This window comes from Bos grunniens, chromosome 7, assembly GCF_055505025.1.
Source record: "Bos grunniens cultivar Pamir isolate PY7600 chromosome 7, Bosgru_T2T1.0, whole genome shotgun sequence".
Lineage (NCBI taxonomy): Eukaryota > Metazoa > Chordata > Mammalia > Artiodactyla > Bovidae > Bos > Bos grunniens.
The window spans coordinates 40,836,397-40,908,485 of NC_141171.1; the positions used below are offsets into that span (position 1 = coordinate 40,836,397).

General features: G+C 37.0%; 1 protein-coding gene across 1 annotated transcript; it reads left to right on the top strand.

Annotated features, from left to right (window-relative positions):
• Nucleotides 1–5,349: 5,349 nt before the first annotated feature.
• On the top strand, nucleotides 5,350–58,029 carry GCSAML (germinal center associated signaling and motility like). Its single transcript, XM_086413608.1, has 5 exons — nucleotides 5,350–5,506; nucleotides 31,772–31,831; nucleotides 35,367–35,416; nucleotides 54,772–54,800; nucleotides 55,768–58,029. The coding sequence occupies exons 1-5, from the start codon at nucleotides 5,478–5,480 to the stop codon at nucleotides 55,999–56,001; spliced, it is 402 nt and encodes a 133-aa protein (XP_086269734.1). The 5' UTR covers nucleotides 5,350–5,477; the 3' UTR covers nucleotides 56,002–58,029.
• Nucleotides 58,030–72,089: the final 14,060 nt, after the last annotated feature.

Genomic DNA, 72,089 nt, shown 5'->3' on the forward strand with positions numbered 1-72,089 from the left:
CTTGTTTCCCTGCCTTTACTATAATCAGCTTGAACATCTGGAAGTTCATGGTTCATGTATTGCTGAAGCCTGGCTTGGAGAATTTTGAGCATTACTTTACTAGCGTGTGAGATGAGTGCAATTGTGCAGTAGTTTGAGCATTCTTTGGCATTGCCTTTCTTTGGGATTGGAATGAAAACTGACCTTTTCCAGTCCTGTGGCCACTGCTGAGTTTTCCAAATTTGCTGGCATATTGAGTGCAGCACTTTCACAGCATCATCTTTCAGGATTTGGATTAGCTCAACTGGAATTCCATCACCTCCACTAGCTTTGTTTGTAGTGATGCTTTCTAAGGCCTACTTGACTTCACGTTACAGGATGTCTGGCTCTAGGTGAGTGATCACACCATCATGATTATATTGGTCGTGAAGATCTATTTTGTACAGTTCTTCTGTGTATTCTTGCCACCTCTTCTTATTATCTTCTGCTTCTTTTAGGTCCATACCATTTCTGTTCTTTATCGAGCCCATCTTTGCATGAAATGTCCCCTTGGTATCTCTAATTTTCTTGAAGACATCTCTAGTCTTTCCCATTCTGTTGTTTTCCTCTATTTCTTTGCATTGATCACTGAGGAAGGCTTTCTTATCTCTCCTTGCTATTCTTTGGAACTCTGCATTCAGATGCCTATATCTTTCCTTTTCTCCTTTGCTTTTTACTTCTCTTCTTTTCACATCTATTTGTAAGGCCTCCCCAGACAGCCATTTTGCTTTTTTTGCATTTCCTTTCCATGGGGATGGTCTTGATCTCTGTCTCATGTACAATATCACAAACTTCCATCCATAGTTCATCAGGCACTCTGTCTATCAGATCTAGTCCCTTAAATCTATTTCTCACTTCCACTGTATAATCATAAGGGATTTGATTTAGGTCATACATGAATGGTCTAGTGTTTTTCCCTACTTTCTTCAGTTTGATTCTGAATTTGGCAATAAGGAGTTCATGATCTGAGCCACAGTCAGCTCCCGGTCTTGGTTTTGCTGACTTTATAGAGCTTCTCCGTCTTTGGAGATCTTCATAGAACCATTCAACTTCAGCTTCTTCAGCATTACTGGTTGGGGTATAGACTTACCAAACAGCAAATGAATTTTAGGTTCTTAGGAGAATAATGGGGGGTATGGTAGATGATGATGATATCTGTTTGAATGTGATGGTGAATTCCTATCTCCTTTCCTGTGATGATTCAATCTTCCCTGTGATAAAACTCCCAGGGAAGGGATTTACTACAATTGAATTCTTTCTTTGAAGAAATTCTTTCTTTGTGTTTAAGTAGATAAGGGGAGCTCAAAGAAAGCTTTTTCCTGCATTTATTGATTATAAAATGTCTTCATTACACCAAAGTGGCATACTGTGATTTCCTATACAATCATTACTTTACCTTTTCTCAAACTTGAGATAACTTTGTTCCATATAATAAATATAACAAAATTTAAATCTAGTCAAGTAATGACATTAAAAACATTTTAAACCAAGTATCTGGTTTGTTGACCTGTTAACTTTTCCAGTAGTAAATTTTTATCTTATTGGTCTGTCCTTCCACATAAAGTAATTGAGTTAGATTTGAGAGTCAGTTTCCTTGCCCAGGGCTTGGGTAAGGATCCATTTTGGTTCCAGTATTATCTACAAATAAGCAGAAACTAGCTGTTAACAGATAAGAATCTTCTTTCACCTCACATGCGTGGTCTAGCTCCAAGCTTTACGGAAGTAACTGATAACAAATCTCCCACACGGATGGCTGATGTAATTTAATGTTACAAATATCACTATTTTTGTGGAGGGAAATTTCCAGTTAAAATTAGAAATTTTAAACAAACATTATCAATAATGTAAAGATTTATTTATGTAAAACATGCTAATTTTTTAGCTAATTGTAGCATTGTTATAATAGAAATACTGAAGTAACTGAGAGAGAGAGAGAGAAGACCAAAAAACAATCATTACATGATTATATAATGGGGTACTTTGTATCATTAGTGGTGATATTATGAAAATATAATAACAGTCATCTACAAAAGAACTTTACACAGAAAATTATAAGATACTGAAGAAAGAAATCAAATATGACATAAATAGATGGAGAGATAGTCCATGTTCCTCGGTAGGAAGAATCAATATTGTGAAAATGACTATACTACCAAAGGCAATCTATAGAGTCAATGCAATCCCTATCAAATTACTAATGAAATTTTTCACAGAGCTAGAACAAAAATTTCAAAATACATATGTAAATACAAATACACGAGCAGCCAAAGCAGTCTTCAGAAAGAAGAATCCAGGTGGAGGAATTAACCTTCCTGACTTCAAATTATACTACAAAGCTAGTCATCAAGACAGTATGGTATGGGCACAAAAACACAAGTATAGACCAATGGAATAAGATAGAAAACTCAGAAATAAATCCATGCACCTATAGGTACCTTATTTTTGACAAAGGAGGCAAGAATATACAATGGGGCAATGATAGCTTCTTCAATAAATGGTGCTGGGAAAACTGGACAGCTACATGTAAAAGAATGAAATTAGAACACTTCCTAACACCATACACAAAGATAAACTCAAAATGGATTAAAGACCTAAATGTAAGACCAGAAACTATAAAACTCTTAGAGGAAAATATAGGCAGAACACTCAATGACATAAATCAGAGCAAGGTCTTCTATGATCCACCTCCTAGAGTAAAGGAAATAAAAATAAAAGTAAACAAGTGGGACCTGATTAAACTTAAAAGCTTTTGCACAGCAAAGGAAACTATAAACAAGGTGAAAAGACAACCTTTAGAATGGGAGAAAGTAATAGCAAATGAAACAACTGACAAAGGATTAATTTCCAAAATACACAAGTAGCTCATACAACTCAATGCTAGAAAAACAAGCAACCCAATCGAAAAGTGGGGAAAAGACCTAAAGAGACTTTTCTCCAAAGAAGACATACAGATGGCTAACAAACAAATGAAAAGATGCTCAACATCACTCATTATTAGAGAAATGCAAATCAAAACCACAATGAGATATCACCTCAAACCAGTCAGAATGGCCATCACCAAAAAGTCTACAAACAGTAAATGCTGGAGGGGGTGTGGATAAAAGGGAACACTTTTGCACTGTTGGTGGGAATGTAAATTGATATAGCCACTATGGAAGATGGTATGGAGAGTCCTTAAAAAAACTAGGAATAAAACCACCATATGATTCAGCAATCCCACTCCTAGGTATATACCCTGACGAAACCAGTGTTTCATTGCAGCACTATTTAGAATAGCTAGAATATGGAAGCAACCTAGATGTCCATCGACAAATGAATGGATACCGAAGTTGTGGTTCATATACACAATAGAATATTACTCAGCCATAAAAGGAATGCATTTGAGTCAGTTCTGATAAGGTAGATGAACCTTGAACCTATTATACAGAGTGAAATGAGTCAGAAAGAGAAAGATAAATATTGTATTCTAATGCATATATGGAGAAGGAAATGGCAGCCCACTCCAGTATTCTTGCCTGGAGAACCCCAGGGACGGGGATTACAATAGCTAGAATTCAATTGAACCTGCATCTTCTGTGTCTCCTACATTGCAGGTGGATTCTTTACCCTTTAAATCCTTATCTTTTTCCTGATAGACTCATGCTAGTGTGAGCAGAGGGGACCTTAAAGAGGCTGAAGAAATTGGAGACCTTGGGTGTTACTACATCTTCATCACTGAGTGTCTGGTTCCCAGTGGGGACCTACTCAAGCATTTAGGGACTGATGAGTTTATTTGTGAGTAATAAATGGTTTATGGCACTGGTTCTCAAATCTCAGCAGGCAGTAGGAGGAACACATCCCAAGAGTCTCTGATTCAGCAGGTGTGAGCTGGGGCCCCAAAATATGTATCTCTAACAAGTTCTCAGGTGACATGGATGCTCTTGGTCTGGAACCATGCTTTGAGAATCCCTGGTCTAGCACTGTATTCCTTAAAGGATCAGCATGAGTGGCATCTATCCAAGAGTTTGTTAGAAAGGCAGATTGTTGACCCCAGCTTGACAATCAGAATCTGCATTTACAAGATCATCAGATGATTATTATAGATGTGAAAGTTTGGGAAGCAGGGCTTTAGTACACGTGTTCTCAAATATGAGTTGGGTAAACCATAAATGCAGAATGGGATGTGTGACAATCTTGTTGCAGATATATTTTTATCACAATTGTGACTGAAACATAAACTAGAATTTAGAAATTTCTGAACCAGAATTTGGGCTTTCCCAGTGACTCAATGCAGGATCTGCCTACAATGCAGGAGCCACAGGAGACATGGGCTCGATCCCAGGATTGGGAAGATCCCCTGGAGGAGGAAATGGCAACCCACTCCAGTATCCTTGCCTGGAGAATCCCATGGACAGAGAAGCCTGATGGGCTATAGTCCACAGGGTCACAAAGAATCAGACACAACTGAAGCGACTTTGCACGCACATACAGGGCCTGATACTTCCTGAGCTCTGCCGATGGCTAAGTTAAAACACCCTCAGTCCTGGTACTTTCAGAAAAAAAGAATTGGAACATATGAGTGTATAGTTTCTGAATTCAGCAGATCAATTTCATGTTGGATGAGAACTGAAGAAAAGTGGCTACTTGTTCTCTACTCTATTGCGTGAGAACTATAACAAAAAAACTGTTTCACTCTCCCAGCAACAATGGCTCAGAGTCAGCAGTCAGCTCATTGCTGCCTTGAAATTATCACTGTGGCCAGCTTGTGCTTTGTGGCTCTGATGGGTGATGTAGGGGAGGAAGTGGGGGACCAGATGGTGGAGATTGTATGTTCGGCCCTTTCACCTTCCCCCTTGTAATGTTAGTCTTGAAAAAACAACAGGAGGAAAAATTTCTTTTTACTTATCTTGAATAATGTCCAGTCTTTTCTATTTTTCTTACTCTTTCTCTGCAGTCTTGTCTTCTGAAGTATCAGATCACTAAGGAAAGGCATTTACATTTAATTTTATTTTTATCAACGGAAGAACAAACAGACGTTTGTTCTGTTTTTAACTTTATTTCTTTTCCTTATAGGAGGGTTTCTTTTTGTGTGTTTGGAAGAGGACAAAATATTAAGAATCTTGAAATCTAAAATTTGTGAGAAATAGGGATAGTCCCTGCCCTATCTGACTCTGAAATCCTGAAATTTTCTTGAAAGTAAAATGAACCCAGAGTGTTAGATTTATTCTTTCATGTTTCAGCCTGATTTTTCCACACCACACACACACACACACTCACTCACACTCATATCTCTTCCTTTTCCCCTCCCCTGCCTTCTCTACCATGCCTATGCCCATCCTCTGGCAACTTGTCATTGGTGAAAGCATGAATCAGTGGTCAGATGTAACATCCTGTCCCGTTTTTTGGCCACTGTTACTTTGGTCAAGACACCCCAAGTGGAATTAAACTCAGGATCTGAGAAACAGAGTCACAGTGAGAGGATGGGAAATAATCTCATGAGAGAAATCAGGTGAGTCCTGACTCTGGGCACAGCCCTTCTTGGGAGAAGAGACAGGAAGAGGGAGGTGGGGTGTGTGCATTTGGAATGGTGGATCAGTTGTGCTTTAAGAAGGTTGAACTTAAGGACAGCATCTCCTAAGAACATACAGGAACCTTCCAATCCACTTTCTCTTGGCTTACTTTGGAATTGTGGTAGGTTTCCAGATTTAGAAAATAAAAATACAAGATGCCAGTTAGATCGGAATTTCACATAAATACATGCATTTTTTTTTTTCAGTATAAGTATCCCTCGTGCAATATCTGGAGCACTATTGCACAGATCATGCTCTGTGCATGGGTCATTCTTAAACTGAAAAAGTTGTTTATCTGAAATTCAAATTTAACTGTGCATCCTGTCTTTTATCCAGCAACCTGGGTCTGTGATCACTTGAATCTTCCTACAACTCTTTCTTCATCTGGGTAGAGGGCTTATCTTGCCATTCATTGACTTCATGGGATCAGTGTGAAAATAAACACTCAGGTTTTTACAAATTGTGGAAGCAAAATAATTCACTCAAGTGTTTTTAATTTAAGTAGTGCCTTTTGTGGGTGATTTTTTTGTTTGTTTTCATTTTATTTATTATTTTTTATGAGTTTTTTTAAAATTTTATTTTATTTTTAAACTTTACAATATTGTATTGGTTTTGCCAAATATTGAAATGAATCTGCCACAGGTATACATGTGTTCCTCATCCTGAACCCTCCTCCCTTCTCCCTTCCCATACCATCCCTCTGGGTCGTCCCAGTACACCAGCCCCAAGCATCCAGTATCGTGCATCGAACCTGGACTGGTGACTCGTTTCATACATGATATTATACATGTTTCAATGTCATTCTCCCAGATCTTCCCACCCTCTTCCTCTCCCACAGAGTCCATAATACTGTTCTATACATCAGTGTCTCTTTTGCTGTCTCGTATACAGGGTTATTGTTAGCATCTTTCTAAATTCCATATATATGCGTTAGTATACTGTATTGGTGTTTTTCCTTCCGGCTTACTTCACTCTGTATAATAGGCTCCAGTTTCATCCACCTCATTAGAACTGATTCAAATGTATTCTTTTTAATGGCTGAGTAATACTCCATTGTGTATATGCACCATAGCTTTCTTATCCATTCATCTGCTGATGGACATCTAGGTTGCTTCCATGTCCTGGCTATTATAAACAGTGCTGTGATGAACATTGGGGTACACGTGTCTCTTTCCCTTCTGGTTTCCTCAGTGTGTATGCCCAGCAGTGGGATTCTGGATCATAAGGCAGTTCTATTTCCAGTTTTTTAAAGAATCTCCACACTGTTCTCCATAGTGGCTGTACTAGTTTGCATTCCCACCAACAGTGTAAGAGGGTTCCCTTTTCTCCACACTGTGGGTGATTTTTTATCCCTATCCTCATCAAACACTTCCCTCTTATAGGTAAATAATTTTTTCTTTGCCTAAGATATATAGACATTTTTTTGTTGTTGTTGGAATGACTTTTATTTTATTCTTTATTGAAATATAATTGCTTTAAAAGACACAACTTTTTTATCCATTCATCTGTGGTCTTAGATTGTTTCCAAACAAGATATATCAAGAGTTGGCAAGGATGTAGAGAAAAAGAAAGACTTGTATACTGCTGGTGGTTCAGTCACTGTGGAAAACAATTTAAATAATTAAAAAATGCAACAATCATATGATCTAGCATTCTTGCTTATTGGTACATATGCAAAAGAAATGAAAATAGGATCCTCCTATGTTTGTTGTAGCATTATTTACAACAGCCAAGACATAAAAATAACCTAAGTATTGAGCAATAGATCAATGGATAAAGATTATTTTTTCTTTTTTCTCTTGTTTTTCTTGATAATAGCCATACTAATGAGGTGATATCTCATTGTGGTTTTGATTGATTTGTATTTCCCTGATAGTTAATGATTGTTGTTGTTCAGTCTCTAAGTTGTGTCTGACTCTTTGTGACCCCATTCACTGCAGCATGCCAGACTTCCCTGTCCTTCACTGTCTCCTGGAGTTTGCTCAGACTCACATCCATTGAGTTGATGAACCATCCAACCATCTCATCCTCTGTTGCCCTCTTTTCCTCTTGCCTTCAATTTTCCCTGGCATCAGGGTCTTTTCCAGAGAGTAGTTGGTGGCCATTTGGATGTGATCTGTAATACAGGTAGATTGATCTGGCCTTCCAACACTCAACATATTGCTCCTGTGTTCCAATGAATATATCCATTTCCCACTAGCTAACATCTAAACTGTGGAACATTTGTTTTAGAATTTAAAGTCCTATATATTGTTTTAATCACTCCCTCCTTGTTCTCTTCTCCCTTTGGGCATTGCCTCACTGTCTTGCTTAGCAACCAGCCTCTAATTAAGTAATTTCTACTTACTAATGGAGTCTCTCCAAAGCAATTTTTACTTTGAATGTATCTTTACAGCCCCTATAACTGTCTAGAATGTAGAACAAAATAGAAATCTAAAGAATGTGTACTTAGTTAAATATATCTTTTTTCCCCCTTTCTGTCATAAATATGTTGTATGGATTTTGTCAGTTTGGTCTCTTGGCCCATTTGAGTTCAAGTGTGCCTTGGCTGTCAGAATGCTTGCTCCAAGGTTCATTTTCAACCATTTCTTATTTGTCAAACCATAATATTCATTCTACAGTGCTGTGGCCAGATATTACATCTTCCTGGTCTTTGCCAGAAATTATTCTTTCACTATTCAATGACTTGTAAATGGTTCATACACACTGATGACACTAAACGCATCTTGCTCTGTCATGGTTATATGGGTGTAAGACTTTTAGATAATGTATTCTCTGACCATGAGGATAGTACTCTTAAACTCTGAAAATCCCTGAAATTCTTGCTAATGATCTGCAGAAAGAAGGCTCTCAATAAATGTTTTCTGGCTAGTATGAAGAAGCACGTGCACTCATTGGAGGAGGGCAGAGGGTACAATTTTCCTCTTCAGATTACTGAGACTTAAAAGGAGCTTTCCATTTTTAGCTGTCTTCCTTTCTGTATTGATTTTTGAAATATCCAATTTTATCTGTTACCATGTTCTGATAAGGTTGGTGGTCTCTTTCAAAACAGCCATTAATTTTGCTTACTTTACAAACATGAAAGCATCATGAAGATGCTGATTCAGTTCAACCATGTTGTAAATGAAGCCAGTTAGACTCAGAGAGATGAAAGTGTCTTGGTTTTCTTACACTTGTCATTGCAAAACCCCCTTTTTATTCTCTTCATGGGATCGCAAAGAGTCAGACACAACTGAGCAATTAACACACACACACACATATTCTACTCTCTAGCCATTGCTCTCTGCTTAGGATCCTAGTCCCATCTTCTGGAGAAGCCTATCAGCTAGATTTCTGCTGCTACTGCTGCTGCTAAGTCGCTTCAGTCGTATCCGACTCTGTGAGACCCCATAGACGGCAGCCCACCAGGCTCCCCCTTCCCTGGGATTCTCCAGGCAAGATCACTGGAGTGGGTTGCCATTTCCTTCTCCAATGCATGAAAGTGTAAAGTGAAAGTAGGAAGTCACTTGGTCATGTCCAACTCTCAGTGACCCCTTGGACTGCAGCCCACCAGGCTCCTCCGTCCATAGGATTTTCCAGGCAAGAGTACTGGAGTGGGGTGCCAAAGTCCAGGAAGATGTGAAGAGGAAGTAGACAAATGTTGTCTTAGGATTTCTCATGGTTGTCATCTGTGAATGATGCCTCCACAGTAAGAGAATATTCTAGGTCCTCCTGAATGCCCACAAACTTCAAGGCAACCAGATTCTATAGTACTCAAGGAACTCACAGGACTGAGTGAAGTATTCAACTTTCATTTATAGTAGGGACTAATAATTATCTCAGGCTTGCTCTCTGCTCTATACACCATTCAGAAGTTCATAAGATTATCTCATTATTTTTCCATACCAAGTGGTTATTTTTATCCTTATGTATGGTTTCATTGGAAAAATGCAATACTATATATAAAAGTGTTGGATTTTTGAATACATTTATAAATTGGTGATGGGAGATTATTTTATTTCCAGTAAGTAAAATACGGGTAATTTCTGTCTAGAGTATTCTTTGTCTTGGTGAACTTCAGAAGGCAGGTTAGCAGCACTGTTTGCAGTTCATACAACTGGATAAAGGAGGAAAGAATAATTTCTAATAAATAATTCACCTGAAAAATCATGAAGCTAGATTAAGCTTATATTTGATAATTGTCCTGTTTTTCTTGTGATCCTGGATAAGCTCCTTGGTTTCTATGATTGCATAACTGTATGTGCACTGTGAGGGTAATAATATTGCCAGATCCTAGATTTAGTTGTGACAATAAAATGAAACAATGTATATGTGTTAGTGGGCTTCCCTGATAGCTCAGTTGGTAAAGAATCTGCCTGCAATGCAGGAAACTCCAGTTTTGATTTCTGGGTGGGGAAGATCCCCTGGAAAAGGGATAGGCTACCCACTCCAGTATTCTTGGACTTCCCTTGTGGATCAGCTGGTAAAGAATTCACCTGCAACGCAAGAGACCTGGGTTCAATCCCTGGGCTGGGAAGATCCCATGGAGAAGTGAAAGGCTACCCGCTCCATTATTCTTTCCTGGAGAATTCCATGGACTGTACAGTTCATGGGGTCTCAAAGAGTCGGACATGACTGAGCAACTTTCACTTTTCATATATGTTAGCAGGAACATCAGTTCAGTTTAGTCTCTCAGTTGTGTCCAACTCTTTTTAGCAGGAACATAGTAGCTGATTAATGAATGATACCTATTATTTAATTCCATTAGTACTGAAATCAACTTTATTTTCAGATTCTTGAGTTACAGTGCATTTTGCCTCAGTGAATTACTTATAGAAATTATTTAGTTCACAACGAACCCCATTCAATGTACTGCTGATATGATTGAGAACAAGATGGAAAAAAAAATTCTACCTCATGGAACTTGTTCTAGCAGGAGAAATGGGTTACAATGATACAAATTGTGCACTTCAGGGAGTTATAACAACTATGAATGAAATATAGCAAAGGGAGGGGTATGATGTCATGGAGAGCTAATATTAGAGTGACATGGGTATTTGGGAATAAGCAGATTAGGCAAAAATCTGTGGGATTAGCTTCCAGACAGAGAGACCATGTGTAAAGGCCCCAAGGAGAGTCAGAGTATGGTGTGTAATGGGATGAGGAGGGCAGAGGACATGAGGTTAATAGGGTTACCTCTTGGCCACTCCACATTTTATAACTGCTTGTCCTCGGTTTTTTTCTCTAAGTGTTATTGAGATATAGTTGTTATGCAAAATTCATATATTTAAAGTATGTATTTTTAAATTGATACATATTTACACTTCTGTGATATCATCACCACAGTTAAGGTACTAATATCTTAATTAGTGGAGATAATTAAGAGTGAAATAGAGGAGAGTGAAAAAGCTGGCTTAAAACTCAACCTTCAGAAAACGAAGATCATGGCATCTGGTCCCATCACTTCGTGACAAACTGATGGGGAAACAATGGAAACAATGAGAGACTAGTTTTTTGGGGCTCCAAAATCACTGCAGATGGTGACTGCAGCCATGAAATTAAAAGACGCTTGCCCCTTGGAAGAAAAATTATGAACAACGTAGACAGCATATTAAGAAGAAGAGACATTACCTTGCCAACAAAGGTCCTCCTAGTCAAAGCTAAGGTTTTTCCAGTAGTCATGTATGGATGTTAGAGTTGGAGAATCGATGCTTTTGAACTGTGGTGTTGGAGAAGACTCTTGACAGTCCCTTGGACTGCAAGGAGATCCAACAAGTCAATCCTAAAGGAAATCAGTCCTGAATATTGATTGACTGGAAGGACTGATGGTGAAGCTGAAACTCCAATACTTTGCCCAACTGATGCAGAGAACTGACTCATTTGAAAAGACCCTGATGTATGCGAGACAGCAAAAGAGACACAGATGTATAGAACAGTCTTTTGGACTCTGTGGGAGAGGGAGTGGGGGATGATTTGGGAGAATGGCATTAAAACATGTATAATATCATATAAGAAATGAATCGCCAGTCCAGGTTCAATGCAGGATACAGGAAGCTTGGGGCTGGTGCACTGGGATGACCCAGAGGGATGGTATGGGGAGGGAGGTGGGAGGGAGGTTCAGGATGGGGAACACGTGTACACCCATGGCGGATGCATGTTGATGTATGGCAAAACCAATACAATATTGTAAAGTAAAAAAAAATAAAAAAAAAAAGAAAAAAAAAAGACTGAAGGCAAGAGGAGAAGGGGATAACAGAGGATGAGATGGTTGGATGGCATCACTGACTCAATGGACATGAGTTTGAGCAAGCTGCAGCAATTAGTGATGGACAGGGAGGCCTGGCATTCTGCAGTCCATGGGTCACAAAAAGTTGGACACAACTGAGCGACTGAACTGACTGAACCATCACCTCTAGTTTCTTTGTTTTGTCTGTGTGTATGTGTTTTGTGTCTGAGTTAAGAACACTTAACATGAGATCTTAATATATTTTAACATGCACAATAACTTATTATTAACTATAGGAACTATGTTGTGCTGCATATTCTGGAACTAATTTATATGGTATAACAGAAACATGATATTATTGAGCAGCAATTCTCCCTTTCCCTTTCTCCCCAGCCCTTTGCAACAACCACTCTACTTTCTGCTTCTATGAGTTCAACTATTTTCTTTTTTTAAAAAAATTAAAACTTACTTAGTTTTCATTGAAGAATAATTGCTTCACAATATTGGTTTGATATCTGCCATAAATGAAGTAGCCATAGGTGTACATATGCCCCCTCCTTCTTGAACCACTCTCCTACCTCCCGCCCTTTCCCACCCCTCTAGGTTGTTACAGAGCCCCAGATAGAGCCTTGAGTCATAAAGCAAATTTTCATTTGCTATCTATTTGACATACGGTAGTTTATATGCTTCCATGCTACAATTATTTTCAGTTTCACATATAATTGAAGTCGTGCAGTATTCGTTCTTCTGTGACTGGATTATTTTACTTAAGCATAATATACTCAAGATTCATCCATGTTGTTGTAAAAGGTAGAATACTTTCTTTCTATGGCTAAATAATTTTAGATAGTATGTATATGCTACATGCCACATTTTCTTTATTCATCTGTGAATGGATTTGTGTTGTTTCCATATCTTATTTATTGTGAATAATGCTGCAGTAAAGATGGGAAGGCAGATATCTCTTTGAGACCCTGCTTTTGATTTCTTTGGACATATATTCAGAAGTAAAAGAATATATGTATACTCAGAAATAACTAGTTTGTTTTTAATTTTTTGAGAAGTCATCATACTGTTTTCCACAGTGCGTGCATAATTTGCCTACATACCAACAATGCACAAAGTTTCTAATTTCTCCACACCATTGCCAATATCTGCATATATACATACATATATATATATATATATGTATATATATATTGGCTTCCCTGGTAGCTCAGCTGGTAACAAATCCACCTGCAATGCAGGAGACCCCAGTTCAATTCCTGGGTTGGGACAATCCACTGGAGAAGGGACAGGCTACCCATTCCAATATTCTTGGGCTTCCCTGGTGGTTCAGAGGGTAAAGAATTTGCCTGCATTGCGAGAGACCTGGTTTGACCCTTGGATTGGAAAGATCCCCTGGAGGAGGGCATGACAGCCTACTCCAGTATTCTTGCCTGAAGAATCCCCACAGACTGAGAAGCCTGGAGGGCTACAGTCCATGGGGTCACAAAGAGTCAGATATGACTCAGCTATAAAACAACATACACACACACACAATATATTTTTTATAACAGCCATGCCATTTTAATAGGTGTGAGATGATATAACTCACTGTGATTTTGATCTGCACTTCACTGACAACTAGTGATGTTGAACATTTCCAGGCAGCTGTTGGCCATTGGTATGTCTTCTGTGGTGATGAAGGTGAAGTGAAACAGTTGTGCTCAAAGAGTTGAATTCACGTATGCCATGATGAAAAGTGTTTCCCTCTTTTAAGGTCAGTCAGACTTTATGGGAAGCCTATATGAGATAGCACTCTTGGCCTTAAGAAAATAATAACATAGAAGAGGGACTACAGTGGGTGCCGATTAAAAAGTTGATAAACCCCTTGAACAAATACTGTACCTAATGGCTGTTCTATACTTTAAAAAATTAGAAATTATATAGCTGAGAGATGATAAAAGATTTTCAAGGTCACTTCTGCTATAAAATGATGAAACTACAGTGTACAAATGATGATTTAACACATGTATATGTTGTGAAATGTTTACCAGGATATATCAGTAATTTCTGATATCAAGTCATGTGTCATTTCCACTATACCACAACAACCTTTTTTTTTTTTCCAGACAGGGCAGATGTTAACGTATTCTTCATAGAAGCCCAAATAGTGTGCTATAGAAACAACAGGAAGGGATGAATGGAATTCTAATTTGAACTGGCAGGGACGTAGGGCATGTTTGAATAATTGCAGCATGGATTGTTCTGCAAATGTTAGGCAGGCTGAACAAAGTGGAAAAGATTGCAAACTAAAGGGACAATGTGTGAAAACATATAAGAGTTTGAAGTACATGGTGTTTCAGGAACTACAGTTGTCAAAAGTTAGAGCATATTGCTCAAGGATAATCCCTATGGGGAAGAATTTGAAAATGAGATTTGGCATTTGATGATTAAAAAGTCTTCAAAGGCATCCAGGAAGTGATAATGCAATGAACATGAGTGGAGAAAGATGTAATGTGGCTTATATGTTAAGAGAATTGTCTGTCCTCAGTGTGTAAGGTGAAATGGAGAAAAATGGACAAAGTTAAGAAGTTCTAAAAAATAGATGAATTAAAAGGAAATGAAGAGCTAAAATTCAGCAGGACAACCAAAATGGAAAAAAAAGAGGTTTGGTGAAAATAAATGCACTTCACTTTGGTGTTTGTCAGTCATTTAGATCACAAATGTGGCATGAGAGAAGGAAAAAATTATCCCCCCGAATGACATATAAGTCTCTTCCTGGCCTCTCCTGGGGACCTCTCCATTATTAGAGACTCTTGGGATATGCTGCACATATTTGGAGATGAAGGAGACACAGAAACAGAGAGAGCAGTGACGAATCTTAGGCGAGGTGGTACTTCCCAACTTCCTCCCGTAACTGTCAAATAAATCCCCATCAAATCTGCCAGACAGAGGAAACAGAAATGATAAGAATCAGACTCAGCTCTCCCCCTTTCCTTTGTCTTTGATAACACTTTTTTATTCTCCAGACTCAGCCATTACCCCATGCCTCTGTGTGGTCATTCATGGAATGAAAGAGCCATGAGACTTGTGCCAAAGATTTTCCAGCTTTCACTCTCAGACACTCTAATCCAATGGCATTGAGGGGAAAGGGAGATAACATTTAACAAGCAACTGAACAAGTGCTGAAATATTGTATAGTTGAGCTAAATCATTACAATGATACCACAAAGGAGATATTGTTATCCCCATTTTTATATGTTTTGAAATTAAGACTGCAAGGGTTTCAGTCTCTCAGTTAGAAGGGGTGGGTTTTTTTTTTAATTTTATTTTATTTTTAAACTTTACAAATTGTATTAGTTTTGCCAAATATCAAAATGAATCCGCCACAGGTATACATGTGTTCCTCATCCTGAACCCTCCTCCCTCCTCCCTCCCCATACCATCCCTCTGGGTCGTCCCAGTGCACCAGCCCCAAGCATCCAGTATCGTGCATGGAACCTGGACTGGCGACTCGTTTCATATATGATATTATACATGTTTCAATGTCATTCTCCCAAATCTTCCCACCCTCTCCCTCTGCAACAGAGTCCATAATACTGTTCTATACATCAGTGTCTCTTTTGCTGTCTCGTACACAGGGTTATTGTTAGCATCTTTCTAAATTCCATATATATGCGTTAGTATACTGTATTGGTGTTTTTCTTTCTGGCTTACTTCACTCTGTATAATAGGCTCCAGTTTCATCCACCTCATTAGAACTGATTCAAATGTATTCTTTTTAATGGCTGAGTAATACTCCATTGTGTATATGTACCACTGCTTTCTTATCCATTCATCTGCTGATGGACATCTAGGTTGCTTCCATGTCCTGGCTATTATAAACAGTGCTGCGATGAACATTGGGGTACACATGTCTCTTTCCCTTCTGGTTTCCTCAGTGTGTATGCCCAGCAGTGGGATTGCTGGATCATAAGGCAGTTCTATTTCCAGTTTTTTAAGGAATCTCCACACTGTTCTCCATAGTGGCTGTACTAGTTTGCATTCCCACCAACAGTGTAAGAGAGTTCCCTTTTCTCCACACCCTCTCCAGCATTTATTGCTTGTAGACTTTTGGATCGCAGCCATTCTGACTGGTGTGAAATGGTACCTCATAGTGGGGTGGTTTAAGTCATCAAACATGTAGCTAGCAAGACTCCAAAGCCCACGATCTTCGTTTGATTACTTGAGAGAGGTTTTCTATAAGACTTCTCTTCTTTCCAAGAAGAGGGTACTTTGGACCTTCTGGAACATGGGAAGGTGGGAAGCCTGCTGGTGGTTCTCAGAGGTGTATGAGGGGATGACATGAAGCCCTCTGTCTGTAGCTTGTCTATTGTTCAGCATTAAATGGATAAAAAGAACTGTTTCCTTCTTCTGGAAATCTATAGCTGACACATACATTATATTGAGAAAGTGTGAATCTTCTCTTCATCTGTCCAATGATAGGGTTCAGGATGTACTACCCTAAAATATGGTGCCTTGGTATATTGACTATCTCAAGCTGAAGGAATTCAAGGACAGCAGAAGCAGGATGGTTGTTCTGACTTCCCAAAACTTGCCTTTCTTCCCTGAAAGCAGGAGATGAATCTCTTATGTGAAAGGGAAGAGAGAAATTCCTATCACCAGAGACAAGGAATTTAAGGTCAAAAAGCTATGTTAACAAAACTTGTTACACCTTTGTCATTTATTAGCTCTAGCTCAATCCCTCTGCCTTGTCAATGTTTTACAAGCTTATTGTGCCTTTGTCTACAAGATATACAAGCTTCCTGCCCTGGTCACTTCTTCTGGTTTTCTTTCTTAAGTGAAGGCTCTCATATGCATGTAAAAATTAAATAAAATTTGTATGTTTTTCTCCTGTTAGTCTGCCTCATGTCAGTTTAATTTTTAGGCCCAGCTGGAGACCTAAAGAAATTAGAGGGAGACTTTTTCTCCTCTACATCATCTATCTACTTCAAGTTTGTATCTATATATGTACACAGCATGCAAACAGGCCCATATTGACTAAAAATAATAAAATTTCTGAACAGTGCAAGAAAACTTTAAAATTATAAGATTAATAGTTTTATTGTTCTTTATCATCTTAAATATTTTATGATCTCTGTATGATGCAGTCTTTCAAAGATGATAGTTTAAAGGAAAATTCAATAACGGAGAATCTATATTGCCTCTAGTGGAATTAGACCCAGTCCATATTTCCTCAGGCAACATGGATTTATAACTTACATTTTGGACAGAATTTTATAACCAGATCTCCACAATTGTTTATGAAGAATTTTACATTCCTGCTAGAGCTAAAGTAACTAAATTAAAAGCTTGGATATTCCCCAGAGAATAAGACTTTAGTATGCTTCTGTGTTCAGAAAGGGGAAGTAGTAAATTGACTAAAGAAAAGGAAAATGTACCTTAAGAGGAAATTCATTTACCATCTCATCATTCTGCTCTTACTTTTAAAATTGTGTTCTGGGTCAAGTGCTTAGCCAGGCATCAGAGACTGAAGTACCTGACTTTGAAGCAGATGAATTTTTCATGTGTAAATGATCATGTTTTTTTTTTTTTTCTCTTTATCCTCATTAGTTAGTAATTAAGTGTAGAATTTGATGACTCTTGGTGATGCTTTTCTGCTTTCCAAAAAGTAGAAAGAATGTGTTAAAGATTTTCAAAACAAACTACTCTTTGTGACCATTGAAAAGTATTTTGCATTGTTATCTTCATCTAGGTTCTAATAAAGTGGCAGGTGCTTTAAAAGCAGAGAAAGGAACAAAAGAATCACCACTAACAGGAAGACTGAGTAGAAGGCAATAGCACCCTACTCCAGTACTCTTGCCTGGAAAATCCCATGGATGGAGGAGCCTGGAAGGCTGCAGTCCATGAGGTTGCTGAGGGTTGGACACAACTGAGTGACTTCCCTTTCATTTTCACTTTCATGCATTGGAGAAGGAAATGGCAACCCACTCCAGTGTTCTTGCCTGGTGAATCCCAGGGACGGCAGAGCCTGGTGGGCTGCTATCTATGAGGTCACAGAGTCGGACACGACTGAAGTGAATTAGTAGTAGTAGTAGTAGTATTAAGGGGTGGTATCTTGTTGTTGTTGTTTAGTCACTAAGTGGTGTCTGACTGCTTTTTGACTTTGTGGACTGTAGCTTGCCAGTCTCCTCTGTTCTTGAGATTTCCCAGGCAAGAATATTGGGGTGAGTTGTCCTTCCTTTTCCAGGGGATCTTCCCAACTTGAGACTCAAATCCACATCTCCTACATTGACAGGCAGAGTCTTTACCACTGAGCCACCTATGTAAGACCATTTTCATCATGTTTTCTCTTTCCTCCCTAATTAATTTATGTCATCTGTAGCCTTAGAGTGTTTGGATCTGAGTCTTTGAAATGTTAATAGATGCAAACAATAACAATATCAACTTAGTCTGTTTTCTTCTATACTCATCAATATCTTTGAGATCTATATTTATTAGAGTGAGTGTATCTGCCTTGTAACTTTGTATCTGCACTTGCTTCACACCATCCATTCATTGCCAACCTGCTTACCAAAGTCCTGCTGTGGATATCTAAAACATACCTCTTATATCCCTTTGGAAGGAGTGACCTGGAATATACACCATTTCTTTACCAGAAGGCTACACCTTCTACTCTCCCTTTCTGGAGTTTTTGGATCTTCACATCTGTTCCTATACTTGAAAAATGCATGTTTTCTAATTTTGCCATATATTTTAAATGTAAATTTGTAACCAATTGTTATTTTAATTTTCATTTCTCTGGTTGTTTATTGGTGATTTTGTGTATCTATTCAGGTGCTTCTTAGGCTCTGAAGCTTCTTTTAAATGTTTACTATCCAAAGCCTCTGCTCCCAGAGCAGCAAACTGAGTTCCCTGTGCTACATAGCTGCTTCCCACTAGCTAGGTTTTTTACACAGGGTGCTCTGTGATGACCTAGAGGGCTGGGAATTGAGGAGTTGGGTGGGAGGGAGGCTCAGCAGGGAGAGGATATATGTATACTCATGGCTTATTCACGTTGTTGTACAGCAGAAATCAACACATTATTGTAAAGCTATTGTCCTCCAATCAGAAATAAATTAAAGCAAAATAAAATACCCAAACAAACAGAAACTTTTTTGCTCATCTTTTTCCCCCTCTTTGGTTTCTTGAATTCTTGTGGATTAACAAACACCTTTTGAATATTATAGACTCACCTCTTGAGTGTTAGCCAGGTTAAAGAAAAAAGTAATGACACTTGTTGAAGATGGCAAGGAAGACTTGATTTTATAGCTGGGGAGAGAGATGGGGCTGAAAGAATTTACAGTCAAGGAACAGGGTATGGGTCAGTGGATGACAATTTACTAAGAGGAAATAGGGTTAAAAGTGGTTCTGGCTCAACCGACCTAACAGAACTCCTGTTGAAGACAGGCCATGATGATCAGAAATCTCTTGGTGGATGGTGGAGGATGAGGAGCTTGGTGGGGTTCTGGTTAGAGCATCTTGGCAGGATTTTTACTAAAATTGGATTTTATAGGGAAGTGCACAGATAGGACTAGGAAGAGGTTCAGGAAACTGATTCAAGTTTGTTAGCCATAACAAGTATCTAATCTTACCAGGCATCTATCTACTTGCTTCATTTTTATTTATTAATGCCTGAAGTCCTAAATGTTGATGTAATAAAATTTGTCAAGTTTTTGCCTCATGGTTTGTGGTTTGGTTCTTTTAAGATAATTTTCCTTTAATTGATTTCTGTATTAAGGCAAAATTTGCATATGGCAAAATGAGCAAATTTTAAGTGTAACACTTGTTGAGTTTTACAAATGTGTATACCTATGGAACGTGGTATATATCTATAGAACATGTGTATAGTCATAGAACATGTGTATACCTATAGAATACCCCAATCATGACATATAATTTTTCATCATCACAGAAATTGTCCTCATGCCTCTTCTCAATCACCTCAAAGTACTCTTCTATTCCCATTTTTGTTTTTTTTACAAATGAGCTCATAAAATATGTACTTTTTTTGTGTTTGCTTTTCAGTCAACATTAATGAAGAGACTCATCCGTACTGCTGCATGTGACAAAAGTTCATTCTTTTTTGTTACTGAATATTCCAGAGTCTGTTTAGGTGCAAATACACAAGAGTATGATTATACATTCTTCTATTCATAGTATTTGAGTTACTTTCTATTTTGGGCTATAATGAATAAAGCTACTATAAATATTCATATTTAAATGCTTTTGTGGATATATGTTTTCTTTTCTCTTGGGTAATTCCTTAGGAAGAAGTTTTCTCCCATTTTTATGTAGCAAAGCTATTACTCTGAATTTTCTTGTACTGATTTTCTTCATTAGATCTTTGATCTCTATTAGTATATGGATTAAGTTAAGGATTTTGCTTTTTTTCTCTCAAAAAAAATGACCCAGATTTTGCAACTTCAATTACTAGAAGATCTATTCTTTTCCCATTGAACTCTAATTACTTCTATATTATATATGAAGTGTCTACATATGATTGGTTTATGTCTTGTATTCCTTTACTAGCAGCATATAGATTTTATTATGATGACTTTGTAGTATGACTTGATATCTGGTATGATGTTATTCTCTATAACATCACAGAGGTTTGAGGTAATAAATACAAACCATAGCAGAATGATTTTAGTAGGATAGGTTTTAATGTAAAGAATTTGGTACCTACAAAATCCTTGGAATGGCTCTAGTTGTGGCTTTCAGTCTGGGCCTCTTTATAAACATACTTTTACCCTACAAAATTGACCAAGCTACCCTGTCTAAGAGGTTTCTAGGGTGATTCTACATTAAAAATTTCCCCACCGGTACTGTCTATGAGGCTTGAGAATGGACACCAGAAAGCTGATGCACAAAAACTTCTTGTCTGTGAACCTGACTTTTGGAGGAAGAGCCACAAAAAGGCCTCTTCACACTTTGAGCAGCATATAATTTGCAGCTTCAATATTGGTGGCAAATGATTCTGAAGAAGGCAGTCATCACTTTCCTTTTTGCAGAAAGAAGATGGAATAGATATTAACAATGCCCATTAACTATGCTCAGAACATGCCCGCTTTGTTCTTCACTTCAAAATTGATATAACTTTTTGAGGACTTTTACCTCTCATATTTATTAAAAACTAAGTTGAGTTAATCAAAAGTGTCAGCTTGAATTTTGATTGGGAGAACATTGGCTATATAGATTAATTTCAGGACAAAAAGCTATGTTAATGCAACCACTATTACAGTCAAAACAGTTGTGTGTAACTTTAATCAAAATTTTAGTGTATTCTAAAAGAGTTGTAATTTTTGTTTTTCTTGCATTCTTTGTTTAGGTTGATTTCTAGGTACTATTTATAATATCAGATAAAGTACATTCTACTCTAGCCTAGTGTTGTTAAAATGCTATTGAATTTTGTAAGATAGTTTTGTGTCTACCAGCCTCGCTAACTTTGTCATTTAATAGTTTGTTAAGTTAATGCTACTGGGTTTTACATAGAGTTAATATGTAAACTACAAAAAAGACTTCTACTTCTTTTCATTTTTTACAACTCCTGCCTTTTTCTTGTTTTGTTTTCATTAACTTTGCTGTATGCTTTTGATATATTGCTTTTATCAAAATAAAGAAGTTCCAACTTATAATACATTTTATGAGAATTTTTATTATTAATGTGGCTAAATAGTATCAAATGAATTTTTGAAATTGTTGAGATAACCTTTAAATTTTTTGGTTAGATTTCTAAGATGGTAAATATGTTAATAGTTTTCTTTCATTTTTTTTTAAATTAATGGCTTAGAGTTCTGATAGCAATCAGTGTTTGATAAACAGAGATGGTAGTGAGAAAGCAATCAAATAATGAACATAAAATCCATTATCAATTCAGAACTGTATTAAGTTACTGACTTTACCGTCCTGTCTTAGCAGTGTCTAAGTAAACTTTAGGCTTGTGAATAAGAGAGATTGTTAACAGTAATAGGAAATGATTAGGAAAGGTTTTTCTCCTTGTCTTTTTTTTTCTCTATTATGTGAATTGGAAACACTGTCAGTTGCATGACCCATGTCCATTCCTCAAGACTCCTTACTAATACAATTTTGATTTTATTTATTTTAGCAATATAATCAGATTTATTATCCCTTGTAGGTAGGCATATCATTAGATGTTCAATGAGATGACCTGGAGCTTCCTATGAAATCTTTTTCTTTTCTAATAAATATGTTCAGTATAAATGGCATCTACTTTCCCTTTTATAGTTACTTTGAACATGGACATGATGTCTGAGGTTGTGATAATAACAAGACAAGCATGATAGTGACACCAAAAATGTAGGCATGGCAAAAGTAACAAGTGTGTCTGCCAGATAACACCCCTGAATGTCTCAACCCAATATCTGTAAATGTATCTGTCTCTAATTATTTTCAGAAAAATGGACAAATAATGGACAAACAAAAATCTATTTGCTTAAACTTATAATTTTTCTGTTAGCAAATTAATACAAGCTAAGTGAAAAATATAGTACAAGTCAATAATGGCATTGAAGTTCAAATAGTTGATAATACAGTTCTTTTTTTAAACTTTTAATTTTAATTTGAAGTTGATTAGCAATATCGTATTAGTTGTAGGTGTACAGCAAGGTGATTCAATTATACATATTCATGTAACTATTCTTTTTCAAAGGATTTTCCCATGTCAGCTCAGTTCAGGTCAGTTGCTCAGTCGTGTCTGACTCTTTGCAACCCCATGAATTGCAGCATGCCAGACCTCCCTGTCCATCACCAACTCCTGGAGTCCACCCAAACCCATGTCCATTGAGTCTGTGATGCCATCCAATCATCTCATCCTCTGTCATCCCCTTCTCCTCCTGCCCTCAATCTTTCCCAGCATCAGAGTCTTTTCCAATGAGTCAGCTCTTCGCATCAGGTGGCCAAAGTATTGGAGTTTCAGCTTTAGCATTAATCCTTCCATTGAACACCCAGGACTGATTTCCTTTAGGATGGACTGGTTGGATCTCCTTGCAGTCCAAGGGACTCTCAAGGGTCTTCTCCAACACCACATTTCAAAAGCATCACTTCTTCGGTGCTCAGCTTTCTTTATAGACCAACTCTCACATCCATACATGACCATTGGAAAAACCATAGCCTTGACTAGACAGACCTTTGTTGACAAAATGATGTCTCTGCTTTTTATATGCTGTCTAGGTTGGTCATAACTTTCCTTCCAAGGAGTAAAGGTCTTTTAATTTCATGGCTGAAATCACCATCTACAGTGATTTTAGAGCCCAGAAAAATAAAGTCAGCCAGTGTTTCCATTGTTTCCCCATCTATTTGCCATGAAGTGATGGGACCAGATGCCATGATCTTCGTTTTCTGAATGTTGAGTTTTAAGCCAACTTTTTGACTCTCCTCTTTCCTATGTAGGTTTTACATAGTATCCCTTTGCTATACAGTAGGTCCTTGTTGGTTATCCATTTAAAATACAGCAATGTGTACATGTCAGTCCCAAACTCTTAATCAGTCCCTCCCCTAGACCCTTTCCTTCTGCTAACCATAAGTTTGCTCTGTAGGTCTGGGAATCTGTTTTTGTCTTCTAAGAACATTTGTATCATTTTATTTAGATTCTCTATATAAACAATATCATACAATATTTGTCTTCACTCAGGATAACAATCTGTATATCCATCTATGTTGCTGCAAATGACATTATTTTTAGTGGCTGAGTAATATTTCATTGAATATATGTACTGCATCTTCTTTATCCATTCATTTGTCGAGGTACATTTAGGTTGCTTCCATGTCTTGGTTATTTGTATTGATAACCTACCCCGTCTGGGATAACACCTAGTTGATTGTCATGTGCTTTTTTTGATTTTTTAAACTTTATTATTTTTATTTAATTATATTTGACTTCCAATACTTTATTAATTTCAAGTGTACAGCATACTGATTCAGTATTTTTACAGATTATACTCTATCTAAAGTTGTTACAGGAAAATGGCTATAATTCCAGTGCTCTACAGTATCTTCTTGTTGGTTATCTATTTATAATAGTAGTTTTTCTCTCTTAATCCCATATCTCTAATATGCCCTTCCTTCTTTTTCTCTCCCTTTTGGGAAACACTAGTTTGTTTTCTATATCTGTGAATATCTTTTGCATATATTCATTTGCATTATATTTTAGATTCCATATATAAGTGATATAAACATTATTTCTTTGTCTGACTTACTTTGTTGTTGTTCAGTTGCTCAGTCATGTCTGACTCTCTGCAACCCTGTGGACCGCTTGCAGCTTTGCGACCCCATGGACCCCCAGCAGCATACCAGGCTTCCCTGTCCTTCATCATCTCCTGGAGTGTGCTCAAACTCATGTCCATTGAGTTGATGGTGCCATCTAACCATTTAATCCTCTGTCATCCCCTTCTCCTGCCTTCAATCTTTCTCAGCATTAGGGTCTTTTCCAATAGTTGGCTCTTCCCATCAGGTGGCCAAAGTATTGGAGCTTCAGTTTCATCATCAGCATCAGTCCTTCCAATGAATAGTCAGGGTTGTTTTCCTTTAGGGTTGTTTTCCTTGATTTGATCTCCTTGCTGTCCAAGGGACTCTCAAGAGTCTCCTCCAGCACAGTTCAAAGGCATCAATGCTTCGGCGACCAGTCTTTTTCATTGTCCAGCTTTCACATCTGTACATGACTACTGGAAAAACCATAGCTTTGATTACACAGACCTTTATAGGCAAAGTAATGTCTCTGCTTTTTAATATGCTGTCTCGGTTTGTCATTGCTTTCCTTCCAAGGAGCAAGCATCTTTTAATTTCATGGCTGCAGTCACCATCCACAGTGATTTTAGAGCCCAAGAAAATAAAGTCTGTCGCTATTTCCATTGTTTCTGTAGATCCATCTATGTAGTAGCAAATTCAGTCTTTATTAAAGACTGAATAATATTAATATTGTGTATTATGCACACACATCTCATGTCTTCTATATCCATTTATTTGTTGATGAATACTTAGGTTGTTTCCATATCTTGGCTATTGTAAATAGTGATATTGTATGTACACAGCATACAGCATCTTGTGTCTTTTGCATACAAGTTCTTGTGTCTTTTGCACACATGTTCTTGTTTTCTCCAGATGTAATACCAAGGAGTGGAACTTCTGGATCACATGTAGTTCTATTTTTAGTTTTTTGAGGAATCTTTATACTGTTTTTCATAGTGATTGTACCAATTTGCATTTCTACCAACAGTGTGCAAGGGTCCACTTTTCTCCACATCCTTTCCAACTTTTGTTATTTGCAGTTTTTTTGATAATGGTCATTTGACAGGTGTAAGATGATACCTCAATGCTGTTTTGATTTATGTTTATTTAATAATTTATGATGTTGAGCATCTTTTCATTTATCTGTTAGCCATCTGTATGTCTTTGAAGAAATGTCTGTTCAGGCGCATTTTTTGGTTGGGTTGTTTGTTTTTATGATACTGAATTGTATGAAGTATTTATATATTTTGGATATATGAGCCTTTAGTTGAGCTCATCTTTTGCAAATATTTTATCCCATTCTTTAGGTTGTATTTCCATTTTATAAATGATTTCCTTTGTTGTGCAAAATGTTTAAGTTTAATCAGATCAAATTTGTTTATTTTGCTTTTATTTATTTTGGCAAAAAATGTTGCTGTAACATGTCAAAGAGTGTTTGCCTATATATTTTTTTAGAAATTTATGGTTACAAATCTTACAATTAGGTCTTTAAATCATTTTGAGTTTATTTTTGTGTACAATGTGAGAAATTTTTCTAATATCATTGTTTTACATGAAATGTCCTTTTTTATCAGGAAAATTTGTTGAAAAGACTGTTTTATCAATTGGTATATTCTTGCCAAGGATTAGCTGGGTATAGATATATGAATTTATTTCTAGATTCTCTTTTCTGTTTGACCTATGTGTCTGTTTTTTGGTGCCAGGACCAACCCGTTTTGATTACTGTATGTAAGTAGTATACTCTGAAGTCTGGGAGAGTGATACTTCCTGCTTTGTTCTTTTTTCTCAAGAAAGCTTTAGAAATTCTGGGTCTTTTATGGTTCCATATAAATTTTAGGATTATTTGTTTTAGTTGTGTGAAAAAAGTCATGGGTATTTTGATAGAGATTGCATTAAATCTGTAGATTGCTTTGATTAGAATGCTCATTTTAACAATATTAATTATTCTAATACAAAATCACAGTATAGATTTCAATTTCTTTGTATCATCTTCAATTTCTTTCATCAATGTATAATTTTCTTAGTATACATCTTTCACCATCTTGATTAAATTTATTCCCAGATATTTTAATTCTTTTTGATGCAATTTTAAACAAGATAGTTTTTTTTTTTTAAACTTTCTCTTTTGAGAATAGGTATTAGTGTACAGAAACACAAAAGATTTCTGAATATTAATCTTATATCCTGCAATTGTGAGGAATTTGTTTATTTTAATAGACATTTTGGTGACATTAGGGTTTTCTATATAAAGTATTGCAAATAGGAACAGTTTTACTTCTTCTCATCTAATATAGATGTATTTTATTTCTTTTTCTTACCTAATTGCTTTGGTTAGAATTTCCAATACTATGTTAAATAGAAGTGGCAAGAATGAGCATTCTTTCCTTGTTCCTAAATTTAGAGAAATGGCTTTCATCTTTTCACCATTGAGTATGATGCTAGCTGTGGATTTCTCATAAATGTCCTTTTTTATGTTCACTTATATTCCATCAGGGATCTTAGTTTTCTGAATGCTGAGCTTTAAGCCAACTTTTTCACTGTCCTCTTTCACTTTCATCAAGAAGCTCTTTAGTTCTTCTTCACTTTCTGCCATAAGGGTGGTGTCATCTGCATATCTGAGGTTATTGATATTTCTCCTGGCAGTCTTGATTCCAGCTTGTGTTTCATCTAGCCTGGCATTTTGCATGATGTACTCTGGATATACGTTAAATAAGCAGGGTGACAAAATACAGCCTTGATGTACTCCTTTCCCAATTTGGAACCAGTCTCTTGTTCTATGTCTAATTCTGACTGTTGCTTCCTGACCTGCATACAGGGTTCTCAGGAGGCCTGTCAGGTGGTCTGGTATTCCCATCTCTTTCAGAATTTTCCAGTTTGTTGTGATCCACATAGTCAAAGGCTTTGCCATAGTCAATATAGCAGAAATATATGATTTTCTGGAATTCTGACAGTCTACAGTTCTTGAGGTTGCAAAGAGTTGGACACGTCTGAGCATGCACATACACTCATGAAAAATACTGTCCAGCACCTAAGATATTCTATTCAATTAGAATAGAAGGTGAGATAAAATTATCTCAGACAAGCAAAGCTAAAAGTTTTCATCAGTAACAAACCTACGCTAAATGAAATTTTGAAGAGTCTTCTTGAGGTGGAAAGAAGAACTTATGGAAAATAAAAAATCTCAAATTGGATGGAGAAATATTGTACAAATTATTGAGTTTTGGTGTTTATTTAGATTTCTTTTGTGAAGCTACGATGTATTAAGAAGTTAAAGTCATACATTTGGGACATTTTTAAAAAGAAAGAAAAAAGCACAGAAAATATGGAAAAATCAGCCCTTGTCTCAGGACTTTGGCCAGCATACATTTTAAGCTTAATACATGGTTTTTAAATGATAGAAAATTGACAATTTATTAATTCGTTCAACAAATCTTTGTATGTCATCAATGCCTGATGGTATCTGAATTCTGTTTGATTAAAACAAAATCTTTTACTTTATGTATGACAATTCATAAATGCCTATTTATGTACGGTAATTCTAATGACATGGAATTCTAACTAAGTGCCTTCTAAATTAGGAACTTTATGACCCTGTTTTTTTAATTTTGAAATACAAACAGCCTTTAAAAGGGTAAATTAGAGAATCATTGAAAACCTCAAGGAGAATCTTCATTGATCAGATTGGAAAAATAAAATCATGAGAAACTGGATTCTAGAGAAACAGAAAAAGAACAGAAGATAGAGGACACCAAAATTTTTTCCTGATTCACAATCTATACTACTAAGTAATTATAACTTCCAAATTTCAATGACATTCTCCCAAAAGCCTCTAATTAAAATAAATAAATTTAAACTTAACTTCCAAACTTGACAGTTTTTGAATATTATCCAGAAATCTCTACATCAGAATCAAAAGAAAAGGTTCCCTTCTTCTGCAAATCTGATTTACTTTGTATTTAACAAGTTCTACTCTTTGCTTAGTAGTCCTGTATGTCAATATCTAACAATGTTTCTTGAACTTAAAACACTAATACTGAAGAAATGACTTCTCTCAATAACGTCAGTAACAACTATGAGGCTCATAGTCTGAGGTATTTTACATGAACCCTTATATAGAAACAAGAGAATACACTATTTTTGAGGATTTGATACTAGTGGGAAAAGACCATTCCAAGAAATGATATGTTTGTACAATGCACATAGTGAAAAATTTGATTAACTGAATCACAGGCTTTGGTCTATGATGAATTATTCTGTAACCATTATATAATCATGCAAGTTGCTGGTTTCTCCCATTGTAGCTTCATCATTCAATGTTTGCTTGATTCTCATAATAATGATTTTAATGAGAATAAACATAAGAATAATATGCACAACATACACTTCTCTGAATGTAGGTGAGGATTACGTTGCTCTACATGTACATGAATGGCAAAACAGAAGGCTTTAGAGAATCTTACTCTGGCTCAGAAGGCCAGGATCAGTAGTCCTAGTACTCCACATAGACACATATAGCATGCTTATGCTACCTGGACTCACTGGAGAGGCTGCACCTTTCCATTGTAAGGTGCTTTCAACCTTCTTGGCACCTCCTATCTCTTCTGGAGAACTCAGGAAATTTGCATGCCAGATCATGATCAGTCCAAGCCCTGGAACTTTCCTGATTATAAAAAATCAAACTGAGAGAATCAAGGATCAGATTATAGAATTTTGTTCCATCATAAGTCTGGCTTCTGGTCAATTTCCAAATTGCATTCTGTATCTATGACTGTCAATTTCAAAGGAAAAGAAGTTTAACAAAAAGGAAAAGCAGGCTTCTTTTTAATAGTAAGAGAAGTGTACTCACTCTTTAGTCCACCATCACTGTGATAAAAACCAGGTATCATGAAAAAGAAAATTACAGACCTATATCACTGAGAAACACAAATGCAAATGCTCAACAAAATACTAGTAAACAGAATCCAACAACACATTAAAAAGATTATATACCATGATCAAGTGGGGTTTATCCCAGGGATGCAAGGGTTTTTCAGTATATACAAATCAATGAATGTAATACACCATGTTAATACATTAAAGAATAAAAACTATATGAACATCTCATAGGTGCAATAAAAACTTTTGACAAAATTCGACACCCATTTGTGATTAAAAAACAAATACCCAGAAAATGGGCATAGAGGGAACCTATCTCAACATAACAAAGGCTATATAATGCAAACCCACAGCAAACATCATTCTCACTAGTGAAAAACCTGAAAGCATTTCCTCTAAGATCAGGAACAAGATAAGGATGTCCACTCTCACCACTGTTATTCAATATAATTTTGGAAGAGCTAGCCATGGCAATATGAAAAGAAAAACAAATAAAAGGAATTCATGTTGGAAAAGAAGAAGTAAAACTGTTACTGTTTGCGGATGACATGATACCCAACATAAAAAAAATCCTAAAGATGCCACCAGAAAACTACTAGAGCTAATTGATGAATTTGGTAGCTACAAGATACAAAATTAATGCACAGACATCTCTTGAATTCCTATACATTAACAATGAAAGATCAGAAAGAGAAATTAAGGAAGCAATGTCATTTATCATTGCAACAAAAAAGAGTGAAATACCTAGGAATAAACTCACCTAAGGAGGTGAAAGCTGGAGTAAGAAATGGCAAGCCACTTCAGTATTCTTAGCTGGAAAATTTCATGGACAGAGGAGCCTGGTGGGCTACAGTCCATGGGGTTGCAAAGAGTTGAATAGGACTAATTAACTGAGCACAAGGAGGCAAAAGACCTATATTTATAAATCAATAAGACAACATGGTGATGAAAGAAATAGAAGATAACCCTAACAAATGGAAAAATATATCACATTCTTGGGCTGGAAGAATCAATATTGTGAAAAATGATTGTGCTACATAAAGCAACCTACAGATTCAATGTAATCCCTATCAAATTACCAACAACACTTTTTAGAGAATTAGGACAAAAAATGTTGCAATGTATATGGAAAGGTGAAAGACCCCAAATGTCCAAAGTAATCTTGAGAAAGAAAAATGGAGCTACAGGAATAAAGCTTCCTGACTTCAGCTGTTGTTCAGTCACTCAGTCATGTCCCACTCTTTGCAACCCCATGGGACTGCAGCACGCCAGACTTCCCTGTCCTTCACTGTCTCCTGGGGTCTGCTTAAGCTACTACACTACAAAGCTGCAGTAATTAAAACAGTAAAATACTTGCACAAAACAGAAATACAGATCAATGGAACAGGATAGAAAGTCCAGAGGTAAACCCATCACCTATGGGTACCAAATCTACGACAAAGGAAGCAAGAATATACAGTGGACAAAAGACAGTCTCGTCAACAAGTGGTGCCTGGAAACCTTGACTGCTACATGTAAAAGAATGAAATTAGAACCTTATACCACACACAAAAGTAAACTCAAAATAGACTAAAAACTGAAACATAAGACCAGACGCTATGCAATTCTTAGAGGAAAACATAGGGAGAACACTCTTTGACATAAATCACAACAAGATCATTTCTGACCATCTCCTAGAGTAATGAAAATAAAAACAAAAATAAACAAGTGAGACCTAATTAAACTTAAAAGCTTTTGCACAGCAAAGAAAACCATAAATGAGGTGAAAAGACAATCCTGAGAACAGGGGAAAAGAAAATGCTTGCAAAAGAAGCAACTGACAAGGGATTAATCTCCAAAATATACAAACAGCTCAACAACAACAACAACAACAACAAACCCCAATTGGTGGAAGACCTAAATAGACATTTCTCCAAGAAAGACGTACAGATGACCAAGAGCCATATGAAAAATTGCTCAATATCACTAATTATTAGAGAAATGTATTTTAAAAATACAATGAGGTATCACCTCACACCAATCAGAATGGCCATTTCAAAAAATCTACACACAACAAATGCTGCAGAGAGTGTGGAGAAAAGGGAACCTTCTTGCACTATTGATGGGAAGGTAAACGGATATATGGAAAACATATGGAAAACCGTACAGAGTTTCCTTAAAAAACTAAAAATAGAACTATTATATAACCCAGCAATCCCACTCTTGGGCATATACTCTGAAAAACCATAGTTCAAACACATGCCCCTCAGTGTTCATTATAGTACTATTTACTATTCCCAGGATATGGAAGCAACCTAAATCCAGATGAGTGGATAAAGAATATGTCATACATATATACAATGAAACATTTTTCAGTCATAAAAAGGAACAAAGTTGGGTCATTTATACAGATGTGAATGGACATAGGGTCTATCAGACACAGTGAATTGGTCAGAGAAAAACACATACCATGCATTAACATGTATGTGTGGAATCTAGAAAAATGGTATAGATGAACCTTTTTGTAGGGCAGGAATACAGATGCAGATATAGAGAATGGACCTGTGGACATGTACGGGGTGAAGTGGGATGAGATTGACATATAAATACCATGATGTGTAAAAGAGATAGTGAGAACCTGCTGTATAGTAGAGGGTGCTCAGCTCAATGCTCTATGATGACCTAGATAGATGGGATACAGGCTGGGGGAAGATCCAACTGAAGCAGCTGATTCAGTTCACTGTGCAGCAAAAATTAACACAAGTTGTAAGGCAACTATACCCCATTTTTTGAAAAATGTTAAGGAAAGCTAAAAAAGGAGACAAAAAGATTTGGAAAGAGGTAACAATCTCTTTTTTTCTTGTGTGTTTTTTAGTTGCTTGAAAGACAATCAAAAGGAGCTTGGGAAGGTAAGCCCAGACGTGAAAAGAAAAAGGTAAGAACACAGCATTTCAGAGTATTTTCTCCAGTGATTTACTTCCAGAATCTCTGTACCGTGACAGCTAATGTCCTATCTTAGACCTCTTACAACCACAATGATAAAATTCTTTGGCAATTGCCTCTAAGACTTGGTAGAATGTTAGATGGAGACTCTAAACATTAAAACTGGCTCATTAGTACACATATTTTGTTTCTTAATAGTTATATAATGCAAATGCATGAATGAATAGCTGATATAAAGGATATTTGTTTCTGGTTGGTTATTTGGAATGACCACACTTCCAACTTATTCCACATACTTAGAATAATTTGGGGAAATATAAATCTAATCATGCGTTTCCCTTAAAACCCATCAATGTTTTTCTATTACACCCAGAATAAAATCCAAACTTCATCACGGACTAAAATTCAATATAGATTGACTCCTGTGTATGTCTCCAATATCATTCCTCACCCTGCATGCTCACCCGTTTTCTCCCAGGAAGTCATATCCTTCATGCCACTAATCTTCTTCACCTCAGGGCCCTGGCGCATGCTGCTTTGCTAGTGCACATGGGTTTCATTTTCCTTGTTTGTGATAGAAAATATCTCTTCTGGAGATGCTGGCTCTTATGATTTCTATGAGCTCCTTGACTAGACTATGTAAGAATGCTGTTTCCATACCACGTTGATTTTCTACACTGCCCCTCTCTTTATATTTTGTTATTGTTCAGTTGCTCAGTTGTGTCCGACTCCTTGTGACCCCAGGGTAGCATGCCAGGCTTCCCTATCCTTCACTATCCCTGGAGTTGCTCAAACTCAAGTCCATTGAGTCGATGATGCCATCCAACCTCTGTCGCCCCCATCTCCTCCTGCCCTCCATCTTTCCCAGCATCAGGGTCTTTTCCAATGAGTTGGCTCTTTGCATCAAGTGACCAAAGTATTAGAGCTTCAGCTTCAGTGTCAGTCCTTCCAATGAAAATGCAAGATTTACTTCCTTTGGGCTTGACTGGTTTGATATCCTTGCAGTCCAAGGGACTCTCAAGAGTCTTCTCCAGCACCACTATTTGAAAGCATCGATTCATATTTTTTTTTTTTTTTTTTTTTTATTTTAATTTTATTTTTAAAAAAAAAATCACATGCTCCCCATCCTGAACCCTCCTCCCTCCCAACCTCCCCATACCATCCCCCTGGGCCTTCCCAGCGCCTTTCTTTTAACTTGTAACTTTATATTGTTAGTTTGGCTTTTTACATTCCATCTTCCTCTATAGACCAAGTGCATGTGAAGGCTCTAACCTTTGCTTGAACTTGTTAGTGCCTATCAGTTACCCAACCCTGACAAGACACTCATGGAAAAAAAAAAGGCAGTGAAAAAGCAGTCTATATCTGGACACTCTTATCTTGCCACTGCTTAGATTAACAGAAACGCCATGACTTGTTTGTCAGTCATGAGCTTTTCATATCTTTGCACTCAACCCCTTTCCTAATCATTTCATCTCAAGGTCTGTTTTTCTGTCTCTGAGATGACCCTTTCTAGTCTTACAAAGTGTGAAGGTATGGGGGATGGAGAGGAAGACCTTGATGTTTGTTGGTGACAGGAAATAATTTTTGAGGAATCAGTCATTTCCTAAGTTTCAGCTATGCTTTCTCTGCACAAAGGAAAATGTAGAAATAATGGAGTGGCTATGCCTTCACTGTGACTCTTTGCAACTCCTCTTTACATTTTGTAGCTGGAGAAGAGGTAGAAAATATCTTGTGATGTTTCTGAACTAATGTTCTGATTGCATTCTATATCTGTAACGTTTTCTCATGGATATTCCAGGATTCATTATTCTTGAAGTTCAGAAGCTGTTACACATCAATGTTCCCTATGATTTGTGTTTTTTTCACCCATAAAATCAATTTTAAGATTCAAGTCTTTATTTCAGGAGTTATTTTTTAAAAATGTCTTTGGATATTTTTGTTTTAATTGTTTGGTTCTCATGTCTTGAAATAGCAATTATGTGATATTAAGATTTCTTTTTTGTCATAATTATCATTATATTTCTAACCACTCTACCTCTTTATTTTCTACCATTTACTTTTTAGTCTCAAGTATTTTTTTTATGGTACTGCTTTTTTTTTTTTTTTTTTACTTTGCCGTGCTTTTACTAGTATTTTACTTTCTCTAAAAGCTTTGAGCTTTGCCATTTCTTTCAATTTCCCCCCCCTTGATTTATGCTAACCCACTTTCCTGCTCCATGTATTTTATATATATATATATAATTCAGTCCATGTGTGCAACTTTGTGCTTAGGACCTTGCTGTGCAAGCAGGTCATTTGTGAGATAAAGTAGTGTGTGTGTTTGTCCATTGGTTTAGCAAGAGTGCTTCTCTGGAGGCTCAGGCGGTAAAGGATCTGCCTAGAACGCAGGAGACACGGGTTTGATCCCTGGGTTGGGAATATCCCCTGGAGAAGAGAATAGCTCCCCACTCTAGTATTCTTGCCCAGAGAATTCCGTGGACAGAGGAACCTGGTGGGCTATAGTCCACAGGGTCACAAAGTGTCGAACATGATTGAGCATCTAACACTTTTACTTTTTGGGAGAGGAGAGATAATCTAAGACTCAGGCTTTGATTTTAGTATGTTGTCTCAGATTGCCTCCTCACCAAATATTTTCTTCCCTCTGCTCTGAGCACATCTCTGTTTTGCATGCATTACCCTCTTTGAGTTGGGAATATCATTATAGGTTGTATCCTTTGTCACTTCCATTTTGTCCTTCAAGTTTAAGAGTCTGGGAAAAGGAAACAAAAGTTGTGTTGGCAACTTCACCCCCTCTTTGTCTCTTCTTTGTTATGTGGTGTGGAATTGTGTGGCTGTAGAGATAATCTCTATTTCTTTCATCACTAGCCCATACTTTTTAATGTCTGTCACTGCAAGTTTGTAATTATAATTTCTAGAACTTATGATTTATCTTTAAAGATAAAGCAGAGAAATAAATTGAATTTTAGTATTATCCTTTGGGTCATTCCTAGTTTCACTATATTGCACATATGCTTTTCATATATATGATAATATACAATATATGTGGTCTAAACAATTTACTAATTCCTAAGTACGATAAATTCATAAAATACTTTGTTGGCATTTGTGGAATTTGTTCTCTACTTTTCTTTCTTTTCTTAGATTTGTGTAGCTTTCCTTTTTTCACCTTTATTGAAGTATAATTAAAAAATAAAATTTTAAGACAAAGTTTTAAGATAATTAGAGAGTACTTGATGATTTATGTATATGTTTTGAAAGGATTGCCCCACTGATGTAATTAAAACATCCATCATCTCACATATTTATCTTTTAAAGATGTGAGAGCCTATTTCAATTATACAATACAGCATTAACTATATTTCATGGTTTTTCTGAAAGGAGAGTAAGCAAGTATTTAATTTTATTTAACCTTTGAACTATAAATTTAGCAATGAGCTTAAGTTAAGGGCAATGAAATGTTTCTTTCAAGTGCAACTTTGGCTTCAGAGAATTGGAGTGTCTCATGTTATTATCTTTTTCCTTTGTAGGCAGGAAGTGACTACACTTGAGATAGAAAATCAAGGTCAAGATAAGAAAAGTAAGTCATTGCTTCATAATATTTTTCATACTAGGGATGTCGTAAACATACAAATTAGCTGATGTTCTGATACTATGGTCCAGTTGGAGGAAATTCTGCTTGGAGTCCTTATAGGGATGTGATGGTCCTTTACTTGTTTTTGTCTCACAAAACTGATCTCTTTATTCTTTATATTACAGTAGTATTTGAACATGATTTATTTCTGGCAGCATTTTATAGATTTCTAGGGGAAGGAATTAACCAAACTATGCCAATTTTAATTTATATATTGAAGTTTTAAAATAGGTTCATATTATCTGGTGTTGAGTGTTTTTTTTTTTTTTTAAAAGCATTTACTCCATTTAATATAGTATCTAGGTGTTGTCGCTTAGTTGCTTGGTTGTATTGACTCCTTGTGACCCCAAGGACTATAACCCACTAGGCTCCTCTGTCCATGGGATTTCCCAGGCAAGAATATTACAGTGGGTTGCCATTTCCTTCTCCAGCGGATCCGTCCAATCCAGGGATTGACACTGCATCTCCTGCATTTGCAGGCACATTCTTTACCACTGTAGTAATCATGCAATTACTCAAAATGAACAATTATGAAGAAAACTCACATTTTCTTATCACTATTGCTTCAACTGTCCTCTCATCTTACAGTCAAACTTCTTGAAAGAATTGTATGGCCTCATTATTTGGGACTTTGCATTTCCCAGTCTAAGCTCAGAGTAGTTTACTTCTGGTACTACTGTTCCATTAAGCATGTTCAGTGGACTATGAAACAACATATTTTACCAGACTGCATCACAGCCATAATTAGAATAACATGCTTAAAGAGCATCATAGTGCACTGCACATATAGTTGTTACATGAGAATTATTTTTATTTTATATATGTATATGGTTATACTGAACCAGGATATAAAATATACTTTTAAGTATGGATCACATTAAAAAAAAGTTGAATGTCTCTGTTCAGATGTAACTACAGACTCTAAAGGACAACATTCAAACTTAATCTCCATCACTGTATTTCTAGCACTTGAAAATGTTTCTCAGCATCTCCCTCCTGAAATTCTTCCTTCCTTCATTTATTTGACACCACACTCTACTCTTTGGATCCTCAATTGTTGACCATTGCTCTATTGTCTGATGCTATCCTGTTTCAATACATCTGGAATGCTGGTGTTTGACCCAGATTTGGAAACTTTCTACTCTTTTGAGGAGCTTCTGTATGACAGATTTTATTTTATTTTGTCTAATCTTTGGTAGAATTTTCTAGTGAAAAGTATCTGAGGAAAATGTTTATTGTAAGCAATTTTTTCACTTCTAGACGCAAATGCTTTTGTAGTTATAGATTATTCACATTTTCTGTTTCATCTTGCCAGTTTTGCAAGTTAAATTTCTCATCAAACTTATCCTTTTTAATTAAAATTCTGAGGTCCTAAACTTAAAATTTTAAGTATTTAATGTTTACGGGATCTATAGTGATGCCCTCTTGCTATTCCTTTGAGCCCAACTCCAACGCAAATCCTGAGATTCACCAAATATTGTGCTACTTTTATTTACAGGAAAAGTAGATGCAAATTGATTGAGGTGGCTGCTGCTGCTGCCGCTAAGTCACTTCAGTTGTGTCTGACTCTGTACGACTCCATAGAAGGCAGCCCACCAGGCTCCCCCTTCCCTGGGATTCTTCAGGCAAGAACACTAGAGTGGGTTGCCATTTCCTTCTTCAATGCACTAAAGTGAAAAGTGAAAGTGAAGTCGCTCAGTTGTGTCCGACTCTTAGCAACCCCATGGACTGCAGCCTACCAGGCTTCTCCAGGCGAAAGAGTACTGGAGTGGGGTGCCATTGCCTTCTCTGGATTGAGGTGGGGCTATCCTGAAATAATTCAGGCTACTACCCCCCACCCTCGCCCCCCAAAACTTCACCAAGGTGAAGGTTCCTTCATTTTCCTATGGCAAACTATATATCTAAAGTATTCTAGGGTACTTGTCCCTTTATGTTCACCAGGATCTATCAGCCTTATGTCCTCTATATAGTAGATTATTTTTATGTCCTGCAGATATATGAAATGATCAATGTTCCTGCAAAGCAGATATTGACAGAGAGACAGAAATTGATAAAGCCCTGAAATACACCAATGAAGTAGCACTGGTGTCTCTTCATGAAAGCAAATGTATCTAAATATATTGCAATGCACTGCTTTAGTGAATTAACAGACCTCGTCTGCAACAGTAAATGCCACTGAAGTTATCTAATTAAGTTTGTGAAAATGTCCAAGACCCAGCCACATTTACTGAGGCCAAAAAGGGAAATTAAGTGAAAAAGTTATCAAAATTACCACCTCTGCATCTTTTTTTTTTTAATTTAAATTTATTTATTTTAATTAGAGTCTAATTACTTTACAATATTGTATTGGTTCTGCATCTTTTTGATATTAAAGTCAATAATTATTTTATTGCTTTTTTTAGTTAGTTTACATTCCATTTGGACCAGAGCCATTTGGGGAGAATCTATACAATGCTACTGCAAATTGGTCAGCATATCTGCTTTCACCCTTGTTTTAAAGTCATGGTAATTAATATTCATTGGATATATTTATGGACCCCTTCAACACACTATGACATAGACATAGGAAAAAATTCCCTTCTCTTATTAGTGGGCTAAGGTAAAATAAGATTTTTTTAAGGAGGTTTCCTTGGTCCTTTAATCAGCTCTTGAACCACAAATTTAAAGTATCATATTCTCTGTTTATGTGCTCCAAAAACAATCAGATAATCAGTTAGTCTTTATAGTTCTCATTCTTTCCCTAAAGGTCTGTTAGAGCAGTCATTTAGGCTAGGCTTTTCCACCCAAGTGACCATTTTAATAAGTCTTTTGCCATTTGTACTGTGGACTACTTGTGTCTCATTTTTTAAAAAAATACTGATGGCATCTGCTCTGCCTCTAAACCTAATCAGCTGATGTAACTAAGCCCAGATTCTCATACCTTTGAGATTCTTCCTTTGGAAGTTTCTTACTTCAACCATTCCTGGTTTCAATAATTACATATCAGTCATAATTATTGGGTTGAACTGCAGGAAAGATGTGGCAGTCTATTAATGATGTATGAATCATAACAGAGCCAGAAGACTTACCAAAATACAAACAGCAAGACAAATTTGCAATTTAGAAAGCACTGTGATGGTTACCATGTGTTATCTCATGGACATACGGAAAGGAAGGTTATCTTTGCCATTTTCTGAGATGTTGGGGCAAGGATGAGAAGGTTATAGCAGTAAATTCATTTAAATATTCTTACATTCCTAAATCTTTAGATATTTTCCTTTTTTGGCTTTATAACAAGGAATATATGGGTAGTAGGTAGAATAAGGGGCTTCCCAGGTGGTTTAGCAGTAAAGAATTTTCCTGCGAATACAAGAGATGTGGGTTCAATCCCTGAGTTGGGAAGATCCCCTGGAGGAGGAAATGACAACCCTTTCCAGTATTCTTGCTTGGAAAATCCCATGGACAGAGGAGCCTGGTGGACTACAGCTCATGGGGTCACAACGAGTTGGACAGGACTGAGCTACTGAGCATGCAAACAGGTATTAACAGAATAAAGGCCCCCAAAGATATCCAAGTTTGACTATATTTTTAAATGTCAAAGGGGACTTTGCATATGTGATTCAAGGTTTCTAGGTGGGGAGATGAACAAATGCTCTTAAAATGTAGAAGAGAGAAGCAGAAGTGATGCAGCACAGTTTCAGAGTGATGCAGCATAAGAAAAACTCAAACAGCTATTGCTTGTTTGTAGCAGTGGGAGGGGACAATGATCCAAGGAATGAGTTTAGCCTCCAGAAGCTGGAAAAGGCAAAGAAACTGAGTCTTCTTTAGAATCTCCAGAAAGGAATGCAGCTATGTCAACATCTTGATTTTGGCCCCGTGAGACTCAGAATTCTAGTATCTAAAACTGTAAGATATTAGTAATAAACTTGCATTATTTTAAGCCATCAGGTTTGTGATAATTTGTTACAGCAGTTTTTGTTCAGTCACTCAGTCATGTCTGACTCTGCGACTCCATGGATGGCAGCAGGCCAGGCTTCCCTGTCCTTAACTCCCAGAGTTTGCTCAAGCTCATGTCCATTAAGTTGATGATACCATCCAACCATCTCATCCTCCTTTTCCCCCTTCTCCTGCCCTCAATCTTTCCCAGCATCAGGGTCTTTCCAATGAGTCAGCTCTTTGCATCTGTTTTGCAGAAAGTTTTCACTTTCATCTCAGGTTCACAGGATTTGTTAACAAAATAAGCCACTTGTTATATACAAATAAATAATACAGATATTAGAGAATTATCTAGCTTACTTTCAATATACTAACATTAAAAGAAAGGAGAAATAGAAAGAGCAAAAGATACATCACCATATTGGATTTTGACCAACATTCAGACTCAGCTCTGGGAAGTCCCATGTCACAGGACATCTAGAGTTCCAATTGGAAAAGGGTCTCAGGCAGCGTGTCCACTCCATGGATGAGACTTCAAAGACTGCAATTTGGGTCTCCCATTTATAATCCCAGGACAGATGCAAACTGATATCATCATCAGTCTGTGACCAAATTGCAAGCCTCAGTTCAGACAGTCGCTCAGTCGTGTCTGACTCTGAGACCCCATGAATCACAAAATGCCAGGCCTCCCTGTCTGTCACAAACTCCTGGAGTTTACTCAAACTCATGTCCATCGAGTTGGTGATGTCATCCAGCCATCTCATCCTCTGTCGTCCCCTTCTCCTCCTGCCCCCAGTCCCTCCCAGCATGAGGGTCTTTTCCAATGAATCAGCTCTTTGCATGAGGTAGCCAAAGTATTGGAGTTTCAGCTTTAGCATCATTCCTTCCAAAGAAATCCCAGGGCTGATCTCCTTCAAAATGGACTGGTTGGATCTCCTTGCAGTCCAAGGGACTCTCAAGAGTCTTCTCCAACACCACAGTTCAAAAGCATCAATTCTTCGGTGCTCCGCTTTCTTCACAGTCCAACTCTCACACCCGTACGTGACCACTGGAAAAACCATAGCCTTGACTAGACGGACCTTTGTTGCCAAAGTTATGTCTCTGCTTTTGAATATGGTATCTAGGTTGGGCATAACTTTCCTTCCAAGGAGTGTCTTTTAATTTCATGGCTGCAGTCACCATCTGCAGTGATTTTGGAGCCCAAAAAAATAAAGTCTGACACTGTTTCCCCATCTATTTGCCACGAAGTAATGGGACTGGATGCCATAATCTTCGTTTTCTGAATGTTGAGCTTTAAGCCAACTTTTTCACTCTCCTCTTTCACTTTCATCAAGAGGCTTTTTAGTTCCTCTTCACTTTCTGCCATAATGGTGGTGTCATCTGCATATCTGAGGTTATTGCTATTTCTCCCGGCAATCTTGATTCCAGCTTGTGCTTCTTCCAGCCCAGCGTTTCTCATGATGTACTCTGCATAGAAGTTAAATAAGCAGGGTGACAATATACAGCCTTGACATACTCCTTTTCCTATTTGGAACCAGTCTGTTGTTCCATGTCCAGTTCTAACTGTTGCTTCCTGACCTGCATACAGGTTTCTCAAGAGGCAGGTCAGGTGGTCTGGTATTCCCATCTCTTGAAGAATTTTCCACAGTTTATTGTGATCTACACAGTCAAAGGCTTTGGCATAGTCAATAAAGCAGAAATAGATATTTTTCTGGAACTCTCTTGCTTTTTCCATGATCCAGCGGATGTTGGCAATTTGATCTCTCGTTCCTCTGCCTTTTCTAAAACCAGCTTGAACATCTGGAAGTTCATGGTTCATGTATTGCTGAAGCCTGGCTTGGAGAATTTTGAGCATTACTTTACTAGCGTGTGAGATGAGTGCAATTGTGTGGTCGTTTGAGCATTCTTTGGCATTGCCTTTCTTTGGGATTGGAATGAAAACTGACCTTTTCCAGTCCTGTGGCCACTGCTGAGTTTTCCAAATTTGCTGGCATATTGAGCACAGCACTTTCACAGCATCATCTTTCAGGATTTGAAATAGCTCAACTGGAGTTCCATCACCTCCACTAGCTTTGTTCATAGTGATGCTTGCTAAGGCCCACTTGACTTCACATTCCAGGATGTCTGGCTCTAGGTGAGTGATCACAGCATCGTGATTATCTGGGTCATGAAGATCTTTTTTGTACAGTTCTTCTGTGTATCTTGCCACTTCTTCTTAATATCTATTGCGAGCCTAGTTTCATGCTAATTCTGTTTGTTTTGTCTTGTAAAACTTGGAATGTTGTTAAGCCTGGGGCTTGGTTGGCCAGGTCCCCTTCAGGGGCTCAACAATTTCAAGACTTTTCCCCCATTTTATGTAAGGTACTGAACGTCTTGCACTCACGGCATGCAGTCACTCCCAGTCACTTCCAGTCAGGGCAGTTTCCAGGCAGGTTAGAAGCAAAGTCAGACGCCTGCTCTGCTTTGTCTCTGAAGCCTAAGTAAGACTGTGTGTGTATGTGAGTGTGTGTGTGTGTGTGTGTGTGTGTGTGCGCGTGCTCTTGCTTAATCTCTCAGTCGTGTCTGACTGTTGCAACGCCATAAACTGTAACCTGCCAGGTTCCTTTGTCCATGGGATTCTCCAGGTAAGAAAACTGGAGTGGGTTGCCATTTCCTTCTCCAGGGGATCTTCCTGACCCAGGAATGGAATCCAGTTCTCCTGCACTGGAGGCAGACTACTGACTGAGCTACAAGGGAAGTTTAATTTCCCTAACAGCATCAGGTAGCCAAAGTATTGAAGCTTCAGTATCAGTCCTTCCAATGAGTATTCAGGGTCTATTTTCTTTGGGATTGACTGGTTTGATCTCCTTGCTGTCCAAGGGACTCTCTAAATCTTCATAAGCACCGCAGTTCAAAAGCATCAATTCTTTGGCACTCAGCCTTCAGTACGGTCCGGCTCTCGCAACCGTAGCACTACTGGAAAAACCATATCTTTGACTATACAGACTTTTGTCAGCAAAGTGATGTCTCTATTTTTTAGTACTCTATGTTTGTTATAGCTTTTTTTCCAGGGTGTAAGTGTCTTTTAATTCCATGGCAGCAGTAATAGGAGACAATTACAACCTGAAGCAGTAATGCCTTTTTATACAGGCCTTTACTGAGATTAATTCCTAGGCAGCCACTCTAGTTAATAATTAGATGTGCCTCTCAAGTCTGTGAATTGCAGTGTTGAGTCCAGACTTCCTGGTAAGTGCATCAGTATCTAGACATTCATTCTGTTCCATACCATATGTGTGCTTTCTTTCACAATCTAGGACTCACAGAATCAATTCAATAACAACAGAGTGTTGCTGAATTCACACTTTTGTTTGTTTTATTTGGGCAGGTTGTGAATACATATTAAGAGCATAAATAAAAAGGAAAATATCCTGTTTCTTTTTAAAAAATTTATTTATTTTAATTGGAGGCTAATTACTTTGCAATATTGTAGTGGTTTTTCCCATACATTGACATGATTCAGCCATGGGTTTATTTGTGTTCTCCATCCTGAACCCCTCTCTTAACTCCCTCCCCATCCCATCCCTCAGGATCATCCCAGTGCACCAGCCCTGAGCACCCTGTCTCATGTATAGAACCTGGACTGGCGATCTGTTTCATATATGATAATATACATGTTTCAATGCTATTCTCTCAAATCATCCCACCCTCGCCTTCTCCCACAGAGTCCAATAGACTGTTCTATACATTTGTGTCTCTTTTGCTGTCTCACATATAGGGTCATCGTTACCATCTTTCTAAATTCCATATATATGCATTAATATACTGTATTGGTGTTTTTCTTTCTGACTTACTTCACTCTGTATAATAGGCTCCAGTTTCATTCACCTCATTAGAACTGATTCAAATGCATTCTTTTTAACGGCTGAGTAATATTCCATTGTGTATATGTACCACATCTTTTTTATCCATTCATCTGCCGATGGACATCTAGGTTGCTTCATGTCCTGGCTATTATAAACAGTGCTACAATGAACATTGGGGTACACGTGTCTCTTTCACTTCTGGTTTCCTTGGTGTGTATGTCCCACAGTGGGATTAGTGGGTCATAAGGCAGTTCTATTTCCAGTTTTTTAAGGAATCTCCACACTGTTCTCCATAGTGGCTCTACCAGTTTGCATTCCCACCAACAGTGTAAGAGGGTTTCCTTAATTTCTCCACATGCTGTCCAGCATTTATTTGTAGACTTTTTGATAGCAGCCATTCTGACTGGCGTGAGATGGTACCTCATTGTGGTTTTGATTTGCATTTCTCTGATAATGAGTGATGTTGAACATCTTTTCATATGTTTGTTAGCCATCTTTATGTCTTCTTTGGAGAAATATCTGTTTAGTTCTTCAGTCCATTTTTTGATTGGGTTGTTAATTTTTCTGGAATTGAGCTACAGGAATTGCCTATATATTTTTGAGATTAATTCTTTGTCAGTTGCTTTGTTTGCTATGATTTTCTCTCATTCTGAAGGCTGTTTTATCACCTTGCTTATAGTTTCCTTCATTGTGCAAAAGCTTTTAAGTTTAATTAGGTCCCACTTGTTTATTTTTGCCTTTTTTCCATTACTCTGGGAGGTGGGTATAGAGGATCCTACTGTGATTTATGTCAGAGTGTTTTGCCCAAATTTTCCACTAGAAGTTTTATAATTTCTGGTCTTATGTTTAGATCTTTAATCCATTTTGAGTTTATTTTTGTGTATGGTGTTAGAAAGTGTTCTAGTTTCATTCCTTTACAAGTGGTTGACCAGTTTTCCCAACACCACTTGTTAAAGAGATAGTCTTTCTCCATTATATATTCTTGCCTCCTTTGTCAAAGATAAGGTCTCCATAGGTGTGTGGATTTATCTCTGGACTTTCTATTTTGTCCCATTGATCTATATTTCTGTCTTTGTGCCAGTACCATACTGTCTTGATGACTGTAGCTTTGTAGTGTAGCCTGAAGTCAGGCAGGTTGATTCCTCCAGTTCCATTCTTCTTTCTCAAGATTGCTTTGGCTATTAGAGGTTTTTTGTATTTCCATACAAATTGTGAAATTATTTGTTCTAGTTCTCTGTAAAATACCGTTGGTAGCTTGATAGCGATTGTGTTTAATCTATAGATTACTTTTGATAGTATACTCATTTTCACTATATTGATTCTTCCAATCCATGAACATGGTATATTTCTCCATCTATTTGTGTCATCTTTGATTTCTTTCATCAGTGTTTATAGTTCTTTTTTCTTTTATTTTATTTTTAAACTTTACATAATTGTATTAGTTTTGCCAAATATCAAAATGAATCCGGTCTTTTGTTTCTTTACGTAGATTTATTCCTAAGTATTTTATTTTTTTGTTGTTGCAATGGTGAATGGAATTGTTTCCTTAATTTCTCTTTTTGTTTTCTCATTGTTAGTGTATAGGAATGCAAGGGATTTCTGTGTGTTGATTTTATATACTGCAGCTTTCCTATATTCATTGATTAGCTCTAGTAATTTTCTAGTAATCTTTAGGGTTTTCTATGTAGAGGATCATGTCATCTGCAAACAGTGAGAGTTTTACTTCTTCTTTTCCAATCTGGATTCCTTTTATTTCTTTTTCTTCTCTGATTGCTGTGGCTAAAACTTCCAAAACTATGTTGAATAGTAGTGGTGAGAGTGGGCACCCTTGTCTTCTTCCTGACTTTAGGGGAAACATTTTCAATTTTTCACCATTGAGGATGCTGTTTGCTGTGGGTTTATCATATATAGCTTTTATTATGTTGAGCTATGTTCCTTCTATGCCTGCTTTCTGGAGGGTTTTTATCATAAATGGATGTTGAGTTTTGTCAAAGGCTTTCTCTGCATCTATTGAGATAATCATATGGTTTTTACCTTTCAATTTGCTAATGTGGTGTATTACATTGATTGATTTGCAGGTATTAAAGAATCCTTGCATCCCTGGGATAAAGCCCACTTGGTCATGATGGATGATCTCTTTAATATGTTGTTGGATTCTGTTTGCTAGGATTTTGTTAAGGAGTTTTGCATCTATGTTCATCAGTGATATTGGCCTGTGGTTTTCTTTTTTTGTGGCATCTTTGTCTGGTTTTGGTATTAGGGTGATGGTGGCCTCATAGAATGAGTTTGGACGTTTACCTTCCTCTGCAATTTTCTGGAAGAGTTTGAGCAGGATAGGTGTTAGCTCTTCTCTAAATTTTTGTAGAATTCAGCTGTGAAGCCGTCTGGTCCTGGGCTTTTGTTTGCTGGAAGATTTCTAACTACAGTTTTGATTTCCATGCTTGTGATGGGTCTGTTAAGATTTTCTATTTCTTCCTGGTTCAGTTTTGGAAAGTTATACTTTTCTAGGAATTTGTCCATTTCTTCTGAGTTGTCCATTTTATTGGCATATACTTGCTGATAGTAGTCTCTTATGATCCTTTGTATTTCTGTGTTGTCTGTTGTGATCTCTGCATTTTCATTTCTAATTTTGTTGATTTGGTTCTTGTCCCTTTGTTTCTTGATGAGTCTCGCTAATGGTTTGTCTATTTTATTTATCTTCTCAAAGAACCAGCTTTTAGCTTTGTTGATTTTTGCTATGGTCTCTTTTGTTTCTTTTGCATTTATTTCTGCCCTAATTTTAAAGATTTCTTTCCTTTTACTAACCCTGGGGTTGTTCATTTCTTCCTTTTCTAGTTGATTTAGGTGTAGAGTTAGGTTATTTATTTGACTTTTTTCTTGTTTCTTGAGGTAAGCCTGTATTGCTATGAACCTTCCCCTTAGCACTGTTTTACAGTGTCCCATAGGTTTTGGGTTGTCGTGTTTTCATTTTTATTTATTTTTATGCATATTTTGATTTCTTTTTTTATTTATTCTGTGATTTGTTGGTTATTCAGAAGCGTGTTGTTTAGCCTCCATATGATGGAATTTTTAATAGTTTTTTTCTTGTAGTTGACATCTAATTTTACTGCATTGTGGTCAGAAAAGATGCTTGGAATGATTTCAATTTTTTTGAATTTACCAAGGCTAGATTTATGGCCCAGGATGTGATCTATCCTGGAGAAGGTTCCATGTGCACTTGAGAAAAAGGTGAAATTCATTGTCTTGGGGTGAAATGTCTTATAGATATCAATTAGGTCTAATTGGTCCATTGTATCATTTAAAGTTTGTGTTACCTTGCTAATTTTCTGTTTAGTTGATCTATCCATAGGTGTGAGTGTGGTATTAAAGTCTCCCACTATTATTGTATTATTGTTAATTTCCCCTTTCACACATGTTAGCATTTGCCTTACATATTGTGGTGCTCCTATGTTGGGTGAATATATATTTATAATTGTTGTATTTTCTTCTTGGAATGATCCTTTGGTCATTATGCAGTGTCCTTCTTTGTCTCTTTTTATGGCCTTTATTTCAAAGTCTATTTTATCTGATATGAGTACTGCTACTCCTACTTTCTTTTGGTCTCCATTTGCATGAAATATCTTTTTCCAGTCTTTCACTTTCAGTCTGTGTGTCCTTTGTTTTGAGGTGGGTCTCTTGTAGACAGAATATATAGGGGTCTTGTTTTTGTATCCATTCAGCCAGTCTTTGTCTTTTGGTTGGGGCAGTTAACCCATTTACATTTTTTAAATTATTGATAAATATGTTCCCATTGCCATTTACTTTGTTGTTTTGGGTCCGAGTTTATACACCTTTTCTGTGTTTCCTGTCTAGAGAAGATCCTTTAGCATTTGTTGAACAGCTGGTTTCAGTTCAGTTCAGTTTAGTCGCTCAGTCGTGTCTGACTCTTTGAGACCCCATGCAGCACGCCAGGCCTCCCTGTCCACCACCAATTCCCGGAGTTCACTCAGACTCAGGTCCATTGAGTCAGTGATGCCATCCAGCCTTCTCATCCTCTGTTGTCCCCTTCTCCTCCTACCCCCAATCCCTCCCAGCATCAGAGTCTTTTCCAATGAGTCAACTCTTCACATGAGGTGGCCAAAGTACTGGAGTTTCAGCTTTAGTATCATTCCTTCCAAAGAAATCCCAGGGCTGATCTCCTTCAAAATGGACTGGTTGGATCTCCCTGCAGTCCAAGGGACTCTCAAGAGTCTTCTCCAACACCACAGTTCAAAAGCATCAACTCTTTGGTGCTCTGCTTTCTTCACAGTCCAACTCTCACATTTATACATGACCACTGGAAAAACCATAGCCTTGACTAGATGGACCTTTGTTGGCAAAGTAATGTCTTTGCTTTTCAATATGGTATCTAGGTTGGACATAACTTTCCTTCCAAGGAGTAAGCGTCTTTTAATTTCATGGCTGCAGTCACCATCTGCAGTGATTTTGGAGCCCCCCAAAATAAAGTCTGACACTGTTTCCCCTGTTTCCCTATCTATTTCCCATGAAGTGATGGGACCAGATGCCATGATCTTTATTTTCTGAATGTTGAGCTTTAAGCCAACTTTTTCACTCTACTCTTTCAATTTCATCAAGAGGCTCTTTAGTTTCTCTTCATTTTCTGTCATAAGGGTGGTGTCATCTGCATATCTGAGGTTTCTGATATTTCTCCCAGCGATCTTGATTCCAACTTGTGCTTCTTCCTGTCCATTATTTCTCATCATGTATTCTGCATAGAAGTTAAATAAGCAGGGAGACAATATACAGCCTTGACATACTCCTTTTCCTATTTAGAACCAGTCTGTAGTTCCATGTCCAGTTCTAACTGTTGCTTCCTGACCTGCATATAGGTTTCTCAAGAGGCAGGTCAGGTGGTCTGGTATTCCCATCTCTTGAAGAATTTTCCACAGTTTATTGTGATCCACACAGTCAAAGGCTTTGGCTTAGTCAATAAAGCAGAAATAGATGTTTTTCTGAACTCTCTTGCTTTTTCCATGATCCAGTGGATATTGGCAATTTGATCTCTGGTTCCTCTGCTTTTTCTAAAACCAGCTTGAACATCTGGAAGTTTATGGTTCATGTATTGCTGAAGCCTGGCTTGGAGAATTTTGAGCATTACTTTACTAGCGTGTGAGATGAGTGCAATTGTGTGGTAGTTTGAGCATTCTTTGGCATTGTCTTTCTTTGGGATTGGAATGAAAACTAACCTTTTCCAGTCCTGGGGCCAGTGATGAGTTTTCCAAATTTGCTAGCATATTAAGTGCATCACTTTCACAGCATCATCTTTCAGATTTGAAATAGCTCAACTGGAATTCCATCACCTCCACTAGCTTTGTTCGTAGTGATGCTTTCTAAGGCCCACTTGACTTCACATTCCAGGATGTCTGGCTCTAGGTGAGTGATCACAGCATCGTGATTATCTGGGTTGTGAAGATATTTTTTGTACAGTTCTTCTGTGTATCCCTGCCATGTCTTCTTAAAATCTACTGCTTCTGTTAGGTTCATACTATTTCTGTCCTCCAAGTCTATGCCCCAACCAGTAATGCTGAAGAAGCTGAAGTTGAACGGTTCTAAGAAGACCTACAAGACCTTTTAGTACTAACACCCAAAAAAGATGTCCTTTTCTTTATAGGGGACTGGAATGCAAAAGTAGGAAGTCAAGAAACACCTGGTAACAGGCAAATTTGGACTTGGAATATGGAATGAAGCAGGGCAAAGACTAATAGAGTTTTGCCAAGAAAATGCACTTGGCATAGCATTTGGTCATAGTTTGGTCATAGCAAACACCCTCTTCCAACAACACAAGAGAAGACTCTACACATGGACATCACCAGATGGTCAACACTGAAATCAGATTGATTATATTCTTTGCAGCCAAAGGGGAAGCTCTATACAGTCAACAAAAACAAGACTGGGAGCTGACTGTGGCTCAGATCATGAACTGCTTATTGCCAAATTCAGACTTGAATTGAAGAAAGTAGGGAAAAACACTAGACCATTGAGGTATGACCTAAATCAAATCCCTTATGATTATACAGTGGAAGTGAGAAATAGATTTAAGGGACTAGATCTGATAGATAGAGTGCTTGATGAACTATTGACGGAGGTTTGTGACATTGTACAGGAGACAGGGATCGAGATGATACCCATGGAAAAAGAAATGCAAGAAAGCAAAATGGCTGTCTGAGGAGGCCTTACAAATACCTGTGAAAAGAAGAGAAGCGAAAAGCAAAGGAGAAAAGGAAAGATACAAGCATCTGAATGCAGAGTTCCAAAGAATAGAAAGAAGAGATACGAAAGCCTTCTTCAGTGACCAATGCAAAGAAATAGAGGAAAACAACAGAATGGGAAAGACTAGAGATGTCTTCAAGAAAATTAGAGATACCAAGGGAACATTTCATGCAAATATGGGCTCGATAAAGGACAGAAATGATATGGACCTAACAGAGCTGATTTGGTGGTGCTGAATTCTCTCGGCTTTTGCTTGTCTGTAAAGCTTTTGCTTTCTCCTTCAGATCTGAATGAGATCCTTGCTGGGTATAGTAATCTGGGTTGTACGTTTTTCTTTTTCATCACTTTAAGTATGTCCTATCATTTCCTTCTGGCTTGAAGAGTTTCTGTTGAAAGATCAGCTGGTATCCTTATGGGAATCCCCTTGTGTGTTATTTGTTGTTTTTCCCTTGCTGCTTTTAATATTTGTTCTTTGTGTTTGATCTTTTTAAATTTGATTAATATGTGTCTTGGGGTGTTTCACCTTGGGTTTATCCTGTTTGGAACTCTCTGGGTTTCTTGGTTTGGGGTGACTATTTCCTTTCCCATTTTAGGGGAATTTTCAACTATTATCCCCTTAAGTATTTTCTCATGGCCTTTCTTTTTGTCTTCTTCTTCTGGGACTCCTATTTTTAGAATGTTGGGGCGTTTGACATTGTCCCAGAGGTCTCTGAGGTTGTCTCATTTCTTTTAATTCTTTTTTCTTTTTTCCTCTCTGCTTCGTTTATTTCCACCATTCTATCTTCAACCTCACTTACCCTAACTTCTGCCTCTGTTATTCTACTGTTGGTTCCCTCCAGAGTGTTTTTGATTTCATTTATTGCATTATTCATTATTGATTGACTCTTTTTCATTTCTTCTAGGTCCTTGTTAAACATTTTTTGCATCTTCTCAATCCTTGTCTCCAGGCTATTTATCTGTAACTCCATTTTATTTTTAAGATTTTGGATCATTTTTAGTATCATTATTCTGAATTTTTTTTCAGGTAGACTCCCTATCTCCTCCTCTTTTGTTTGGTTTGGTGGGCATTTATCATGTTCCTTTATCTGCTGAGTATTTTTCTGCCTTTTCATCTTGTTTAGATTGCTGTGTTTGGGGTGGCCTTTCTGTATTTTGGCAGTTTGTGCTTCCTCTTAATATAGAGGTTCCTCCCTGTGGGTTGGGTTGGATGAGTGGCTTGTTATGGTTTCCTGGTTAGGGAAGCTTGTGTCAGTGTTTTGGTGGGTGGAGCTGGATTTATACTCTCTGGAGTGCAATGAAGTGTTCAGTAATGAGTTTTGAGATGTCAGTGGGTTTGGTGTGACTTTGGGCAGCCTGTATATTAAAGCTCAGGGCTATATTCCTGTGTTCCTGGAGAATTTGTGTGGTATGTCTTGCTCTGGAACTTGTTGGCTCTTGGGTAGAGCTTGGTTTCAGTGTGGATATGGAGGCTTTTGGATGACCTCTTTATTTATTAATGTTCCCTTGAGTCAGGGGTTCTCTGTTGTTCTCAGGTTTTGGATTTAAGCCTCCTGCCTCTGGTTTTCACTCTTATTCTTACAGTAGCCTTAGGACTTCTCCATCCATATGGCACAAATGATAAAACATCTAGGTTAATGGAGAAAAGATTCTCCACAATGAGGGACACCCAGAAACGTTAGCTGAGTTACATGGAGAAGAGAAGAGGGAGGAAGGAGATAAAGGTGACCACGAGGAGAAGAGGGGGAATCAAAAGGGAGAGAGCAACCTAGCCAGTAATGAAATCCCTATGTGCTCTCCACAGCCTGAAACACCCAGAGAGGTTCATGGAGTTACAAAGAGAAGAAAAGAGAGAGGAAAGAGATAGAGGTGACCCTGAGAAGAAGAGGGGGGTCAAAAGGAGAGAGACAGATCTAACCAGTAATCAGATCCCTAAGTGTTCTCCACAGCCTAGAATACCCAAAGAGATTCATAGAGTTGGGTAGAGAAGTGAAGGGGGAGGGAGGAGACAGAGGTGACCTAGGGGAGAAAAAGGAGAGTCAAAAAGGGGAGAGGGCAATCAAGCCAGTAATCACACTCCTAAGTAAAAATGGGTACTAAAGATTGGATTCTTAAAGGTACAAAATTGATAACAAATACCAAAAAGCAAAGATTATAAATCTAGAGTAGACGTTAGACTCTCAAAAATACAATATTAAAGAAGCAAAACAAAATCACAAAAATTATTAAAAAATATATGAAGTTTGCTTTAAAAATAGGGTTTTTTGTTTTTGCAATAGTAGATTATAAAAATGAAAATTAAAGGAGTAAGAGGACTTAAAAAGAAAATAAAAAAATTTTTTTAAATAGTAAAATTGTAAGTCGGAATTTCTCTGGAGCTGTTGAGGGCAGTGTGGGGTCAGCTCAGTTTCAAATAGTTCCTTGTTCCAGCTTATACTTCTCAAGATCTCTAGGCCCCTCCCAATGTAATCGGTGCTAACTACAGGGTTTTAATCTGTTGCACCTGTCACTTCCAAAGTTGTTCCCTCTGTTTATTTTGGCTTCTTCTGTTTGCAAGTCTCTTCAGTGTCTAATTTCCACCCTGACACAACGGGGTGAAGGTGGTCACTTATTTAGGCTCGTTTGTTCAGTCGTGGTGTGGGGAGAGAGTAACACTGCAAATGAATATCACTGGTGTGTGTGGGGAGTGCTTGCAGTGTTTTGGCCACACTGGGTTTGCCCCCGCGCACAGCGTGTGTGCTTTCACAGTCTACACTGCTCAGGCTCCAGGTTGCTCTGCAGGGGAACTGTCTAAAGCAGGCCCTGGGTTGAGTGCACTTCCCAGGTCTAAGCTGCTCAGGTTCAGTTTCTCGGGTACTCCACAAAGGTGCAGACTCGGTTGGGCCTGTGATTTGTGCCCTTCCCAGGTCTGAGCAGCTCAAATGACCAGGTGCTTGGCGAGCACACACTCCCCAGGTGTGGTGCGTCTTATCGCCTCCCCCGTCCCAGCCACTCAGTTTCCTGGGTGTGTAGTGGGAGTGCCATCTCAGGTGTGCCCTGTGTCTCTTCTGGGGAGCTGATCTCTGGCTGCAATCCTGATGGATGTCAACCATCCAGGATCCCAGGAAAACTTGGTTAGCAACTGGGAGCATGCTTGCAGCTTGATAGAGGATGCCATCTCTGGGGCCAAGATTGCCCCTTTCTGGCTCTGGCTGTTGCCCGCCTGCTTCTCTGCCTCCAGCGGGGGATGGGCTGGTCCACTGCTGGCTAGCTCTCCTCTGGTATTCAGTCAGTCCTTTGTTCTGTGAGCAGGCCGGCAGTGCCTAAGGCGGGAAAGTTTTCTCTCTCTCTCTCTCTCTCTCTGGGTATCCCTCAGTTTGAGTTGGTATCTCTCATTAGCTCCCTCATATTGCCCTCAGGGCATTTAAGCCTGGTCTTTACCCTAAACAATGCAGCATGTGCCTCCCTGTTCAGCCCCCACATGCTGGTGGTGAAAGCAAGCATCTGGGCTACTTTTCCAACGCAAGCATCTGGGCTACTTTTCCACTGGGAGTTGCCATTAGGCACGTAATCTGTGCGTTTTATTTATTTATTTTTCCACCTGGTTATGTTGCCCTCTGAGATTCCAAGATTCCCCACAGACCCGCTGGTGAGAGGGTTTCCTGGTGTTTGGAACTTCTCCTCTTTTACGACTCCCTCCCAGGACTGGTGTCCATCCCTAACTCTTTTGTCTCTCTTTTTATCTTTTATATTTTGTCCTACCTCCTTTCGAAGACAATGAGCTGCCTTTCTGGGTGTCTGGTGTCCTCTGCCAGTGTTCAGAAGTTGTTTTGTGAAATTTGCTCAGTGTTCAAATGTTCTTTTGATGAATTTGTGGGGGAGAATGTGGTCTCCTCGTCTTATCTCTCTTTCTTTTATAATCTGCTTTATGTCAAGGGTATGCTTGGATCTGATTTTTATCTTCAGTATGAATAAGAATGTATTCTTGGTAAGAGATACTGGCTGGTCTTCCTTTGCAAGATAAATTTCAGGGTTTTCAAAACGAAAGAGGAGTCCCACTCTCTAAGACCAGCGGGAACACCTCATGTGACACAATGATCTTTCTTGGAGTTTGGAATTCAGGTTAATTGCAGTCATCAGAAATTTTCTCAGATATTTCCATTCTGGTTCTAAGCCTCATATATATATTTTTCAATGTTCTAACTTCAAGTAAGAAGTCTATTCTGGATATGCATTTAGCTGAACTTTAGCACAATGATGGGCATGTTTCACATCTTTAACCTTAGAATAAATATGCTTGTTCTTAAATATGTTAACATTTTCAGCACCAAAAGCTGTAACCACTTCACTCACTGGTGTATGATGTTTTTCATGTCTTTCATACTTGTGCTTGGTTCTCCAAATTGTCACTAATGCTACCACTGAATTGTGCTCAAGCTACATAATTCCCTCAGCTTCTGATTATAAAACAATACTAATTTTAAAACATATTTGGTTAATTGATTTGTTACATACTGTGATATTTATAAAGATATATTATTATATGGATAAATATAATATTTCATATTTGAAATCAGTGCATTGAATGTGACTTTTCTGTGAAGAACAATGAGGTGTTAAAAGTTACTAGCATACTGTTGTTATATAGAATCTATTTAACATATTCTATGATTTTGCTCACAATCACTTTCAAGCCTATTAGTTTGTAGATTTAAGAATCATTCAATGTCCCTTTTACAAATTGAGACTTTACTATATTTAGTAGTCTAAATATAGTAACCTATAGTTCTAACATATTTATTAAAAATATTAGCAGTGAATCTTAGATTAACAAATGTGTAAATCAATATTTATAGCTGTAATCAAATTGAATCTGTATTTAATTTGATATAGTTACTTTTGTTATGTCAGTACCTATCTCTATAATGACTATTCATCTTAAGAGTTGTATGATTTTCCTATGATAACTTTATAACATTTATATCTTAATTTTATAGCAATAATTATTTTTTATTTATACTTGCCATTCTGTATTGTCATAGCATATTTATGGACAAAATTTTATTATCCAGCTTCAAAATTTACATTTAGTCACCAACTTTGGTATGTATCATTTACACAGAAAGATAGTATTGTTGTTGCCCCAAAAGATGTGTCCTTCCTTAAGAACCTCAATAATAACATGGAATCATGACATGTTTAGACAGTGGACCTCTTTGAAGTTTCATCATTTTTTTCTACCCTTTCATTATCTCCTTACCCTCAATTTGTGATGTCCCAAAACTCTTAGATTGCTTTCTTTTTATTTTTACCCTCCAGGTAAAGGTGTTCCATCCACTTCTAATCAGGTAATACAATCATTGTTACATTTGTGTGATAAATGCAAAATACAGACAACTTCATATAAACCTACTTGTAGATCTTCCTTAACATGCAATTTCTGAATGGATTTATCAAAGACTTTCATAGTTTAAATATTATTCCTGGAAATTATAATGCAAAAATAGAAAGAAATAAAAAAATAAAAATATTTGAACAAATTTAGGTGATTAGTAAGTTTGTATTGTTTTCTCAAGTCTATCAAAGTCTAATATTTTAATTTTCAAAGCTACTATAACAAAAGTAAATCAAATTCACAACTACAATCTGACCACCATAAAACATATATTATTTTTTAGCTTTCCACATTCCCTTTTTAATCTTTATGTCCAGGACTTAGCTTTTATATTTATAAACATGGTAAATATCAATCAACATGATTGATGAATGAATGAAAAAATGAATGAAAAAACACTTTTTAATATTATATGAATGAATGAAAAAAATGAATGAAAAAACACTTTTTAATATTATATCACAAACATTTTATTGATTTAATTAGTAGTATTTTAATTTTTCTTTCATGGTCCATACAATTGAAAATGTATTTAGATTCTCAATTACATTAATTAAATTTTATCCTATGAAGAATTGTTATGCAATTTGATTAATTACTTACAGATCTGTGATTCTGATTGTTGCATATATTATACCTCAGTATGTGTGACATAAAGTATACAACTACTTTTCTCTAGATGTTCAGGGAGATAACAGTGTCTTGTTATTCTCTTTTATTATTTGTAGTGAAATGAAAACAGAATTGGTGGCAGTTTGAAGCAAAGGATATGTTGCTAAAATGAAGTCTTTAAGACATCAGGGCTTGGAGAAAGGGCCTTGAATACCTGAGGTGCAAGATCATCATTAGACAAGAAAAAAGGAGTTCAAGTCTGATGATTGATTCTAGATCCTTGATTTCTTTTTTCTTTGTACTTGCAGGGATGTAAGAATGTCAGTGGTTGTGAAGAAGTATGTTACACTGTCATTAATCATAGGCCCTATCGGAGACCCTCCCTGAACTCCAACGATGATGGTTATGAGAACATCGCAAAGAGAGTGAGACCATTAAGAGAAAGGCCAGAAACAGAATATGCCCTTCTCAGGAGACCTTGCAGTATTACGTCTTCTTCCTGTGCAGCTGAGAATGATTACGAAATTGTGCTTCCTCACTAGAATACTCCTGCCTCATCATCTTCCAGTAATAAAGATGAGCAAATGGTGACCTCCAGGGGAGTCTTTCTCTTTCAGCAGTACATGAAATTTTATTTCTGGCCAGACTTTATAAATGATATTCTTTCACTGTACCACATTAAGAAACTGAAACATCTCGTCAATGTGGTTTGGGTAAAGCCACATAAATTGATATAATGATATAGAGTATTTGACCTCTTTTTGTTTGTAAAATTTGAGGATGTGGAAATTGTAGGGGGGATCCTCCCTAGAACAATAAACATCTATACATATGTGACTTAGAATATCCAACTCCAATTCTACATTCCAAATTTCAAAGGCCAGCATTCACAGTCCTAATTATCTATTTCATTTTTGAGGTGTAATCTACTCAATAAATTCTTAACATAATAAGACTAGTGACCAGAACCTTTGCTAACTGAATATTTACTTCAATTTTGCCTTTTCCGCATACTGGAGATTCTTGCATGTAAATTTGTGGTAGCAGTTTAAGAATTAACAGGTTTTGATATTGGCCTTTCTAAGAGGAAAAGCTGAGAGTGCAATTTTAAAAAAGGAATGAGGTTTAGTGGCCCAGTGTCTTTCTTTCTGATAGTAAATCAGATAAATTTGTTCAAAGTTAACTAAAAACTGAAAGCATACTTGTATTTACAGTTTTATTCACAATATACTAGTTAATTTAAATACTAGTTATTTTTAATGAAGAAGGAAGAATAGTGTCTGGTTTCAAAATTCAGGCAAATTGGTAAACAACCCATTTATTTTTACTTTCATTCTCAAGGAGAGTCTAAACAACTTGCCAACTTCCCATTGAGGACATAAAGGACATAATGGACAAAACATCAATAATTACTTTTTATATAGCTACAATATACTGACCTTTTAGATTACTGGCAAGGATAAATCAATAGATAGATGTCAGATAACTTTCTGTTTTGTTTTTCATATTTTTTCATTAAAATGACATATGCTGTAGGAAGGAATCTGGTTTCTAGTTATTAGTTTAATACTAGGCTTAATCTAAAATAATGTCTGTTATTCTTCTATGCACATTAATCTCTAACAAAATGTAAACCGAGACACTTCTCTACACTGGAGCTCCTTTACTGCCTCCTCTATAGCACTCTCTACCTGGAAGAGAGTGGGTAGACAGAGAAAATGGACAAATTAACAGAATGTAATAGGTCATGTCAAAATATAACTTACCTTATTTATTAGGAATGATCTCATATAACAGAAGATACAGATAATTACCATTTATTGAGCATTTGCTGGGTTCTAGTTGTGTAACTTATTGGTTTTACACAAATTTTGACTCTCTATTCTTGGTAAATTCTTGTGTTCCTTTGAAGTGATTTGAATATGTGGAAGGAGAACTTAACAGAAATCTTATAATTCTGGAAAAGTGACCTTGTCAGAAATATGTAAAAATATTGTATAAATCAGTCAACTTTAGGAGGTGACAAAACTAATTTTTTATTGTAGAAATCAGTCAACTTTCAGAAATGACAAACTTGTTTTTTCTTGTAGAAATTAGTCAACTTTGGGAAACGACAAAATTGTTTTACCTTGTAGAAATCAGTCAACTTTATGAAATGACAAAATTATTTTTTCTCTGTATGCTTTTGTAGTTGTTTTTCACATGTGATAAATACTATATTCAAGATAATGACTCATTTTAATATACTTAATAATCTGGAATTATAGGAGAAGGGGCAGTCAATAGGTTAATGAATATTACTGTATAGTAAAAGAAATATAGAAATCTAAAAGCATAGATGTGACCTGGTTGTAAATCATACCCCATTTCTTGTGGAGATTCAGTATTGTTTTTAATGTATACGCTGTCTTTCATTCAGCATAATGAATGTTTCACCTTGTATTAGTAGTTGACATTTTTATAAGTATACTACTGAATGAATAACTCATAATTTTTAATCTAATTATTTGCTGATGGGTATGTGAGGCATTTACAGTTTTGACATTATAAATAAAGCTGCTTTACATTTACTTGAGTACTCAGACATGTTGGTTTGCTAGGGTTGCCAATGTGTCACTGTCTAGGTAGCTTCAATAACCAGATTTTATTTTTTCACAATTCTGGAGGCTGCAAAGTTCAAGATCAAATTGTAAGCCAGGGGTTTTCTCTTTTCCCAGAAAATCTGTTTTATGCCTCTCTCCTAGTTTCTGATGGCTTATTGGTAATCTTTGGGATTTGAAGACTTATCAGTAAGACCTTTATGTCTCAAGAGTAGGATATAAGTTTTACTAAAATTCAGTGATTTTCTATGTTAGTGAAATATCCAGGCATCTAGTGGTATGGGGGATGTTGAGATATTATTTCTGAGGTAAATAATAAATTGTTGCATCTGGCTACTACTGTAAACAAAAAAGAGATCCAATGCCTGTGGAATTTTGAAGGCACAATATTTGTGGATTTTGCTAATAACATACTCTTTATTTGGATTTGCAGCTCTTGTCTGTTTATGGAGTGACCTGAAAAGTTGCTAGTTTTTAGTGGGGCCCAAGACAAGTGACAGTTCTGCATCAGGTCCAGGCTGCTCTCCAAGTGCTCTGCCACTTGGACCTTATGATTCAGCAGATCCAGTGGTGCTTGAAGTGTCAGTGGCACATAAGGAAATTGTCTGGAGCTTTGGAAGGTAAATCACAGGGAAAGCCCTTAAAATTTTGGATCCATCCTCCAAAGATCATTACTATCCTTTTGAGAAATAGCTCTGAGACTAAAGGTTTAATCATGGTCACCAAGTTGCCTTGCACATCATCAACTGTGTCATTTGACCAAGCCATAGAACTGGGCACACATGATAACATTCCATCATATATACCACTGGAAGTGGTATATATAACTTTGGGCCAAGCAGGCCCTGAAGGCACAAATAAGTTACATGAAGAAGTGGCCCAAATGCCCCTGGTTCCCATTCCTGCACTTTCTTTCTCCCAACCTGTACCTATTGCTCCATGAGGAGTTTTCCACAATCAGCTGACAGGAAGAAAGACTCATCTGGATTATAGACGGTTTTGTACTTACACAGGTATTACACCTAAAATGAAAAGCTCTTGCTCTACTGTTCCTTTCTGGAACATCCCTGAAGAACAGTGCTGAAGGGAAATTCTCCTCCCTGGGCAGAACTTTAAGAAGTGCACCTGGTAATTCACTTTTCTTGGCAGAAAAAATGGCCAGATGCGCAACTGTGTACAGATTCATTTGCTAGGGCCAGAGGCTTAGTGAATGGTCAGATATTTGGAAGGAACATGATTGGAAAATTGGTAAAGAGGTCTGGGAAAAAGATACGTGGTTAGATCTCTCTTAACATGTTAAAAATATGAAGATATTTGTGTCCTATGAGAATGCTCACCAAAGTGTGACCTTAGCAGAGAAAGATATTAATAATCAAATGGATGGGATAACTTGTCAGCCTGTAAATACCTGTCAGCCTGTTTCCCCAGACCTATCATTGCTCAGTGGGCTTATAAACAAACTGATCATAGTGGCAGGGATAAGCTTTATGTTTGGGCTCAGCAACATGAACTTACACTCACCAAGGACTACCTTGTTATGGTCACTGCTGATGGGCCAAGTGTCAGCAGGAGAGTCCAACTCTGAATCCCTGATGTAACACTATTCCTGTGGTGATCAGACAGGTACCTGGCTGTTGTTATTCAGTAGCTAAGTCCTGGTGGACTCTTTATGACCCCATGGACTACAGCATGCCAGGCTCCTCTGCTATTCACTATCTTCTGCTATTTATAAACTCTCACTATTTGAATTTGCTCAAATTCATGTTCAGTTGATTCAATGATGTTATCTGACCATCTCATCCTCTTTCACACCATTCTCTTTTTGCCTTCAGTCTTTCCCAACATCAAGGTGTTTTGTATCACTCCCATTAAGGAAGGGCATTATTTTTGTTTTTAATGAAATAGGCACTTTTTCTGGGTGAGGTTTTCAATCCTTGAATGCAATGCTTCTGCCAAATGCACCAGTAGTAGTACCAGCAGTGGAATGCCTTACCCACTGTTCTGTTACTCTTCTATAAGAGCATTGCTTCTGATCAATGAACTTACTACACAGAGAAAGAAGCATGGAAATGAGCCCATGATTACGAAAATCATTGATCTTACCGTGTTCTCCTTAAGCAGAGGGCTTGATACAGGAGAATGATATTTTGAAGACTCAATTATAGCACCAGTTCTTTGGCAATATGTTGCTTAGTTGAGGCCAGGTTGTCCTTGGCTGTGTACGCTCTCAATCAGTGGCCACTATGTGGTGCTGTTTCACAGGTCCAGCAATCAAAGGGTGAACACGGGAGGGCACCACCCACTATTACTTCTAGTGACACATTAGCCGAATTTTTGCTTTTAGTCCTCAGAAACTTATGCTCTGCTTGCCTAGAGATCTTACTTCCAAAAGAAGTATATAGACCAAGAGAAACAATAAGGAACCAGAAGTTAAGACTGCCACCTAGCCATTTTGGGCTCATACCACCTGATCAACAGACAAAAGGAAATTACTATCCTAGTTGGGGTAATTGATATGAACAACCAAAGGGAAATAAATTGGACTGGTCGTCTACAACAGTGATAAGGAAGAATATGTCTGGAATCGAGGGTATCCCTTAAGGTTCTCTTAATGCTACCATGTCGTATGACTGAGGTCAATGGAAAATTACAACAACCTAATTCAGGTAGGACTACTAATGTCCCTGACACTTCAGGAATGGCTTGGATCACCCCACAAGGTAAAAAACCCACAACTATCTGAGGTACTTGCTGACGGCACAGGAAATATGCAATGTGTAATGAAAGATGATAATTATCCAGCTACAACCATGTGACCAATTACAGAAATGAGGATTGTAATTGTTATGAGTATTTCTTTTATGTTGCTATGCATATGTTTGTGTTTATGAATTATATCATATATATAGTCCCCCACATATATATATATATATATAAACCTGTAAATGTATAATATATATACATTTTACATATTACATGTACATGTACTTTTTTTTTTATATTAAGCCAATGTCTTTAAATTTTTTCTCTCATTTTCTTATCATGAAACATAAAATGTATTGACTTTCCTTATACATACATACATACACACACATATATACATATACATTTTAACTTTATATCATAGTATTTAAGTTATAGAATATCAAACAGGAGAGTGAATCTCATCTAAGGATTTTGCATTCTTTTTTGGGGAGAAGATTAGTATACATTTGGGTATACAAAAGATAAGCAGAGGGGCTTCCCTGGTGCCTCAGTGGTAAAGAATCCACCTGCCAATGCAGGAGACATGGGCTCAACCCCCAGTCTAGGAAGATCCCACATGCTGTGGAGTTGCTTAATTTGTGTGGAGCAACTAAGCCTGTGCGCCACAACTATTGATCCTGTGCTCTAGAGCCCAGGAGCCACAACTCCTGAGCTCACATGCTACAACTCCTAAAGCCCACGCCCTAGAGCCTGTGCTCCTCAACAAGAGAAGTCTGCAATGAGAAACCTGCATACCACATCTAGAGAGTAGCTCTGCTCAGCACAGCTAAAGAAAAGCCCATGCAGCAACAAAGACCCAGCACAGCCAAAAGTAAATAAATAAAATTTTAGAAAAAGATAAGAAAAGGTAGAATTATGTTCTCTTTTCTTTTTTTAAAAACAAATTTCTGAATTTGTGTCATTCACAAATTATATTTCATCCTTTCTTCTATAAAGTAAACATTTAAGATCATAAATTTTAAAGTACTGTTTAAGCTTTATTCTACATATCTGAAAACACATTTCGACAACTGTTCAGTTTTTAATATTTTCTGTTTTTATTACAATTTATTTTGGACCATAAGTTATTTAAAAGCACATTCTCAATTTCTACTATCAGTTTTTTCTTTTTTCTTTTTGTTAATACTTTCTAATTATTGTTGTTGGAGAAGGATGTCTGTATAATACTAGTTCTCTGAAATTTGTCAAAATTTGTTTCATGATACAGTAAGTGGAAAAGTTTTGAAACTATATCATAGTAAGCTAAAAAATAATGTAACTTTGGTTCCATTGTGTATATACCAATTAGATATAACCAGTTAATCATGTGGTTTAAATAGTCTATCTTCATTTTTTTCCCTTTAAATGTGATAATTATCGAGAAAAAAATGTATTGAAAATATCCTACTGTGGTGGTAAATTTGTCAGTTTCCTTTATTTCTATACCATATTTAGTTATATATTTTGAAAGATGTTATTAACTTCACACAAAGCTTAGAATCGGCACCTCTCCTTGTTATCCTCTTATATATCCTCTTTACTAAGCTTTATTTTTTCTAATGTTAATAAAGCCATATCAGTTTTGTTTTGGTTATTATTTGCATGATTCAATTATCTTTTTCCATCCTTTTTCCTCTCAACTTTTCCATGTCCTTGTATGTTAGATGCCTCTTTTAAATAGCTTAGCTTATAGTTAACTATTGTTTTTCTAGTCCAGTCAGTCTTTGACACTTTCTTATTTATTTAAATTGAGATATAACATTGTATTAGATGTATATATAGTTAACATCCATCATCACTCATAAGTACACATTGTTTTCTCATAAGAACTGTTAAGATTTATTCTCTTAGCAACTTCTAAAGATACAGTACAGTATTGTTAACTATAGTCACCATGCTATTATTACATCCCCATACCTATTTGTCTTTTAACTGGAATTTTGTACGTTTTAAGCACTTTTACCCATTCCACCCTGTTATTTTTTTATTTGCAGATTTAGTACCATTTAAGAAGATGTGTATGGATGCCACATAAGCAAAGGGTGGACTGCAACTTGTCTAGGCTGGTTAAACAACCATCTAGATGTTGTTGTGATTTTTTTTTTTTTAGATGTGATTATCATTTAAGTGGGTAAATTTTTAGTAAAGTACATAACCCTTTATGGGCTTCCCTTATGGCTCAGCTGGTAAAGAATCTGCCTGTAATGCGGGAGACCTGGGTTCGATCCCTGGGTTGGGAAGGTACCCTGGAGAAGGGAAAGGCTACCCACTTCAGTATGCTGGGCTGGAGAATTCCACGGACAGTCCATGGGGTCACATAGAGTCGGACATGACTGAGTGACTTTCACTCAGTTCACTTAACCTTTTATAATGTTGTGTGGGCCTCATCCAATCAACTAAATGCCTTAATTAAGAAAGACTGATATAACCCAAGAAAGAAAGAATTCTTTCTAAGATTGCAGCATAGAAGTCTGGCCTAAATTTCCAGACTCCTGTCCTACAGAATTTAGACTCAAGATGCAGCTTCAATTCTTACCTGAATTTTCAGCTGTCAGGCCCACTTAGAAATTTCAGGCTTATCAATCATTACTTTTGTGTGAGAAAATTCTGTCTCTGTCTCTCTATGGATAGATAGATAGATGATAGACAGGTAGATAGCTATAGATATAGATGCATTTTTTGTATTGGTCTGTGTCTGTGGAAAACTCTGCCTAGTAATCATTATCTGTTCATCAATGTATCTTAGGTATTTGAGCATTTAAAAATAAATCTCAGAGACTTCCCTGGTGGTCCAGTGGTTAAGAATCCACCTTGTAATGCAGGGAACATGGGTTTCATCCCTGGTCAAGGAACTTAGATCCCACACACTGCACAGCAACTAAGTTTGTGTATCACAACTAGAGAATCTGTGCAGTGATGAAATGAAATTCATGTGAAAGGAATTCACAACTGCTGAACAACCATGAAAAAACCTATCAAAAAAAGATACCCCACATCCAAAGACAAAGAGGAAGCCAGAATGAATCAATAAAAGGGGTGTGGTCATAATAAAATCAAATCCCATACTCAGCAGGTAAGTGACCCACAAACTGAAAAATAATTATACCATAGAAGTTATTCCACAGGAGAATTCTGGGCCCCATGTCAAACTTCCCAGCTGGAGGTCAAGGAATGGGAGGAAGAGTCCCCAGAGAATCTGGCTTTGAAGACCACTGGGGTCTGATTGCAGGACTTCCACAACAATGGAGAAAACAGAAGCTCCATTCTTGGAGGGCACACACAAAGTCTTGTGCACACTAGGACCCAGAGAGGGAAAAATAGTAAACCCATAAGAGACTAGGCAAGATCTGCTTGGTAATATTGAAAGGTCTTCTGCAGAGTTCGGGGTGGCTGTGGCTCAATCCAGCGATGAAGACACTGGAAGGATCAGTTCTGGGAAGTACTCACTGGAGTCAGCCCTTCCAGAAATAGCCACTAGCACCACCAAACAGTTTGTAGGCTCCAGTGCTTTGTCACCTCAGGCCAAACAACAAAGAGGTTGGGAACACAGCCCCATCAATCAGCAGACAAGCAGAGTAAACTATTACTGAGTGCAAGACTAACCACCAGAGGGACAATACCCAGCTCTACCCACCACTAGTCCCTCCCCTCAGAAAGCTTGAAAAAATCCTCTTAGATAGTCTCATACATTAGCGGGCAGATAACAGAAGCAAGAACTACAACCTTGCAACCTGCAGAAAGAAAACCATAATCACAGATTCAACAAAGTGAATCAGTAGAGGAATATGTACCAGACGAAAGAACAAGATAAAGCCCCAGAAAAACAATTAAGTGAAGTGGTGATAGGCAACCTCTCAGGAAAAAATGTCAGAATAATGATAGCAAAGAAGATACAGGATCTCAGAAAAAAAAATTCTTTTATTTAAAAATTAGATATGTTTGACACATGGCGTGCATGTTCTTAGTCATTCAGTTGTATCTGACTCTTTGCAGCCCCATGGACTGTAGTCACCAGCCTCCTCTGTCCATGGAATTTTCCAGGCAAGAATACTAGAGCAGCTTGCTGTTTTCAACTTTAGGGGATCTTCCTGACACAGAGATCAAACCTATATCTCTTGCATCTCCTGCATTGGCAGGCAGCTTCTTTAACCATTGCAAAATATTGAAGTGAAGTGAAGTGAACTCGCTCAGTCGTGTCCGACTCTTTGCAACCCCATAGACTGTAGCCTACCAGGCTCCTCTGTCCATGGGATTTTCCATGCAATAGTACTGGAGTGGATTGCCATTTCCTTCTCCAGGGGATCTTCCCAAGCCAGGGCTTGAACCAAGGTCTCCCGCACTGTAGACAGACGCTTTACCATCTGAGCCACCAGGGAAGTCCGCGCAATATTGAAGGAGTCCCAAAAAGAGAAAAAAGGGAGAAAGGGGATGAGAACATATTGAAGACATATTAGGTAAAACTTTCCCCAATCTGGGAAAGGAAACAGACATTCAGTATAGGAAGTACAGAGAATACAAAACAGAAAGTCTCAAAGTCTCACTTTGTCTCAAGACAAAGTGTAATGTAAGTATACAATATTGTAAAGTAAAAAAAAAAAAAAAATTGTTCCAAAATTACATATACACCATATACTTAATGGATTAAAACCTAGCTCCGATATGCAAATAAAAATGAACTGAACTTAAAAAAAAGTGGCAAAAATTAAAGATAAAGATAGAACAATATAAGCAGCAAGTGGAAAGCAACAGGTTATGAACAAGTGAGCTCTCATTATACTATCAGCTGACTTTTCAGCAAAAGCTCTGTAGGCAAAAAGAGAGTAATGCTTTATATTGAGAATGATGAAAGCAAAAAACCTATAGCCAAGAATAATCCATATGGAAAGGCTTTTATTCAGATGTGATAAAGAGATAAAAAATTTCACAGGCAAGCAAAATTGAAAAGATTTAGCTCCATGAGACCAGCTCTACAATAAATGTTAAATAGACATCACTAAATGGAAAAGAAAAGGCCACAATTTAGAAATTAAAAAGCTATAAAAGAAAAAAGTCTAATGGAAAAAAGCAAGTATGCAATAAAGGCAGTATAAATGTTTTATAAAACTAGTAGAAAGATTAAAAGACAAATGTAATAAGATCATCTATAATAAAATTAGCTAAGGGACACATAAAAGAAAAATATAAATATGGATGTCAAAAACAGTAAACATAATGGGAGAAAGTAAAAATTCAAGGTCATTTAAAATGCATTAAACTAAGATATCAGAAACAAAAGTTACATATATATGTGTACACACATATTTTATATATTGCTATATATAAGCCTCGTGATAATCACAAGCCTAAAATTTGTAATAGATAAAAACACAACAAAGAAAAAATCCAAACATAACGTAAGTTAGTCATCGATCACACAGAAGGGAAGGAAAAAAGAAGAAAGAAACACAAAGAACTACAAAAACAATCTTGAAACAATGAGAAGAATGGCAATATGTACATATTAATACTTATCTGCAATTTATTGATTTACTTTTAAAAATTTACTTTTATTTTATATTGGGGTATAGTTTATTTACAAGATTGCATTAGTTTCAGGTGCACAGCAAAGTGATTCAGTTCCACACATACATATATCCATTTTTCAGACTATTGTCCTGAATAATCCTTAATAATAATAATTTTTTCCTGAATAATAGGTTATTATAAAATATTGAGTAGAGTTCCCTGTGCTATACCTTAATCTTGCTGATTATCTATTTTATATATTTTAGGGTATACATGTTATTCCTAATTTATCCTGCCTTTCCACCTTTCTCCTTTGGTAACCATAAGTTTCTTTTTGAAGTCTGTGAGTCTGTTTCTGTTTTGTAAATAAGTTTGCTTTTATCACATTTTTTTTTTAGCTTCTGCATGTAAATGACATCACATGATATTTGTTTTTCTCTGTTTGACTTATTTCATTTAGTATGCTAATCTCCAGATCCATTATGTTGTCGTAAAAGTCATTATTTCATTTTTAATGGCTGATTCCATAGGATATGTGTACCATGTGGACATTCAGGTTGCTTCTATATGTTGACTATTGTAAATAGTGCTGAACATTGGGGTGCATGTTTCTTTTGGAATTGTTTTTTTCTAGATATATGCCCAGAATTGGAATGCTGGGTCATATGGTAGTTTTATTTTTAGTTTTTTAAAGGAATATTCATAGTATTCTCCATAGTGGTTGTACCAATTTACATTGTCACCAACAAGGTAAGAGGGTTCTCTTTTTCTCCACACCCTTTCCAGCATTTATTGTTTGTAGACATTAATGATGATGACCATTCTGACTACTATGAAGTGATACCCCATTGTAGTCTTGACATGCATTTTTCTAGTAATTAGCAATGTTGAGCATCTTTTCACATGCTTTTTGGTCACCTGTATGTCTTCTTTGGAGAAATGTCTATTTAGATATTTTACCTATTTGTTTATTGATTATTATTATTATTTTTAATATATTGAGCTTCATGAGCTGTTTGTATATTTTGGAGAATAATCCCTTGTCTGTCACATTGTTTGCAAACATTTTTTACCATTCTATGGATTGTCTTTTTGTTTTGCTTATGGTTTACTTTGCTGTATAAAAGCTTTTAATTTTAATTAGGTCACATTTATGTATTTTTGTTTTTGTTTTCATTACTCTAGGATGTGGATCTGAAGAGATCTTGTAGCAATTTATTTCAAAGAGTGTTCTGCCTCTGTTTTCCTCTAAAAGTTTTATAGTATCTGCACTTTCATTTGGGCCTTTAATCCATTTTATGTTTGCTTTTGTGTATGGTGTAGAGAATGTTCTAATTTCATTCTTTTACATGAAGTTGCCCAGGTTTCCCAGCACCATTTACTAAAGAGACTGTCTTTTCTCCTATTTTCTTGCCTTCTTTGTTGTACAGCACTGACCATAAGTGTGTGTTGGTTTATTTCTGAGCTTCCTATTGAGCTCCACTGATTAATATGTCTTTTTTTTTTTTTGCCAGTACTATACTGTTTTGATGACTGTAGCTTTGTTTTAATAGTATAGTCCAAAATCACAGAAACTATTTCTTCCAACTTTATTTCTTTATTCTTAAGATTTCTTTGGTATTTGGGATCTTTTGTGTCACCATACAAATTAAAAAAAGTTTATTCTATTTTTGTGAAAAATGCCATTGGCAATTTAATAGGACTTCATTGAATCTGCTTTGGGATAACAGTCATTTTCACAATGGTGATTCTTCCAATTTGAGAATATCTTTACATATGTTTGTTTAATCTACATTTACTTTCATCAGCATCTTACAGATTTAAGTGTATAGGTCTTTTGTTTTCTTAGGTCATTTTTTCCCCTAGCATTCTTATTCTTTTTGATGTGATATTAACTAGAATTGCTTCCTTAGTTTCTCTTTCTGAATTTTCATTGTCAGTGTATAGAAAAGCAACAGATTTCCACGTATTAATTTTGTATCCTGTGACTTTACCAAATTCATTGATGAACTGTGGTAGTGTTCTGGTAGCATTTTTAGTTTTTTCTATGTACAGTATCATGTCACCTGCAAACAATGACAGCATTACTTCTTTTCCAATGTGAATTACTCTTATTTATATTTTTCATCTCTGTTGCCATGGTTAGGAATTCCAAAACTACATGGAATAAAAGTGGTAAGGGCAGACATACTTGTCTTGTTCCAGCTCTTAGAGGAAATGTTTACAGCTTTTCTCTGTTGAGTGTGATGTTAGCTATGGTTTGTCATATATGGTTTTTATTATGTTGTGGTATGTTCCCTTTATGTTCATTATTCAAGTCCCTTATAATTATTCAGTAGAAGTGATAAATATATTCAAGGGATTAGACCTGTAGACAGAGTGCCTGAAGAACTATGACAGAAGTTCATAATATTGTAAGGAAGCTGTGATCAAAACCATCCCCAAGAAAAAGAAATGCAAAAAGGCAAAATGGTTGTCTGAGGGGGTCTTACAAACAGCTGAGAAAGGAAGAGAAGTGAAAGGCAAAGGAGAAAAGGAAAGATATAGGCATCTGAATGCAAAGTTCCAAAGAACATCAAGGAGAGATAAGAAAGCCTTCCTAAGTGAACAATGCAAAGAAATAGAGGGAAAAAACAGAATGGGAAAGACTAGAGATTTCTTCAAGAAAATTAGAGATAGCGAGGGAATATTTCATGCAAAGATGGGCACAACAAAGGACAGAAATGGTATGGACCTAACAGAAGCAGAAGATATTAAGAAGAAGTGGCAAGAATACGCAGGAAAACTATACAAAAAGACCTCTTAATGACCCAGATAACAACAATGGTGTGATCACTTCACCTAGAGCCAAGCATACCATAGCGTGAAGTCAAATTGTCCTTAGGAAGCATCACTATGAACAAAGCTAGTGGAGGTGATGAAATTCCAGTTGAGCTATTTCAAATCCTAAAAGATGATGCTGTGAAAATGCTGCATTCAGTATGCCAGCATATTTGGAAAACTCAGCAGTGGCCACAGGACTGGAAAACTTCAGCTTTCATTCCAATCCCAAAGAAAGGCAATGCCAAATGTTGTTCAAACAAGATTAAGAGCTATAAACTTCCAGTTGCAGAATAAATGAATCACATGTATGAAATGCACAGTGTGGGAAATATAGTCAATAATTATATAATACCTTTTTTTTGGTGACAGATTATAGCAAAACTTATAGTGGTGATCATTTTGAAATGTATAGAAATATCGACTAGAACTGAACGAAAAAACAACAAACTGGTTCCAAATCGGGAAAGGAGTACATCAAGGCTTGATATTGTTACCCTGTTTATTTAACATCTATGCAGAGTACATCATGAGAAATGCTGGGTTCGATGAAGCACAAGCTGGAATCAAGATTGCTGGGAGAAATATCGATAACCTCAGATGACACCACCCTTATGGCAGAAAACAAAGAAAAACTAAAAAGCCTCTTGATGAAAGTGAAAGAGGAGAGTGAAAAATTTGGCTTAAAATTCAACATTCAGAAAACTAAGATCATGGCATCTGGTCCATCATTTCATGGTAAATAGATGGGTAAACAGTGGAAAAAGGGACAGACTATTTTTTGGGGCTCCAAAATCACTGCAGATGGTGACAGCAGCCATGAAATTAAAAGATGCTTGGTCCTTGGAAGAAAAACTATGACCAACCTAGACAGCATATTAAACAGCAGAGACCTTTGTCAACAAAGGTCCATCTAATCAAAACTATGGTTTTTTCAGTAGTCATGTATGGGTATGAGTTGGACTATAAAGAAAGCTGAGCTCTGAAGAATTGATGCTTTTGAACTGTGTTGTTGGAGAAGACTCTTGAGAGTCCCTTGGACTGCAAGGAGATCCAACAAGTCCATCCTAAAGGAAATCAGTCCTGAATATTCATTGGAAAGATTGATGCTGAAGCTGAAATGCCAATACTTTGGCCACCTGATGTGAAGAACTGACTCATGTGAAAAAACCCTGATACTGGGAAAGATTGAAGGCGGGAGGAGAAGGGGACGACTGAGAATGAGATGGTTGGATGATCACCAACTCGAGGGATATGAGTTTAAGTAGGTTTCTGGAGTTGTTAATAGACAGGGAAGCCTGATGTGCTGCAGTCCATGGGGTCGCAAAGAGTCAGACATGACTGAGGGACTGAAATGAACTGAACTGTGTTGTCTAACAGGAACTAACACAGAATTGCAGGTCATTTCTACAGAGGGAGAGGGTGGGATGATTTGGGAGAATAGCATTGAAACATGTATAATATCTTATATGAAACGAGTCACCCGTCCAGGTTCGATGCATGATACTGGGTGCTTGGGGCTGGTGCACTGGGACGACCCAGAGGGATGGTATGCGGAGGGAGGAGGGAGGAGGATTCAGGATGGGGAACACATGTATACCTGTGGTGGATTCATTTTGATATATGGCAAAACCAATACAATATTGTAAAGTTAAAAAACCAAACAAACAAAGAAGTAAATAAAAAAAAATACTTGTAGAAGAGAATATTGGAATTGTGATTGCCAGAGGAAGAGGGTGTTGTGAAACGGAACTGAATCAAGGTAGTCAAAATGTATAAACTTCCAGTTGTAAGATAAATAACTACTTGGATGTAATGTACAAAATGATTGAATTACAGTGCTGTATGTTATATATGAAAGCTGTTAAGAGAGTAAATCCTAAGAAATCTCATCACAAGGAAACAAATTTCTATTTCTTATATTTGTATGTCTTAGCAGTAGCAGCAGCAGCAGAGATGACGAATATTCACTAAACTTATAATGATAATCATTTCATGATATATAATCCATATCATTATACTCTACACCTTAAACTTATACTACAGTGCTGGGTGTCAATTATATTTCAATTATATTGGAAGAAAACAAACAAAATGATTTAAGGTCACAGCAAAACACATGACACAAAACTGTATGGTTTGCTAGTAGACTGTAGGTTTCCTATAGCTTAAACTATACCAGTAACTGTAAGCTGCTAACTAGCAACAATTTTGATTTCTTTTATGTATTAATTGAAATCTATGATACTTGTATTTAAAATAAAAAGCCATGAAAAAAAATAAAGTAAAGCCATGAATTAAAATATAGGTTTAAATTTATGCTGCTGCTGCTGCTAAGTCGCTTCAGTCATGTCCGACTCTGTGCGACCCCATAGATGGTAGCCCACCAGGCTCTCCTGTCCCTGGGATTCTCCAGGCAAGAACACTGGAGTGGGTTGCCATTTCCTTCTCCAGTGCATGAAAGTGAAAAGTGAAAGTGAAGTCGCTCAGTCATGTCCAACTCCTAGCGACCCCATGGACTACAGCCCACCAGGCTCCTCCGTCCATGGGATTTGCCAGGCAAGATCTGGGAGTGGGTTGGAGTGGGTTGCCATTGCCTATATAAAACTTTCCAAAGCAGAAGCCTTCGGGCTCACGTACTCAGTAATTGATTCTATCAAACCTTTAAAGAATAAATGGTAGTCATTATCTCCAGAGATACTATTGAAATTTTCTAGGCTATTAAAAATGTTTCAAATGACCAAAAATGACTTTAGGGATTACAATGAATTGTTCTCCTTGGCCATCTTTTGTTAATAAGTATTTCCTGGTGGGGCACAGTATCCCAGAGGACAAATGCATGATCTCTCTCTGTAGTATGCAAAGCATCCACACTTCAGGAAAATTGACAACTTCATAATAAATTGTGTTTATTCTCTGAACACCATGTGAGGCAGAACATCTTTACATACTCCAAAGGT

Coding starts and splice junctions, on each gene's coding strand:
- GCSAML (XM_086413608.1), top strand. CDS start 5,478: ATGGGAAATAATCTCATGAGAGAAATCAG. Junction 5,507..31,771: donor AATCTCATGAGAGAAATCAG/GTGAGTCCTGAC, acceptor TGTGTTTTTTAG/TTGCTTGAAAGACAATCAAA. Junction 54,801..55,767: donor TTCCATCCACTTCTAATCAG/GTAATACAATCA, acceptor TTGTACTTGCAG/GGATGTAAGAATGTCAGTGG.